This window comes from Brassica napus, chromosome C4 (genome assembly GCF_020379485.1).
Source record: "Brassica napus cultivar Da-Ae chromosome C4, Da-Ae, whole genome shotgun sequence".
Lineage (NCBI taxonomy): Eukaryota > Viridiplantae > Streptophyta > Magnoliopsida > Brassicales > Brassicaceae > Brassica > Brassica napus.
Window position 1 is genome coordinate 16,908,016 of NC_063447.1, and position 71,351 is coordinate 16,979,366.

The 71,351-nt window shown below is 36.7% G+C and overlaps 9 protein-coding genes and 1 non-coding gene across 10 annotated transcripts in view; 3 read left to right on the forward strand and 7 right to left on the reverse strand.

Moving 5' to 3' along the window:
- The window catches only part of LOC125585838, a 1,731-nt gene extending 1,343 nt beyond the window's left edge, over positions 1-388 (forward strand). The window contains exons 2-3 of the mRNA XM_048755535.1: positions 1-13; positions 74-388. The exon at positions 1-13 is cut by the window's left edge and continues 199 nt beyond it. Of these exons, the coding sequence (XP_048611492.1) occupies positions 1-13; positions 74-388 (328 nt within the window). The remainder of the gene's footprint in view (positions 14-73) is intronic.
- A 9,054-nt stretch (positions 389-9,442) lies between these two features.
- Positions 9,443-13,025, forward strand: LOC106422059 (probable xyloglucan galactosyltransferase GT11). The gene is made up of 2 exons (XM_013862878.3): positions 9,443-10,889; positions 11,730-13,025. Exons 1-2 carry the CDS (start codon positions 9,580-9,582, stop codon positions 12,556-12,558), a joined length of 2,139 nt encoding a protein of 712 aa, XP_013718332.1. The 5' UTR covers positions 9,443-9,579; the 3' UTR covers positions 12,559-13,025.
- A 165-nt stretch (positions 13,026-13,190) lies between these two features.
- Positions 13,191-13,262, forward strand: TRNAG-UCC. Its single transcript has one exon. It is a non-coding gene; the product is annotated as a tRNA-Gly (tRNA).
- A 123-nt stretch (positions 13,263-13,385) lies between these two features.
- LOC106421975 (respirasome Complex Assembly Factor 1) lies at positions 13,386-15,016 on the reverse strand. The gene is made up of 4 exons (XM_013862811.3): positions 14,687-15,016; positions 14,493-14,596; positions 13,800-13,929; positions 13,386-13,702 (listed from the first exon to the last, which is right to left on the reverse strand). Exons 1-4 carry the CDS (start codon positions 14,813-14,815, stop codon positions 13,664-13,666), a joined length of 402 nt encoding a protein of 133 aa, XP_013718265.1. The 5' UTR covers positions 14,816-15,016; the 3' UTR covers positions 13,386-13,663.
- Positions 15,017-25,107: 10,091 nt separating this feature from the next.
- On the reverse strand, positions 25,108-27,005 carry LOC106443330 (probable LRR receptor-like serine/threonine-protein kinase At2g28960). The gene is made up of 8 exons (XM_048755541.1): positions 26,986-27,005; positions 26,831-26,908; positions 26,605-26,777; positions 26,275-26,498; positions 26,056-26,182; positions 25,894-25,959; positions 25,612-25,801; positions 25,108-25,522 (listed from the first exon to the last, which is right to left on the reverse strand). Exons 1-8 carry the CDS (start codon positions 27,003-27,005, stop codon positions 25,108-25,110), a joined length of 1,293 nt encoding a protein of 430 aa, XP_048611498.1.
- Positions 27,006-27,532: 527 nt separating this feature from the next.
- LOC125575163 (probable LRR receptor-like serine/threonine-protein kinase At2g28960) lies at positions 27,533-28,033 on the reverse strand. Its single transcript, XM_048754488.1, has one exon. The coding sequence runs from the start codon at positions 28,031-28,033 to the stop codon at positions 27,533-27,535; it is 501 nt and encodes a 166-aa protein (XP_048610445.1).
- A 55-nt stretch (positions 28,034-28,088) lies between these two features.
- LOC125575502 (probable LRR receptor-like serine/threonine-protein kinase At1g07560) lies at positions 28,089-29,056 on the reverse strand. Its single transcript, XM_048754487.1, has one exon. The coding sequence runs from the start codon at positions 28,666-28,668 to the stop codon at positions 28,111-28,113; it is 558 nt and encodes a 185-aa protein (XP_048610444.1). The 5' UTR covers positions 28,669-29,056; the 3' UTR covers positions 28,089-28,110.
- A 1,167-nt stretch (positions 29,057-30,223) lies between these two features.
- LOC106441625 (probable leucine-rich repeat receptor-like protein kinase At2g28990) lies at positions 30,224-31,171 on the reverse strand. The gene is made up of 4 exons (XM_048755542.1): positions 31,031-31,171; positions 30,820-30,946; positions 30,682-30,747; positions 30,224-30,417 (listed from the first exon to the last, which is right to left on the reverse strand). Exons 1-4 carry the CDS (start codon positions 31,169-31,171, stop codon positions 30,224-30,226), a joined length of 528 nt encoding a protein of 175 aa, XP_048611499.1.
- A 12,893-nt stretch (positions 31,172-44,064) lies between these two features.
- On the reverse strand, positions 44,065-53,538 carry LOC125585436. The gene is made up of 2 exons (XM_048754485.1): positions 48,479-53,538; positions 44,065-48,203 (listed from the first exon to the last, which is right to left on the reverse strand). The coding sequence occupies exon 1, from the start codon at positions 52,905-52,907 to the stop codon at positions 50,757-50,759; it is 2,151 nt and encodes a 716-aa protein (XP_048610442.1). The 5' UTR covers positions 52,908-53,538; the 3' UTR covers positions 44,065-48,203; positions 48,479-50,756.
- A 6,775-nt stretch (positions 53,539-60,313) lies between these two features.
- Positions 60,314-65,320, reverse strand: LOC125585437. Its single transcript, XM_048754486.1, has 2 exons — positions 63,245-65,320; positions 60,314-63,140 (listed from the first exon to the last, which is right to left on the reverse strand). The coding sequence occupies exon 2, from the start codon at positions 61,736-61,738 to the stop codon at positions 60,545-60,547; it is 1,194 nt and encodes a 397-aa protein (XP_048610443.1). The 5' UTR covers positions 61,739-63,140; positions 63,245-65,320; the 3' UTR covers positions 60,314-60,544.
- Between the last annotated feature and the right edge of the window lie 6,031 nt (positions 65,321-71,351).

Below are 71,351 nucleotides of genomic sequence, written 5' to 3' on the forward strand. Positions count from 1 at the left end.
TCATGAGAAAGAGGTGGATCAGATTGAAAGCCTCTTGTATGGAACATAATTTGTTTCCCATGCTACAACACAGCTTGTGGATAACACTGAACACAAGGCTATGGAGAGGGTTAAGGCACAAGCTGAACTGAAGGTTGCAGCAGAGATTCTGAAAAGAGATGAGCACAAGGCTGAGAAACAAGTTGAACGAGAGGCTGTGCAGAGGTTAAAGGAAGTTAAGTTGGAAGGAACCACTGAGGTTGAGCAGTCACCTTATGATAAGCTCTCATTTCCACAAAGAGTCCTCACCAAAGCTCAAAACAAGGTGATCTCCAAGTTCAGAAAGGACATGAGTGTTTTAGGAGTCAAGCTTCCAGAGATCCCAAATATGCATGATGCTCATGTCTAAATGATGCTCATCACGGACATTCTAGCTCACAAAAAAGAAGTAGGAGAGCTCCTAGACATCTCTACTATGCAGCTTGATCCATCAATCACACCAAAGTCCCTTCCCAAACTAAAAACCCAAGGGAAGTTCACCTTGTCTTGCTCCCTTGGTAAGTTCACACTTGATGATGCTCTTGTTGATTCTGGTGCAAGTGTGAATGTGATCTCAATGGAGATGGTGAAGAGTCTTGGGATTGAAAACATGGAGCCAAACACATCCTTACTAATGTTTGGGGACTCCTCTTCTACAACTCCAATTGGTCTCATCAAGGACTTTCCTTTGAAGATTGGAGCTTGCACCATTCCTATTGACCTCACTGTTTTAAAGATGGCAACTGAGAAGAGAGTCCCATTGATCCTTGGCACACCATTTCTCACAACAGTAGGAGCTTGCATTGACTTTGCCAACAAGAAGGTCACACTCCTCAATGTGAACAAATCTGTCTCCTACACAATCAAGTCTCCTTTGATGAATGTCTCCAGTATTGTGGAACCATCACTTGTGGAGAACCTCCCATTGAGAAGATCAAAGATGAAGTGATGGCTAGTGAAAAACAAATTCTTGATGGAGAGTCATCTCATGAGATGTGTGATTAGCACTTGGACAGTGCTAAAATGGAGGAGGTGGGTAGAGCCACAAAGGCTACTCATGATAAGAAGAAGATGATCAAAGAACCTCACCCCACTCCTATTGAGAAATCTTCACACATTCTCACTCTGTATCCAATGAAGATCAAAGATGAAGTGATTGAGTACAAGATCAAGTGCAAGGGAGAGTCTAAACCATTCTCAAGTGCAAGGAAAATCATAACTCCTCAGCTCCAAGATGATCCAATCAAGCTCCAAGAGCTCATCTCTCAAGTCCTCACCATCACCCTTGAAGGTGGGAAAGATCCTCCTCTTCACTAGCCAATTGGAAGAAAAGTCAAGCTAGAGACTTAAAACAAGCTCATTTGGGAGAAAATCCCATGGTATCCTTTGTATATATTTCTATATATCTTTTTTTTTTGCTTTACTGTGTTTGAATAAGCATAGGGACAAGTTTGGGAGAATTCTCAAAAATTCCTAAAGGTCATGTCGAAAATTCCACGGTGACAACAAGCCCTTCCTCCTCATTTCCCTTCTCTCATGACAGCCAACTTCAAGTAAGTGCATTCTACCTTTGTAAATACTTAGTTATCATGTTTATGTCTTTCCCTTAGATCTCTCCTTTGAGCTTATTCTCACACAAGGGACTGTGTGAAGTGAGTTTGGGGGAGAGTCTACTATCTCAAATTGTGTTTTGTTTTATCTACTTGTCATTAAGTCTCATGCATTGCATTGTGAATAATTATTTGCATAGAAAATCCACAAAAATTGAAAAATTTCGAAAATCACAAAAATAAACATTTAGTTGCATCATTTGCATCTTTAGGATTAAGTCTAGAAGCATTTAGATTGCATTCATTCATTGGGAGAAACCTTGTAAAGAACACATGTCTAGAACTCAATTTGACATCCTAGCTAAACATACCAAGTAGCTTAAGCATCTCTTGAAAAAACTTGTAAGCTTCGAGCCTTGAAAACTCTTCTTGAAACTTGTTGTTTGCTTGATGATTGACATTTTTCTTGAAACCAACTCCAAATAAACTAAGGCTTAATGAACTTAGTCTCTCTTGCATATGGGCATTTGCGTACTTGATCATGGATATTATACACATTTGGGTTATCTTTCTCTCTTTATACCAATCTTTGTTAACCCAAATGGCACTCCCATACCCATAAACCCTCACCATTCTTTGAAGCCAACATTAATTTGCTTGAGTGAGGCCTTTTATTGATAGCATGTCATGTGCAAAATCTTGAGAGTATTAGGAGCGACAATAGGCTGTTCTTATCTTTGGCTAGCATTAGGACTTCATTTAATCTAGCCTCTAGGATGGTTGTTGGGTTTGTGAGTTTAAATTTTTTTGATCTTGGGAATGGGAGAGATTGAGTGAAAAAAAAAAATCAAAAAGAGTGCTTAAAGAAAGAAACTTCTAGAGACAAAGAAAATTAGAAAAGAAAAAACTCTAGAGTATCAAAAGAACCCCTTTCAAAAAAAAAAAAAGAGAATCAAAGAAGCAATAAATGAGGGGAAAAGAAAAAGAAAAGAGTTGAGCTAAGTAAAAATCAAAAAGATTGTCCCTAGTTGGTTGAATTAAAGAAGAGAAAAGAGAGTGTTCATTTGGTGAGAGATGTAAGTGGGTATATTTTGGGTTTGAGAATGATGAAAAAGAAGGGGTAGAATTTGAAATCATCTAGGAAAAGGCATTGTATGCATGAATTGCTCATTTTCTTAGATAAATTTTGCATAATGATCTTGCTCCTATTCTTGAGTGTGAGTCACTATAAAAAAATGCATTTGAGACCCATTTTTCTTCACATTAGACCATCTTCTCTCACCAAGCCAAATGATTGAGATCAAATATCAATTTTCAAGAATTCACTTGTGTGTGTATGTTTGAATGAATGTGAGGTTTGGCTAAAGAACTTGTTGGTTGAATGACATCACAACTTGTGTAGAGATAAAAGAGTCTTGATAGGCCTTGAGAAGCTAGAGTGCACTAAGAGAGTTGCTCATGCTATTTGCTATGTTTTGCTTAGGATGTTAAGTTGAAGGCTAGAAAGTGTTCTTTTGGTTATGAGCTTCCATTTTCAAACCTCTCCTCTTTGGGTTCTTACAAGTTTACTTCCGAACAAGTAAAGGACTAGTGTGGGGGAGTTGATATCTCTTGATTTTGATGAGTTTTAGATTCATATTTTAACTTATTATTATGGTCATTCTAAGTTGCATTTAGGTCTCTATGTTGTATTTTCATCAATAATTGCATATCACAGGGGTTGGAATGCATATTTGGAAGTTTAGGACGAAATTCAAGGGCTAAATTGCACACTATGGAAGTCTGGGGTCAAATATGAAGTTATCCAAAGTTCATGGACCAAGGTTGCAGTTTTGGAATACTCGCTGGGTTAGATTGCAAGTTCAAAATGTTTGGGGCTGAATCGAGAGGACCAATCTGTACATTTTAATAGTTGGGGCAAATTCGTGAATAATCAAGACTCGAGGACCTGTTTTGCAAAAATGTGAAAACCAGCCATTGGAGCTCACGAGCTTTCTCTTCGCCGATCCGGAGCTTGACGACGCGGCAAGCCTCCCACACGGAACAAGACGGAGATGCCTCTCATTAAGCAAGAACGCGCCGGAGAAGCTTGATTTGGAGCAGGTGCTGTCGTGTTGTGGTGGTCACGAACTCAGCAATGGCTGCGACGACTCCAGAGCTTCAGGACGTGCTGTCACGGCTCGAGCTGAGACCACGACGGCGATTCTGAGCACAGCCGCGGAATGTTGACGACGGCGTGAATCGTGGAGGCGCGTCGATTTGAGGATGACGATTGAAGCTCTCGGTCACGACAGAGGAGATGAAGCTACGATGACGACTTGGTGGTGTCGCCGCGTGCGACCTTTGCGGGATGAAGCCAGCCGCGGCCATGATGCGACGAATCTGTCCAGTTGATTTCGCAGGGAGACATCGCGGGAAGTCGAGGCCGCGAAGTTATGTGGTTGATCGCGGGAGGCTTCCGCGAGCTAAGGCAGGCCGCGTCCGTGTCACGCCAATCCGACCAGGCCATTTCACGAGTGTGTTGCCGCGGGATGTGATGCACCTCAGTCCATGGATCAGCACATGGAACCGCACCAGAATGGAGATCAGACCGTTCAGGACAGCTCAGCCGAGGTTTGGCTTCCTAGCCGTACCGCCCAAGACGATCAAACCGTGTACCGCCTCGACCCACTTACATCCGGAATGAAGCTTCGACCAAGTCCACATCCTGAAGACCGATCTGACCGAACCAGTACGCGTCCTTCCCAACCATCTCGACAAGCCAAAGTTAACAGCCGCGCCAGACTTGATTTGGATCATGCCAAACTTGACATGGATCATGCCAGACTTGACATGGATCATGCCAGACTTGACTTGGATCATGCCAGACTTGACTTGGATCGTGAGGTTTCCCAAAATGATCGAGACTTCTCCCTCTTGGTCCGTTTGGCACGAACCGACTGTTCCAATGATCGAGCCAATGGACTAACCCTCATGTCCGACTCCCTCTTGGACTTCTATCATTCAGATTTCTCTAAGGCACGAATCATCCAACTATCTGAACACTTAGGCCGCATCAGTACACTGCTTGATCAGGCCACAGACTGTCCAGACCGTCCCGCGTTCGTCCAGCTCCTTACCGCGGCGACTTCAACTTGATCGAATGAATCTAGACATCAGCCGAAGAGTCACATCGACCAGATCTGAAGCTGAAGAGTTTCTTGACTGACCTTCCACATTCTCAGTCAATTTTGTTATTTCCTAAGTGTTTTTATTAATGTCTTTCATTTACCACAAGTACTATAAATATGTCAACTCTTCTTCATTATCAATGAATCGATTTTCCCCTTAAAGTTTATGAGTCTATCTCTTTGTTCTTTGCTTAGAACAGTTCTTGTTTCTTGTCGAGTGATTCTCCAAGTAAACAAATCTTCCCTTGTTGGTCTTGACGTCACATTCCAAACCACAATCAAAGCCGGTAGTATCATAAGGCCTTTCCGCAACCTTGTGTGTCGCCTATCAAACCATCAGATCTCCCTACTTTGGCGAGTTCATATCCAAAATCCAGTTGAGTGATCCTTGTCCAAATCTAGGACGTATCAAAGTGGTATCAGAGCCACTCAACCGGTATCATCTTTTCATCTTTCTAAATCGTTTCATCTTCTCATCTTCTACTTTCTAAATATGTTCATCTTCTTATATCTATCTCAAATCCGGACCATCTCTTTACCTGCCACTAGATCTATACACGACCGAACTCTGACTTCTAGCAACAGCAGCAATCAGACCTCCCATCATTGGATCGTCTCCCTCACGATGCTCTGTTTTCGAAGCAAAACCCACTGGTGCTTCCTTGGGTTCAAGCAGTGATGCACTAATTCTATTTTCTTCACGGACAACCCTCTGATAAACAGAATTGAGGTCTGGGAGAGTCTCCATTCCAATTATATTGGTACACATATTGTCATACCTCGCTTCACCAAATCCCATGAGGAACTGGTGCACTTTCTCCACTTCATACTCCTTTGCATACATGTCTGATGCTTCACACCCACACGTTGGAAGTGGTTTACAATTCAACAACTCTTCCCACTTCTGTGAGAATCTTCCAAAGTAGTCCATAACACTAGACATGTCTTGCTTACATGATGCTAACTCAGCCTTGAGCTGATGAACTCGTACTGCACTTCCCACCGAGAAACGCTTCTTCAGCTCAGTCAACATCTTGAATGCATCAGGCGAGAATGGAACCATAGATCGAATGGCTGGAGAGATAGACGCTCTTATCCACCCAACAATAATTGAATTCGTCGTTCTCCACATCTCTGCCTCCACTGGTTTTTCTTTCTCCAATGGAATTTTTAAGCTTCCATCGATGAAACAAATTTTACTTTTCGCTCTTAGGGCATTCTCCAGCTCAGACACCCACTCAGCATAGTTGTCTCCTGTCAAAATCACCAGAGATATCGTGGTTCCAGGGTTGTCGGATGGAGCAAAGTAAAACGGTGACTTCATACCTTCTGCTGCAACGCTCGTCGAACTCACGACATCTGATTTTTCTCCACTCATTTTTCACAATCTCTCGTTAAAAACAACCAAAAATATTATTGATCTTGCCTTGATGGCTTTGATACCATGTAAATCAAGAGATATGAGGAAGAATACTTATTATTCATTATGTGATGTTACATCGTATATATATACAACTCTTAAAGATATATACAAATGTGGAAGCCCCCTTGGTCCAGTGGTTTGACCATGGGTTCATTAATGCTTCTACATCAAGAGATCTGAGTTTCAATTCCCGGAGAAGGCGGAATTATGCGAATTAAAGGAGAAAAGGCTTACACGAGATCTACAACATGGCACAAGGAGTACCGTCAAGAATGGATCCCATAGGGCGGCTCAGGTGATGCAGTCAGGCGTGAATCCTCATACGGCAGGTAGAGTCAGCTGTAGAATCGTCTGTAATATTTCTCATAGTTGTAATAGCATAATTATCCAGGGTTAAAAAAAAGATATATACAAATCGGATGTTGCATCGTATATTTAGACTTATCTCCAACAACTACTTATACTTATCTATGCAATATCGTTATCTTAGTTCTAGAACCATCTAGAACCTTAACAGTGACAGACTCTAGTTAAAATTCTTAAAATAAATATGAAACTATAAAAAATTGGTTTCTAAGACCGACAAATTTCATTTTTAATATTTTGGACTGTAATTTTCGAATTTTTTAATAAAACTTGATTGCTTTGATTTTATTGTTGTAAAGAAAATTATAGCGATGTAGAACACTCACAGCGATCACCAAACACCCTCTTAATATGCTTTAAGTCTTTAATTTAAAATAAGTATTATTTTGTACTAAAGATTTAAGCTTCAACATGAGTGTTTATGTAAGAAATTTTTACCTTAAATTCTCTTAATCTATTTTGATAATTTTGTAGAAATATATTTATTAAAAATTATACTTCTGTAAAGCTCATAAAATTTGAGGGCCAGGCATACCTCTCAACAATGTGCAAGATACAAGAGCTTCTTCATCACTTGTTCAGTGATGAAATAGAGATCCGTGGAGATCTATCTACTCCAAAGAGCTCGCGGACTTACTCATTAATCCGTGCAGTCCCGATAGTCTCAACTGTATTTACTACATTACATATAATCTAGTTCCTTATAAAATAGAGAAATACCCTACGATAACACTAAAAAAGACCCTGGTCACAAATATAGATTCTAAAGATAAAAATATTTCATTAAAGAGATAAATATAAACTTAGTTAACTAATCCAAATTTGAAATTTTATATTTTTATTTGTATTTTGGTCCCTACAATCACACATCAGTTTTATGATTCATAAATATTTTCTCGTTTATTGTTTTAATCCTTAAGAAAATTATATCTCATAAATATTTTAAATTTTGTTTACAGATTTTAAATTTTACACATAAAACTAAATAAAACTTTAAAATAAGATTTAAAATATTTTAAGCTAGATTTAGAAAATAATAATATACAAAAAAAATTAACAATTTTGTTTTTTTTAAATTACATGAAAACATAACTATTACACAAATTTAAATATTACAACAACACTACTAGTCAGGTAAGTTTGATCCGGAACCTTCAAAATTTTCAAATATTGTCCAAATTTTTGTGTGTAACTAAAGATGGTTGTTGTTGTTGTTGTTTGTGATGTCTTTTTCGTACAATTCTTTCTTGTTCATATCGAATATATTCACGAGTATTAATATCATCGAGAAGAAATTAGTCTTTTAGCAATATTTTATCTTTCTTTTTTACTTTCTTATTCCGATCTAATGTATTTACAAGTATCAATATTACCCGATTTCAACAACTTTTAACTCGTAATCTACAAAGTCTCGTCATTTTTACTTCGAAATGCACTTTTTTGTCATCAACAAACAGACTCATATAGATTTTGCGAACCAATCTGGTAACTCCGCATCCATGTGAACGACGAAAGACGATTGTTTCCTGGCACATCGTGCTAGACTATCCGCCTTTTGATTTTCCGTCTGGGGTACATGAATGATCTCTGAGCTAGTAAAACGTGTCTTCAGTAACTTTATGTCGTGCAGGTAACTCTCAAACGCCGGCCATTCCTCTGGTTCCGAAATCATTTTCACCAATTGAGAATAATCCGTAGCAAAAGTAACCTGAAACTGATGTAAATTCCTCATACATTTCATTGCCCATATTAATGCTTCCATCTCTGCATGAAGAGGTGAAAGACATGCCCTAGTATTCCTTGCACCCATCAATCCCTGAAAGCCCTCGAGTATGCTATACCATCCTTGACCTGAATAAGAAGCTTCATCTTTCCAGGAACCATCTATAAAGCACCAACGACCGACCCTCGGCTGACGATTCAAAACCTCAGTCTGTTGTGGAGCCTGCTTAGTCTTCATCACCTGAGCCTCAGCCCAAAGTGTTGATCCAGTTTCTGCAAGCGTAAGTGTATCTCTTGGGTCAATATCCAAATTACTAAAGACCTTATTATTCCTTCCTTTCCAAATATAGCACAATATCCACGCAAAATGATGATCTTCCATCTTCGGGAGTACCCTCCAGAAAAGATGATCCATATTCGTAAATAGAGAACTAGTGGGAAAGTAGGCTGGGTTAGACGGTATCTTTGACAAAGTCCAAACTTGACGCGCAGGAGGGCACTCAAAAAACACATGGTTTATTGATTTCTCCTCAGCTCCACATCTAATACAACAAATATCTCCCTTCATTCATCTTGCTTGCAAATTCTTCTTAACAGCTATACAAATATACTTCGAAATGCACTAATAGATCATATATGCATTACGAAAATCATTTTATGAAATAATATGGTATTTTGTTTGAAGTTTAATATTAATTAAGTTATTTTTATTTAAATTTTTATATTTTAATAGAATATTTTATTAATTAATATTGTTGTAATATGTTTATATACGTGCTAGTTATTTACAAAAGTTTTATGAGTTCAAATTAGTTATGACAAATATAAGGACCATATTATAAAATATAAATAGTTTTGAAGTTGAGTTTGATGTTTTACTTTTGGAGAAGAACACATTTAAACTTCAAATATAGAGTTTTGGAAACTTCAAAATAAAGTTCCTCTTTGGAGATGGTCTAAGCAGTTTAGATGATCCATATTTTTCATCATATTGAATCCCAATGTATTTTTGTTTGAGTCAGTTCAACAGTACTTAAAAAGAAACACTAATTAAGGACGCATGTTGATTAGTTACTAATTAACGCTTAGTTTGTTGAAAAAGACACATATTTTCATTAATTACTACAAAACCTAGTTATACCTTTGAACGCTTCAACACCCTCACAATCTCACATCCACTCACAGCCTCCATTCCTTTTCTAAATCTGCAAGAGATCCATTTTTGCCCTAAATCTCTCATTCAGATTCAGAATCATATCACATTATCCTTTCACGATATCTTCTTCCACAAGTAACATATCAAGGTTCGGAGGTGAGATTTGGCTGATGCATGAGAAATCCACAAAGGAGAGGAGCGATGGCGATGGAGAAGTCGAGCTCAAAGTACAGAACACAGTTTTGGTACGTGGCAATGGTCTCTTTCCTCCTCTGGCTTGTCTTGCTTTACCTTTTCAGTTCCTCCGCGACAACCGTTCATACCCACGAGAGATTGTTCCGACAAGAAAACGTCATCAATCTCCCCATCAACGTCCCAAAACACGTCCAAGAATCTGATCAGGCTGTTCTCTCCGTCGACGTCCCACAACACGACCAAGAACCTGACCAGCCTGTTGTCTCTGACGTAGACAACAACACACTTCCTGTTAATACCCGCGGGAATGATACCTCTCGGGAGGTTCAGATTTCGGAAGATGCCAAGGTTGTGACTGATCTCGTTGAGGAACTCGAGAAAGAAAAGATTGAGAACGAGAAGAAGAGAGCAGACTCAGGTTTGAGTGGTCGGACCACGTGGTCAAGGAGGGGACATCGCGAACCAAGAAAGGCTAGATTGGAACCTGAGAAGAAAAGGGTTCGCCATAATGATGATGATAATGAGAGGAATGTGGTTAATAGTGATGAGAATCATCAATCATACGAGAAAGAACTAAACTTTTTGGAGCCTAAGGATGACGTGGGATCCAAGAAAGATCGAGTAGGTAAGGAAATGGCGAATGGTTTGTCCGATAATGATATTGAAAGTGACAACAATTCTGAAACAGTGTCCGAACCAAAAAATCAGAGACATTTCACACCGAATAAGACAGTTTCCAAGGCCAAGAACAGAGTAACCTCAAGGAGAAACCGGCCTAAAGTTATGGTACGGCCAAGAGCAACGCGACGTAACGATCCATGTCGAGGAAAATACGTTTACATGCACGACGTTCCATCTTTATTCAACGAGGAGCTTCTCAAGAACTGCTGGACGCTGAGTAGGTGGACGGACATGTGCGAGTTAACATCGAACTTCGGTTTAGGCCCTCGTCTACCTAACATGGAGGGAGTTTCCGGTTGGTTCGCCACAAATCAGTTCACATTAGAAGTGATATTCCACAACAGGATGAAGCAGTACAAGTGCTTGACCAAAGACTCGTCTCTCGCTTCAGCGGTGTATGTTCCTTACTATCCAGGTTTAGACTTGATGCGGTTCCTGTGGGGACCGTTCCCTTTCATGAGAGATGCGGCGGCGCTTGATCTGATGAAGTGGCTTAGGGAGAGACCAGAGTGGAAGAGAATGGACGGTCGAGATCATTTCATGGTGGCTGGTCGCACCACTTGGGATTTTATGCGTACTCCAGAGAATGAATCTGATTGGGGCAACAGGTAAGATGCCAATCCTAATTTGTTGATTAAATCTAAGGTGATGAGTAGTATATCAGATTAATAGTATATATAAATTTTATGTAAATTTTGTAATATTATATATATAAATAATTAAAAACATTATATATTTTTTTTATTTTTAAATTATTTTTAATATTTTATATATATTAATATTATTTTTTATTTATTTTATGGATCCAAATCCGGATCCGGATATCCGCCGGATATCACAGTTTTTAGAAGGATATCCGACACCCGGATATCCGAGAACCCCGGATCCGGATAAGGATAGTAAAACTATGGATCTGTCGGATAAGGATCCGGATCCAGATACCTTAAAATTACCTGGATATCCGATCTGTCCCAGCCCTATATAGCATACTAATGAAGCATGGGAAGCACAAGAGTTCTAGTATAATCAAATAACATTCCACTTTTACTTGTTACTATTTTTGCTGTATAGCAGCATTTCAAGAACTCAAGAACATAAGAAAACTTTAATGAATACTATGAATGATAAAATTGTTGCATAATCATATATATATATATATGTCACTAATCTTGGAATATTACATAAATTATATGTCACTAAATATTAGTTATAATATCAATGACGTTTCACCTTTGCTTGTTAGTTATTACTAACTATCTTGCAGCATTTTAAGAACACAAGACCATATAAAAATTGATGAACTATATGAACGAAAAATAGTTGCATAGTCATATGTATGTATATCATTAATCTTGGAGAATTACATAATATAGAGCACTCATGAATGTTTTAGTTTTTTTTATTGAACAAGCTTTCTCATTGTTGTGTCTCTCTTTCTACCTAGCCAGGTTAATGATCTTGCCGGAAATTAGAAATATGACGATGTTACTAATAGAATCAAGCCCATGGAACTACCACGGCTTTGCGGTTCCTTACCCGACTTACTTCCACCCTTCAACCAACGCAGAGATCCTCCAATGGCAGAACAGAATGAGAAGAATCAAACGTCGTTACCTATTCTCCTTCGTTGGTGCACCACGTCCAAACCTAGGCGACAGCATAAGAACCGAGATCATGGACCAGTGCAAAGCTTCCAGAAGAAAATGCAAGCTTCTTGAATGCGTTTCAGGCTCTCAAAAATGCTACAAACCCGACCAGATCATGAAGTTCTTCTTGAGCTCAACGTTCTGTCTCCAACCTCCTGGTGACTCCTACACCAGACGGTCTACATTCGACTCGATATTAGCCGGTTGCATACCGGTTTTCTTCCATCCCGGGTCGGCTTACGCGCAGTACGTTTGGCATTTACCTAAAGATATCGGTAAATATTCTGTTTTTATTCCCGAGAAGAATGTCAAAGAAGGTAAAGCGAGTATAGAGAAGGTTTTGAGTAGGATTCCGAGGGGGAAAGTTGTGGCGATGAGAGAAGAAGTGGTGAAGTTGATACCGAGGTTGATGTATTTTAACCCGTCTGGTAAGAGAGGAGACGCGGGGAGGTTTGAAGATGCCTTTGATGTGGCTGTGGATGGAGTGCTGCAGAGAGTTGAAGGGCTGAGGAAGAGGATTGAGAAAGGGAATGAAGAGATTTTTGAGTTTCCGGAGCAGTTTTCTTGGAAGTATAATGTGTTTGGGAATGTTGAGAAGCATGAGTGGGATTCTTACTTTGATAGGCATTGATTCATTTGATATTAGACTGTGTTTGATGTGTGCGTGTGTGTGTTTTGTTTTCTTCAAGTTCTTGGGAGATAAATGAATGTAGTAGTTGTGATTGTGATGGTAGAAAGAACATTATTTCTCTTAGTTGGTTTTGTTTGATTCACGCAATTTCAAGGGGATGTTCATTGGTTGAGACTACAACAAGTTCATTGGTTGGGGCTGATTAGCTACGCTTGTCTTTTGCTTTAGAATTTGTATTGAAGAAATATTTGTCTTCGTGCTTGTGACATTTTTTTTAAACTAAAAACATACTCCATTCATTAAGGTACTAGGAAGATAGAAATTGTCTCTCATGGTTCATTAGGGATACAAGATTTATAGCGGTACGACATTCAACAAAAAGCATAATTAATTGAACAAGAAGCAGCTTAATTCACCCGCATTATCCACCATCTGTTGAACTTCTACTTTGCAGGTAGAGAAGCTGAACTCATTCCAGGACTTCATGAAGTCAGCCACGGCACATCAGATGTGACTTCAAACAAAATAACAAAATATTTTTAGGGCTTTAGATTATTGGATAAGTATAACTATAAATTTCTTTAAATTCACGTTCTTCGTTGAGCATTTGTTCTGCTTCTATTAGTATCAAAGCGTCTGTAGTCCAACGGTTAGGATAATTGCCTTCCAAGCAATAGACCCGGGTTCGACTCCCGGCAGACGCATTTTTTTGTTTCGATTTGCGTCTTTCCTTTTATTTCCGTTCTTCACGAATGCATTATACAGAATCAGCTGGAAATAGTAAGATGCTAGTGATTTTTTTTTTTGTCCCAAATTTAGAGAGACCCTTGAAAGAAAAATACCATTTTGTTGCATAAACACATACTACTTGGTTTATTATTACACAAAACTAGAAGAAACTAGTTGACAAAACCAAAGGAAACCCATCCGTTCCATTGAAATCTAGAAAACAAACTACCGAAGCTAGTTCCAGTTTTTAGAAAACAAAAGCGTCAAGAGCAACGTAAAGAAGAAGAATGTCCTCGGAGAAACCATAAAATGCACCTTCTGCTAAACTCCATCTGAGCAGGGCTAAAGCCAACTTAAGCGCAAGAGTGCGTCTCTGTTAGAAGCTAGACAAGCTATACACCAGAATCCACGCAAGCTGAAACATAATTCATCACAACCAAATCAACTTTCAAGATCGACGAAAAATCTTGAGATTAGAGAGAGAGAGAGAGAGGGGAAGAAAAAGTAGATACCAGGAATACACTAAGAGAAGCAAAGAGACCGTCCTGGAGCAGAGTTGCGTGACCACCATAGTCTTCTTCATCGATCTTCAGAATCAGTGCATAGTAACCGTATACTATACCTGAAGAGATTGCCAGAAACCTGCCAAAATTTTACAGTCAATAATGTAACTTTGTTAAGTGAAAACACCTTAAATATCTCCTTTGTAACATTTAAAATATCTCCAATGTATTGTGGTTGTAATAAGTAACTAAAACTATATGAATGTCCCCGAAAACTCTTACAGATGGACTTTGCTCAAATTCAACGACTCTCAACTAATCATTCAACGAAAAAAAAAACTAATACTGAGCAATGAATGTTATAACAAACAAACAAAAATTCTAATAAGCCTTGATAAAAGGCGGAGTCGTTTCTTGCAAACATGTAGAACAAAAAAAAAAAAAGACAATAGTAACTGTTGTAGCTTCTTATTGTCTGAAAATGTGATGGTCTTACGAGTTTTATAATCATCAATACAGATCAAAGCGATGGAACCTAAGACGATGCAGAGGCCGTATTAACCCGATTCCGTGGATTAAGCAAGCAAGCACACACAAATTAAAAAAAAAAAAAACGTAACTCGAGCTAAGGCAAGGAGGTTCGTTCATGCTTTATGGACATACTTGTTACATTGCAGACAAAAGACAAATGAAGAAACTTACAGAAGTAACCAAATGCCACCAACCAAAGGAATGGCACCCCATAGCAATCCACAGAGTAATCCAACAACTTGCCTGATCCAATGCAACACATCTCCTAGTTGGTCCTGTCCCAACACATAAAACCGAACCTTGACATTGTCTTATTGATCCAACGCAAAATCACTCATAATTTTAAGCTTATTCGACAAGTTTACCTTGTCCCAGGAAGCTTCAGAATCAAACAGTTTGGCGAATTTGAAAGAACTCAGATGACTGTTTTGGTGGTGAATCTCTTCGTCGTTGTCTTGATGATGATTCGACTTCCCAGATCTCCTTTCTTTCATATTTGCCGATTTTATGATTTTCTAAAGAAGATCTAGATCCGATGCAAAGAAGCCAGGATTGAGAATCAAAACCCAACCGATAGAATCTAAAGGGTTCTGAATTCTGATGATTCAGATCTACCACCACCGGTTAAGCATTTTTTTTTTTTCCTTTTAATTTTATGTTTTTTAATTAAAATACATTTTTTAGTTTCTGCGCGGAACGTGACAATAATGCAGCTGGAGATGATACAAATACAAAAACTATTTCCCTTCTTTGATTTTTTTTTTGTCTTAAACTAATTTGCAAAATTGATTCGCTTTATGATCTTGTTTGATTTTTCTTTCAAAATAGCCTATCATCATATAGTGATTGTAAATTTATGACATGACATAGTTCTTTTAACGCTAGATAGTTTTTAGTTTTTTTGTCAACTGTTGAATTTATTAGAGCATTTGATCCATTGTTACAACACAAAACTGACAAGGAATGCAATCCTTTCAAAACCAAAAGTCAGGAATTAAAAACCGCACATCCTGAAGACAAAGCCCTATAATAGGGAAGCATACTCACACATTTGAAATATGAAATTAAACCACATACTGAAATAAAAGAGACCACTTGCAGTACTTACGTAAGCGAAGAAGCTGATATTGGACTCCATAGCAACGACAATCAAACGACCATTACGAAGAACCTAGAGATGCTCGAGCTCACCACAAGAACCACAGACTTGAGAAGACCATAAACCAGCACATGTCACAACCACAAACCCAAATAGTACAAGCTCAGCAGAACAATCGCAAGACCAAAGCGCAAACATAACCAATAACTACGAGCTTCACGACTGTCACTAGGAACCAGAGACACGAGTAAGCAAGGCACAAGATCGAATCTTGAAACTCCACGAGGGAAAAACGCCAAAAAGACCAACAACTCTTACGCGCGGACACTCGTGTACCCAAGCTCAACCATCTACAAGCAAGAGAATGGTCACCTCCTCGCAAGAGAAGAGTTGTAGATCGAAACCACCGCTTCGTCTTGATACTTCAATCCACAACACAATGGAAGAGAAGAGGCAAGTAGATGTCTCCACAGCGAAATACCATCCAAAGTACGAACCCCACAAACGAGACCTTAATAAACACCATCCACCAACACCTCGATAAGAAGAGAAGACACGCAGTAGCAAACAAGTTCCAACAAGCTACGACTACCAGAAGAAAAGGGACCAGGAAGAATCTCTATGCCCGGAATATATAGCCCCGCCACATAATAACCCGTTGATATGGCTCTTGAAACCCGCTAGACTCCAATAGAAGGACAAGACAATCTCAGACCCAAACAAGACAATCTCAGACCCAAAAAAGACAATCTAAGACCGGAAAGAGAGAGCCATACACTGGATAAACTCCGGGATAGCAGAGACCAACAAGCTTTACCGGTGACAGATCCCGAACAAGCAACCCAAGACCACCGCAAAGCCCTCCCTGGTGACTACCCTTTTGCTTCTCCAAATGATCTCAAGCACAGAAGGACCAGAAACTAAGATCCTGGAGAGCCCACCTTGTAATAAGGACGACAGACTCCATAGAACCCTTTCACAACCACCGCTTTGTCAACGAGGGAACTCTTCAACCTGTGACCCTTCACTTGATCAGATCTGTGACTCCCTAACCAGAAAACTACACCAACGACAGAAAGAGACTAAATAAATCGAACTGGAGCGGCGGCGGTTCTAATAGAGCCACCATGCGCCGGTCATCGAGTTTCTGCGGAGGCTTGCTACAGGAGAGATGGGGGGGGGGCATATATCGTTTCGATCTGGTGTTTTAACACTACAAGAAAACGTGGGAGTAACGAATACGATTTACGACTACAAATGTATAGTCGTAAATTACCTTCGACTTTACGACTAAGTTACGACTACCTGAATGTTCGTCATAACTTAGACGTAATTTTGCAACTAATAGTTTTCGTCGCAAATTGGTCGTGAACTAACTTCTCGTTTACGACTACACTTTCATATAGTCGTAAATATACGACTAAGAAACATCAACGATGCACCATCTGATTAACGACCAATTTACGAGGAATGCAGTTGCACATTGGTGGTTACGTTATTATCAAACGTAAATTCGTTGTAAACCCAAAATTGAAATTTCCCTATAAATATGATCTTCTCCCTCATTCCTAAGTTGCACAAAAAAAAACGAGAAAGAGTAAAAAAAAATGTCTAGAAATATCTATGAGCTTCGGAGTTGGATGTATGTGCATAAAGATTCAAGCGGAAGAGTAACAGAAGAATTTCTCAACGGAGCAGAGATGTTCATATACCACGCCGGACAGACGTCTCTCACACTAGAAACGGGTAAAATGTTTTGTCCATGTCGTAAATGCAACAATACCAAGTTTGCTGCTAGTGAAACGGTTTGGAAACATATAGTAAATAGAGGATTTACTCCACATTACTATATCTGGTTTAACCACGGAGAAGCTGATAATAGGAATGAAGCTAGTGGTAGTAATCAGGTTGAAAATGTTCGTAACAGAGAGGAACCACATTTACCTTCTGAAAGATTTAACCTTCAAGAGGATCATATGGTAGATCTAGGATGCATGATATGGTTACAGATGCATTTCGTGAAACAAGATCAGTAATAGAGGAGGTAGAAAATGTAGAGGGGCCTAATTTGGATGCAAAAAGATTTTATGAGATGCTAGCAGCAGCTAATGAGCCAATTTATGAAGGTTGTAGAGAATGTCTTTCTAAATTATCATTGGCAGCTAGGATGATGAATATCAAAACTGATCATAACTTACCTGAAGTTTGTATGGATGCATGGGCTGAGTTGTTTAAAGAGTATTTGCCTGAAGATAATCAGTGTGCTGAATCTTATTATGAGATTCAGAAACTGGTTCATAGCCTTGGTTTACCTTCGGAGATGATTGATGTGTGTATAGATAACTGTATGATATACTGGGGAGAAAATGCAGAATTGTTAGAGTGTAAATTTTGCAAGAAGCCACGATATAAACCGCAAGGACGTGGGCAGAATAGAGTGCCGTACCAGCGGATGTGGTACTTACCTATCAAGGATAGACTGAAGAGATTATATCAATCTGAAAAGACGGCAGCAATAATGAGATGGCATGAAGAACATACTTAGAAGGAAGGCGAGATCAATCATCCCTCTGATGCAAAAGCGTGGAAACACTTGAATTTGGTGTACCCTGATTTTGCAAGCAACCCCCGCAACGTTTATCTTGGGCTCTGCACAGATGGCTTTAGTCCATTTGGAATGTCTGGAAGACAATATTCGTTTTGGCCAGTTTTCTTAACGCCATACAACCTTCCACCAGAGATGTGTATGGGAAAGGAATTACTTTTCATGAGTATATTGATACCTGGGCCAAAGCATCCGAAGAGGTCCCTTGATGTTTTTCTACAGCCTTTGATAGAAGAATTGAAGGAATTATGGTCAACAGGCGTGCAGACATATGATTGTTCAACGAGAACAAACTTTACAATGCGAGCAGTTCTTTTGTGGACCATTAGTGACTTTCCTGCATACGGGATGTTGTCAGGTTGGACGACGCATGGAAGGCTATTTTGTCCTTATTGTATGGGAAGCACAGACGCATTTCAGCTGAAAAAAGGTAGGAAGACGTCCTGGTTTGATTGTCATCGGAGATTTCTTCCCATTAATCATCCGTACCGAAGGAACAAGAAATTATTTCGATCAAAAAGGGTTGTACAAGACACCGCTCCGCCATATTTATCTGGAGAGGAAATCGAGAAGGATATTGATTACTATGGTGCACAAGACACAGTCAAGAAAGGGGGTAATTAGCATACTACTGTAAATATGTCTGCTGGTTACAGGACACAGCTAATTGGCACAAGAAGAGTATATTTTGGGAACTTCCATATTGGAAAAATCTACTTCTACGCCACAATCTTGATGTGATGCATATAGAGAAGAACTTATTTGACAACATCATCAATACATTGTTGAACGTCCCCGGAAAGACAAAAGATAACAAGAACTCAAGGTTGGATTAGCCTTCATTATGTTCTAGGATTGAGCTGCATATTAGAAACGATGGGAAAATTCTGGTTCCCATTTTCAGATTGTCTGCAGAAGCAAAAGCAGCGTTGTTCAAGTGGGTGGCATCAGATGTGAAGTTTTCTGATGGATATGTTTCAAATCTATCAAGATGTGTTGATCAGTAGGGACATAAGTTTTCAGGGATGAAGAGCCATGACTGTCATGTGTTTATGCAACGACTTCTACCATTTGCATTTGCGGAGTTGCTTCCAAAAAATGTTCACGAGGCACTTGCAGGTAACAAATAAAGCTATTATTACTTCTTCTTGGAAAAAAACTTATGAAAAGTATATTACGTTGGCTTGTAAATTTGCAGGCATCGGAAATTTTTTCAGAGATCTTAGCGCACACCCCTTAACTATAGATGTCATCAGACAACTTGATGAGAATATCCCGATCTTGATGTGCAACTTGGAGAAGATTTTTCCTCCGTCATTTTTTAACGTCATGGAACATTTAGTTGTCCACCTTCCGTACGAGGCATTGCTTCGTGGACCTGTTCATAATGGATGGATGTATCCTTACGAGCGAGCCATGAAATATTTGAAAGGGAAAGCCAAAAATCTGGCTAGGGTGGATGGTTCAATAGTTGCTGGGAGTTTGAATGAGGAAACATCTCACTTCACGTCGTACTACTTTGGGTCCCAAGTCCGAACACGGAAAACGACTACGAGCAGATATGATGATGGTGGTGTTATGCCGACATATATTGTTGAAGATGTTCCAGACATATTCTGTCAGATTGGACGTCTAGGTGGGAAATTGAAAGAAGTTTGTTGGTCGAGTGAAGATGATGCTCACAGTGCCAACACATATATACTTCTTAACTGCGAGGAGATTGAGGCATTTGAAAGGTAATTAAAATTAATTTGGCCGTTACATATTTTTACCACACATATATATAAATATAGTACTCTTTAATGATATATATATTGGCATAAAACAGCGATTTCGTTGCCCAAGTCGAAGAAGCTATACCAGGGATATCAACCAATGATCTCAACAAAAGGAAAGACCAACATTTTGTGAAGTGGTTGAAAACGCAGGTATACACATCACAATATAATATTTAAGATTGATTATGAAGTTATATATATTATATATATATATATATATATATATATATATATATATATATATATATATATGTTGATGATCCAGGTTGATTATGATGATCCATTCTATCCTCAGTGGTTTCACGAAATGATACAAGGTCAGGTCGCTAAGGTTACCACATCATCAATGTATTTCACATGAGGCTACACTTTTCACACTTACGGATATGAAAGTCGGCGAGCAACAATGAACTATGGAGTATGTGTAAAAGGTGAAACTGATTTCTATGGAATCTTACAAGAGATCATCGAAGTAGCGTTCCCCGGCCTGGTGAAGCTGAAATGCGTTCTCTTCAAATGTGACTGGTTTGACCCCACCGTCAATAGAGGTGTTCGGTATAGCAAGTTTGAAGTTGTTGATATAAATGCTACACGGAGGTACAACAAATTTGAACCCTACATATTGGCATCTCAAGCAGACCAAGTTTGTTTTATTCCATATCCGAGGATTAGACAATCTGGAATATCTTGATTAGCCGCTATAAAAGTTACACCTCGGGGTCGAGTCTTGACTGATGAATAACCACCTTTACAAGAAGATACCGTAAATGAAGTAGAAGTACCAGAGCAAGATACAAATGATATCTTACTTGTTGATCCATACAACCAGGTATATGAAGAAATTCCAGACGATGCAACAGACGAAGCCCACGAAGATGAATTTGAAGAAAACGATGAAGTGGATGATGTTTCTGATGATGAGTGATCGAGTTTCTATTGTATTATTAAACACTCTGTATTACATATAATATTTATATAACTTATCCGATCATGTTTGTTCAATTAGGATGTTTGAGGTTTGTGGTTTGGGGTTTGGAAGAGTATAACTTATGATGTTTGTGATTTGGGGTTTGGGGTTTCGGTTTTTAGGGTTAAAACAAAAATCGAAGCTAATTAGTCGTAAATTACGACTCTCTTATGACTAGTCTAAAAGATAACGAAGCTAAGTAGTCGTTAACTACTACTAATTTACGACTAATATAAAAGGTATCGAAGCTAAGTAGTCGAAAATTACGGCTCCGTTACAACTAGTCTAAAAGATAACAAAGCTAATTAGTCGTTACCTACTTCTAATTTACGACTAAATGGAAACGAGACGACGCTTATTAGTCGTAAAGCCTCCGGCAGTTTCCTATAAAAGCTCACCATTTTGCTCCCCAAATCAAACACAATTCCAAACCAATTTCCTCATCAAATCATAAAACATGTAGTTGAAGATATGGCGAGACTTACGTATGTTTTACGTAGGTTTCGCTTTGTCTCTTTCCACCTGTGTTTCTAGGTATCTTTCTTCTCTTCTTTTTTTATTCAAATTTTCAACGGTAGTCCCTAATTAGTCGTAAAGACTGCGTCCCTTATTGGTCGTAATGTACGAGTTATTTACGACCACTAGTATCTGATTGGTCTTAAAAAAAAGTAGTCTCTCATTTGTCGTTATTAATCTTGGTCCCCCATTAGTCGTAAACTTACGACTTATTTACGACTGCTCGTCTCTCATTGGTCGTACATTTACAACAAATTTACGACTAACAGCAAAACTCTATATATAGGCAGACCTCGCGAAGCCATTTAGTTGCTCATTACCCTCTCTCTAACAACGACCTCCCATCTCTCTCTAGGTTTTTTTTAGATTATTTTTAGGATGGAATTATATTAGGATGGAGTTAGATTATGATCAAATTAGAATATGTTTAGATTATTTTTATATAATAAATTTGAATTGTTTATAACCATGTATTTTTTATGTTTGTTTTTTTTCAGATTGACAATATTGCTATGGCTAACGGTAGACAGAGAATTAGGAACCTTACGCCTAGAAACTCTTACGCGAGTAACTTTCTTCCACAGTCGGATCCATCGGCTTCTACTTCCGGCACTGCATCCGGCCAAGAGAATGTGCCTGATAGCCAATATGCCGATCCGTATGTGCCTCCACAGGCATATGACCCTGAAGCTTACTATCCGCGGTTCGATAACCCTGCTCAATTCTTTCCCCAGTACGATGAGCCTCCACAGCAGCCTCGGAATGAGCAGCATCATTCTCCACACCATCCTCAGCAGCAGTCCACCCACCCAAAGCTGCTCCGGCTCCTGCAGCAGCTCCTGCTCCTGCAGCAGCTCCTGCAGCAGCTCCGGCTCCCGCAGCAGCTCCGGCTCCTGCATTTGTTCATCCAGATTTGATGGTGCCACCGAATGCACCATATGCAAGATATACAGTGGAAGACCTTCTCCAGATGCCGGGACGAGAAGGTTTACGAATCATCAACCCATATCGACCACCCCACACTTACTGGTAATTTTTAATTTATTAAAGTTTTAATTGCATTTAAATATACTAATTATACAATTGCTCTAAATATATGTATTCTTTCAAATTTTGTAGTTTTCGACGGACAATTGTGTGGGACAGAGCGTGTTGGAGATATCATCAGGACAAACTTCCGGGAAGCGCATCCGAATTGGTCTCTTACACCTGACCACGTTCGGAGGACTTGGTTCAAGTGCTTCGCGGTTAGTTTTAAATATCATTTTTTATTGTTTATTTTAAAAATAATTATTTATTTAATTTTTTTTTATTGTAGCAAAAATGGAATTGGTCCATTGCTGTCAACGAAAAGGTGAAGGAAGAGTTCTACAAAAAGGCGATGGCTCGCCTAAAGAACATTGTTGGTGATTGGAAGGAGAAGTGGAGGGGTTTGGGGGACGACGCAAAAGAAGCATACCTCAGCAATGACGTTTGGAAGGGCTTGAAGGCTTATTGGAATTTGCCGAAGTCAGTTCAGAGGTCTCTCACTTGCTCTACGGCTCGGTTGACCCGCGATGATGATTGTAACCTGCCAGTACCTCATACTTCCGGACAGATTCCACACGCTGGGAGGACACTACAAATTGTAAGTCTTCGATCTTTCTTAATTTTTATTAAATATATATTAATTGACTATTTATTTAATGCGTGAGTTTAATTTAATTTTTTTTTTTTATACAGGCTGCCCAAGAAGGAACACCACCATCTCTGGCCCGAATTTACAAGACGACACACCAGCATTCTTATGGCACCTTCTCGCATCCTCGAGCAGAGAGGATCTACAACACTGTTGAGGCTCGCATCCAGGAGGTCCAAACTCAGTTGTCGCAACAAAATCCGGAAGGTGCACCGGTCCAGCTGTCCACTGTCGAACAAGACAAAATTTTTGAGCAGGTTAAAAATTTGATCTCTTAAATATATATGTTTATTTACATTTTTTATTCTTTAAGTTAGTTTTACATATGTACTAATTAAATATTTATTTATTAATTGAAGGTTGCCCCGAAGAAAAGGGGACGTATTATCGGGATCGGGTTTGTCAACGATGTCCCGAGGGCAAGAGCTGAACACTCTGCAAGAATGGAAGAAGAATCTTCTCTCCGTAGGGATTTGACTGCGGCCAAAGAAGTCATAGCAAATCACAGGGACAAATTTGCATTTATGGCAAATATGTTCGATTTGATGATAGAGACAACCCCAAACATCAACCCGGTTTTTGCCTCTAGGTGGCAGTCTCTACGTCCAAGCTTTGTCCCCGAGCCCACTCCGGCAGAGCAGGCAGATTTAGAGCGACGTGCGGATGAGCATAGCTCCGACCTCTTCGACGAAATAAATCTTAACACTTAGTTTTTTCGGTTTTAGTTAATTAGTATTATGAATTTTTTATATTATGAATACTATTATATTTCTGAATGTTAGATATTTTCTTTTAGTTTTATCAAATTTTAAAAATTAAATCAAAATAAATTTAAATATTTGATTTTAATTAATATATTAAATTCGTAATCAAATACAAAATTCTAAAATAAATAAATAAAAGGCTTAATTTACGACCAATGAACATCTAACGTTGATGTAAAGTAGTCGTTATATTTCGACAAATAAACATCGACATAGAAGCAAATTGGTCGTAAATTTACGACCTATATACATCTAATTTGCGAGACGTAAATGTGCGTCACATGTACGACTATACTTTTATGTTGAACTTACAACCAATTTACTTAGTCGTACATTTACGTCTGCTTTACGACTAAAGTCTTTAGTCGTAACTTTACGACCAATGTGCCTCGAATAATTATTTACGACCAGCTTCTAACGACCAATCGTTTTTCGAAGCTTTTTGGTCGTAAAGCCTATATTACGACCAATAGGCTACTAATACTGTAGTCGTTAAGGTCATGTTTTCTTGTAGTGTAACGCTAGATAGTTATATCATTCAAAAAATTATAGACAATTCAACAATAACAGTTTTATCTACTTTATATAATTCACGTCTGTAGCTGTTCTTTTGAAAAACATGTTTAACGATATTCTTTGCATCATCCTTTTGTAAGCATTTTTTCATTAATCTGTAAAATTTCGTTTTTAATATACCCTATAAAATCATTAGAATAAAAGCTTCTTTAACATGACACAGTTTTTTTTTTTTTTTTTTTATTAACCAGGTGTTGACCTTGCGGCCCACCACCTAGGCCCGGCGCCAGCCTTTGTCTGTACCTTCTTACGGGCCCTGGACACACCTCCCCCTCCCCGCAAGTCGAACCGGTCACCTCCCCTCCCCAAAGAGGATACCACTGGACTACGAGGTCCTGGGTACATGACACAGTTTGGGATCATCAAATTTCGGATCAGGGCTTAAACCAAGTAAAAAAAAAATAAAGCTAAACGGACAAAGACTCAACGGCCTGTAACACTTTTTTAAACACTGGAAATCATACATATGATTCACATTATTTTTCAACAAATTATACGCAAAGGAATATTTATGAAAATGTCATTGATCATTTTTCAAATAAAGGAAGACATACTATGATCATTTTTGTTTTTTTGACATCACATACTATGATCATTTATTTGTGTAGACGTGAATATAAATGAGTAAAGAAGACAACTTGTCCAAAAAAAATGAAGATAACTCAAAGAACAAGAAAAAAAAAAAACAAACCAGTTATTCAGACCAATCTGAAAAAAGAACACACAAAAACAAACATTACAGAAACACATCAGAACAATTTTCTGTTATGTAACAACAAGATAAAGATGACTCATGTCAAGGCCTAGCGTGCATCAGGGGTCACTTGGGTTCCAAAATCAACATTCAATTCTAACGAGTTCTTTGAGTCATCATCTTGAACCTGTCCTCCTTTTATCCTCGAATTCTCAGAGATCAAACACTCTTTCAGCACGTTAACAACCTTGGACATGGTTGGTTTATCAGATGAAGAATGACTCACGCATGACATTGCTAATTCAAGAATCTTCCATACTGTGTTAGAGTCATAATCTCCACCAAGGTTTGTGTCAACGATTTTCTCAAGATCTCCTCTGCTTATTAGAATCTTTACCCATTCTGCTATATGAGCTTTTTCTCTGGTTAGTTCAATCACAGACCGGTTTGTTATCATTTCCATGAGTACAATACCGAAACTGTAGACATCGCTCTTCTCATTTAACCAATTTGTTTGGTAATATCTGCAAAATAAAGAGTTTTATGGAACTTAATGAAGGAACAGAAAAAAAAACTGAAGTTAGATTTGTTTTCTAATTATTAGAGCACTTACTCAGGATCAAGATATCCAGGTGTTCCTGCAACTACTGTTGCTACTTGAGTTTCAGCTCCGACACAAAATGATCTTGAAAGTCCAAAATCCGCAAGTTTGGCCACAAAACGATCGTCCAATAGTATATTTGTACTTTTGACATCTCTATGAACCATTGGCGGCTCACATCCAACATGCAAATACTCTAACCCTACGGACACAAAAACATATTTATGTTGAGACAATGCAACATTATAGTAAACTTGCTATTATCTTTGCAATGTTAGGTTTGCAAGAAGTAACCTTGTGCTGCCTCGACAGCAATTTTTAATCTACTAGCCCATTTCAAAGTAGATCGAGCAGATTCTCCTGTAAATGAAAATGCTGAATCCATACATGTTGAAGACATCAAAATTATTTATTCATGGACTAATAAAGACAGGTCTTGTATAAATGATTAGTTACCTGATAAATGTTGTTTAAGGTCTCCATTAGCCATGTACTCATAGATAAGTGCCAAATGGCCTCCTTCATCACAGTAACCAACAAGGCTTACCAAGTTTATGTGATGAACTCTTAGAAGAAGCTCCACCTTTTAGATCCATTTCATAAATATGAAACTTTCAATAAGACATTAACCAAGTATTTTTTTCAGATTATGTAAGTCGAAAAACGTGAACGTACCTCTGCCTTAAATTCCTTATAGCCTTGAACTGATGACTCGGAGAGAACTTTAACAGCTACTGGTTCGGTACCACTCAAAGAACCGTGGTAGACAACTCCAAACCCTCCTTCTCCAAGAACTCTTTTGAAGTTGTCCGTAAGTCCTACTACCTCTGAATAAGTGAACCTTTTCTTTTTGGAATATATCGATGACTTTCTTGGTAACTCGCGTGTCGCAGCTGTGCCTGTACATGGAAAGATCAAAACAATGCCATTATCATTAACCATGAAACTTAATAGTTTATTAAGCCTTGTGTGTTTCTTTATAGATGATTCTGTCTATCAATGTACCTTCTGATACAGGGGCTTTCTTTCTGAAAACAAAAAAGAGAGCCAACAAGGCGATAAGAGCCACTACTGAAGCAACCGATGCTATAACTGGTACTAAGACTTTCTTCTTATTGTTGTTGCATGAGTCAGAGAGACAAAGATTTGGGTTTCCATGAAAACTTGTGGACAAGAACCTTATTAGAATACAAATCATCCGTAAAATGAATATTGTTATGAAGAAACTTACGTCAACTTGAGGCCTCTCTTTTCTCTATCACGAAGGGCTTGAGGAATTGGACCGGTTAAACTGTTCCACCCTAAGTTTCTGCCAAAACAGAGTAGAACATTAATTATTATATACATGATGAAATATATGATCACTCCTTGTTCAACAAGACTCACATTATCAACAGTGATTCCATGTTTGCTAGAAACTCAGGCACTTCTCCACTCAGATTGTTATTCGACAAGTCCCTTTTAGCAGAATAAGATAAAAAAAAATAAGAAGCAATACAAAAGCTTATAACCAAAATAAATTCAGTTTTAAGGATATTATAATCTCACAGTTCTTGTAGATGGGTTAGATTTTGTATGCTAGATGCTATGACCCCTTCTAGTCCACTTGATGATAAGTGTCTGATTACAAGAGCAGCATAGAAAACATTTTTAGAGATATACACATCGAAAAAGTTATTAAATAAATGATTAGATAATCTTACAAGGAAATGATTCTTGGCGGAATAGTAGTATTTGTGTAGCTGCAGTTTATACCCTCCCACTTGAACATCTGAGGAACGCATGGATCTCCTTGCCAGTCAGTTCTACTAATTTCATAAGTATCTCGAACATTCTGTACCGCAGCCACTAAAAAAATAAAACCCAAATTATTACAAAGAACCATACATATTAATATTGAGAGAAACAAATGGTAATATGATTATTGATTTGGCTAACCATCCTCTGGATTAGTTTCAGCATCTGGAAACTCAATAATCTTGTAAGCTTCCATGGCGTTAACCATTGGTGGGAGAGTTGAGTTCTGAGTCATAACCAGCTCCACAGTACATCCAAGAAACCTACATTTCATAGGCGATGTGTTGTATAGAGTCTCTAGTTGTAACTTTTGAGGGCGATAAGCTGAAATTGTAAAGTTTTCGTCCTTTCCTTTCCATGCAATGTCGAATTCTCTTGTGTCGTTGCCTCGAAGTGTTTGTATCTCAGCGAAATGTAGATATATGAGAGCCTGATCCTCCCGGTCGTCCATGGTCCATTCGTAAGTTAACTTCTCGGTCACGTTTTTATTAATGACTGCCTTTGAGATGACTTCTTGTGGTAGCTCGTAAGGAGTAGAAGCATTTATATTGAGACTTGTGTTTACAAAATTAAACGCGAACGAAAGACTTAACTGCTCCCATTCACGATCATATACATCTGCAGGATACCTGAACATTATAACGATCAACAGTTATCAAACATTTATAGTCTTCACAAAAACTTTGCTTGCAAGTAATGTAAGAAATTTTAAAATTACCTTATAGTAGGACCGAGAAAATCAGAAGCATATGAGCGTTTCAAGAGCTTCAGGGAGCCGTTTGTAGTGACGTAAGTATCATCCCTCAAGGATCTTAGTTCCAAGGCTGAAATAATTGGTGTAGTCTTCCCTGTTTTAACAAGACAAATCTGCAACGAGCTTGACTTTGGTATGTGTATGATCTCCTCCTTTCCTTGACCTAAAGAGCTTTTTAAATCGACCGTTGTCCATATGTTAGGACCAAGATACATATCAAATTTCGGGGCAGTTTCGAGCCCGTCATAATTCCCGTAAAGGAAGAGAGCTTTGATAAGATATTTTGTGCCTGATGTGACTTTTAGATTATAGCAATTTCGTATACCATCTGGAAAATATCTTAGAACTGTGAAGGGCTTATAGTCCTCTTCATAAATCTTTTGGACTCTACCACTTTGACCACCTTGAGTGAAGTTGGCGTCAGATGTGTATGTTAATTTGGTTAATGGTTCGGTATAGGGAGAAGCGGCAGGGTGTAATCCACAATCCAAGCTGATGAAATCTGGTAAGTGAGACATAGAGACCCATGTCGAATATATAAAAGAACCAAAGAGAATTTAAATTTCAAGACATTTTAAAGCAAAGTGTCTTTTTTTTTTTGCTAAAGAAAAATGCAAAGTGTTTATAAAGAGTGTACCGTTTGGATCAGGCTGAGCTTGAATTAGATGTGAAGTAACGCCAAAAGCCACAATGAACAGAGCTAGCAAAAGGCCTTGTAGACTCTCCATTTTTTGAGGGGTTTTAAGACAAGAAGAAAACAGATGTCGCTTGTTTCATTCCTCCTTCACTTTTAAGTCAAGATTAAGGTTGGTTGATCGTTGAGTTTTGACTTTAATTTGTATTATAAAAGGTTGTTGACAGAACCGAAACAACCTGGATAACTGGTCACCATAACCACACAACGTGCTTACAACCTTTATTCCTCAATGTGTTATTTAATTAAGAGTACTTTGTTGAGCATCCTTCTTTTTTTTGAAACATAACTTATTTTCATTCGTACTGAACTTGAACTTGTTCGGTTACAATAAACTGAGGGAATTAGCCATCATCTTAGGTTAAAAACATAACCAACTCTAACAAAATAAGTTAAAGATAGATAGTTCTTCAAGAGAAGATGACAGCGAAATCAGAACAAAGCTTGATTGCGTCGATAAAGCTTTCACGACAAAGTCGAGCAGCTGAGAAATAGTCACAAGTGACGTTGAGTGCCAGTATTCACCTAAGAGAAAAATATGAGTAATCTCGATTGCATCTTCAGACCATGTACAGACCGCTCCATAAGATAGCAAACTGGTGAAAAAACTAAAACTGATACTTGGTAGTGAAACTTCTTGCTAGAGAAGGATGGTGAAATCGAAACAAGGCCTGGTGAACCCACCAGTAAAATCATCTCACAGGAGAATTTAAAAGAAAAATTCACCAAATATATTTAGCATACATAAACTTCAGTATCGCATGTTCTTAGTGAAAGCATTAGGTAGAATTTAAAAGAAAAATTCTTGCAATACAAACTTGAAGATTCATGGAAAAGAAACATGTGATGATACATATTTGGCGAGCTTGCGAGCTTTAGGGCTCATCTCGCTAATGTCCCTGCTATAATACATAGAACTTTGTGATTCCATGTCCTGACTCTCTCCTACCCTCGACTCTTCAGACATCAAACATTCTTTTAGATCATTAGCAACTCGAGACATGTTTGGTCTTCCTGTGGAAGAAGGACTGACACATGACATTGCTATTTCAATGGCCTTCCAGACGGAACCAATATCATAATTTCGCTGGAGTTGTGGGTCCACAATTTTTGTAATATCTCAATTTGTAATCATAAAGCTGATCCAATCTACTAAGTGAGGCTTTTCACGGGATGGTTGAATTATAGGACGGTTTGAAATGAGCTCCAATAACACAATTCCGAAACTATATATATCACTCTTTTCTGTCAACCAATTTGTCTGATAATACCTGCAAATAATGACACAGAGAACGTAATGCAAAATAGATTCTTTGTGGTTACTTTATATTTAAAGGAAAATTTTGTATTAGATACTAGCATATGATGTGAAATAAGACTTACTCAGGATCAAGATATCCAGGAGTGCCAGCAACAACTGTTGACACATGTGTTTCATTTCCAGTGGGAAATGATCTCGAAAGCCCAAAATCGGCTAGTTTGGCTTGAAAATGTTGGTCCAGAAGTATGTTTGTAGATTTAATATCTCTATGAACAATTGGTGGTTTGCATCCTGTGTGTAAGTACTCCAAGCCTTGATAACAAATAAAAATTTAATAAGTATTTTTATCAAATGAATAACTGATTTAAGCAATTCCTAGAGTGCTTTAGGTGTGTAGTTTCCATTGCATACACATGACGTTTAAAATTTGGATGTGGTAACGTAAGGTTTCTTGTAGCATTCACACGAAAAACACAAACTAATTCTATTTTTTTTTAACACAAACTAATTCTATTAAATGTCAATATTGGTAACTAAATAATTGTCTCAAATTCTGAACGCTTATCTTTTGCATACCTAGTGCTGCATCCACAGCTATTCTCACTCTATTTTCCCAGCTCAGACTGAATCTCCCATGCTTTCCTGTATTATTCAAACATAGACGTAAGACGTCATTTTCATAGTTTTTAAAATGACTAATTATTTTCCAGTTACCTGACAAGTGTTGCTTTAAGCCTCCATTCGGCATGTACTCGTAGATTAGGGCCAAGTTTTCTCCTTCATCACAATATCCAACAAGACTCACCAAATTTATGTGGTGAACTCTCATAAGTAGTTCCACCTATTTAATCATCTATTAGTTATTACTGATGCACTATATACGCGTCAGTGGATTCCATAGAAGACCAGTGGGGAAAAAGAGTACCTCTGCCTTGAAATGCTTATAGACTTGAGATGATGATTGAGATAGCAATTTAACAGCCACCTGTTGGTTACCATTAACACAGCCATAATAAACGACTCCAAACCCTCCTTCACCGAGAGCTCTTTCTAAGTTATATGTCATTTCTTGAACCTCAGCATACGTAAACCTAATCTTTTTCGATAAGAATGATGATTCTGACTGACTAGCATGCCTACCATCCACTGTGGCCGTACTTGGTAAGGTGTTTAAATCTGCAAGCTAAATCATTTGTTTTTGCAACTAAATCTATTGATAGATAATATTTCTAATGATAAATGGCTGAAGACTTACCTAAAGACACACTCCAAGAAAACATCGGTATTCTGACGGACATTCCGACGGAAAATGAAATCCTCGGAATATCCCGAGGAATTTACGAGGAAATTCCGAGGAAACACAAAATTGGGTTTCCTCGGAATTTCCTCGGAATATACCGACGGAATTCCGAGGAAATATCAATCCGTCGGAATATTCCGAGGAAATTCCGAGGAAAAATGGGTTCCTCGGAAAAAACCGACGGAATTCCGAGGAAATATCAATCCGTCGGAATATTCCGAGGAAATTCCGAGGAAAAATGGGTTCCTCGGAAAAAACCGATGAATTCCGAGGAAATATTATAGCCGTTGGAGAGCCGTTGGGGGATTTTACAAAATTCCGAGGAAATTCCGACGAACTAGCCTTTTTCGTCGGAATTCCGTCGGCAGGATTTAAACTATAAATACAAGCACTCCTCTTCCTCTTCATTCACTCCATATCTTCATCCTCCCTCTTACTCTATTTACACACGAATTTGATTCATAAAAAATATGTCTTCTTCAAATTATTTTCGTTCTTGGATCGATCGACCTCATTTGGATCCGAACACGAGATTGCTTACGGAAGAATACCAACGAGGTATAACCGAATTCATGGGGTTAGTTCACCGACAACCGGAAGAAAAAACAGGTATGTTAAGATGTCCTTGCTCTAATTGTAAAAATAGAAAGGTTATTAAAGAGTAGGATGTTTGGACTCATCTATATTTGAGTGGGTTTACACGAAGTTACAAAATTTGGTATCATCATGGGGAAACTGATTATGAACATGGTAGTACTAGCGAACCTCAGCCAGCGGTTAGATTAGAAGAACCAATTAGAACGGATGTAGATTATGGTGTAGGTACTGAGCAGATGGTAAATGATCATTTTAGAGGGGAAGATTTACCCAATGCAGAAGCTAGGAGATTTTATGATATGTTGGATGCTGGAAAGCAACCATTGTACGAAGGTTGCAGAAAAAACCGATGAATTCCGAGGAAATATTATAGCCGTTGGAGAGCCGTTGGGGGATTTTACAAAATTCCGAGGAAATTCCGACGAACTAGCCTTTTCCGTCGGAATTCCGTCGGAATTTCCTCGGTATGTCGGAAGGATTTAAACTATAAATACAAGCACTCCTCTTCCTCTTCATTCACTCCACATCTTCATCCTCTCTCTTACTCTATTTACACACGAATTTGATTCATAAAAAATATGTCTTCTTCAAATTATTTTCGTTCTTGGATCGATCGACCTCATTTGGATCCGAACACGAGATTGCTTACGGAAGAATACCAACGAGGTATAACCGAATTCATGGGGTTAGTTCACCGACAACCGGAAGAAAAAACAGGTATGTTAAGATGTCCTTGCTCTAATTGTAAAAATAGAAAGGTTATTAAAGAGTGGGATGTTTGGACTCATCTATATTTGAGTGGGTTTACACGAAGTTACAAAATTTGGTATCATCATGGGGAAACTGATTATGAACATGGTAGTACTAGCGAACCTCAGCCAGCGGTTAGATTAGAAGAACCAATTAGAACGGATGTAGATTATGGTGTAGGTACTGAGCAGATGGTAAATGATCATTTTAGAGGGGAAGATTTACCCAATGCAGAAGCTAGGAGATTTTATGATATGTTGGATGCTGGAAAGCAACCATTGTACGAAGGTTGCAGAGATGGTCATTCAGCTTTATCATCTGCTACAAGATTGATGGGCATTAAAACAGATTATAATTTGGCTGAAGACTGTGTGGATGCGATTGCTGATTTTGTAAAAGGTATTCTACCCGAGGATAATGTAGCTCCTGGTTCATACTACGAGGTTCAGAAACTCGTAGCTGGTCTTGGTTTATCGTATCAGGTAATAGATGTATGCAGCGACAACTGCATGATTTATTGGAGGGCGGATGAACAGCGGGTTACATGCAAATTTTGTGGAAAGCCTCGTTATAAAGATACGAGTGGAAGAGTTCCAGTGCCATATAAAAGGATGTGGTATTTACCTTTGACGGAAAGGTTGCAGAGGTTGTATCTGTCTGAACGCACAGCGCAACCAATGAGATGGCATGCGGAGCACTCAACAGATGGTGAGATCAGACATCCTTCAGATGCAAAAGCGTGGAAGCATTTCCAATCAAAGTATCCCGACTTTGCGTATGAGAGAAGAAATGTCTACCTTGGATTATGTACTGATGGTTTCAGTCCGTTTGGCAAGAGTGGAAGACAGTATTCTCTATGGCCCGTCATTCTTACACCATACAACCTACCCCCAAACTTGTGCTTGCGACGAGAGTTTTTTTTCTCTCGATTCTCGTTCCCGGACCAGAGCATCCTAAGAGATCACTTGATGTGTTTCTTCAGCCACTAATATATGAGTTGCAACAACTATGGGCTCAAGGTGCTGAAACATACGATGTTTCGTGTAAAGAAAACTTTCAAATGCGGGCAGTACTAATGTGGACAATAAGTGATTTTCCAGCATATGGTATGTTGTCTGGATGGACAACGCATGGAAGGCTATCATGTCCATATTGTCAAGATAACACTGATGCTTTCCAACTAAAACACGGAAGGAAAACGTGTTGGTTTGACTGTCACAGGAGATTCCTACCACCTGATCATCCATATCGTAGGAGTAGGAATTTGTTTACGAAGAACAAGAGGGTGTTTGACAGTCCACCTCCGGAAATTTGTGGGAAAGATTTGAAGATACAACTAAGAGATTTTGGTGCAGAAAGGACGCCAGACGTCGGTGGACATGAGCGTTTTCCGGTAGATGCTGTTGGAGAACTACATAACTGGCACAAAAAAAGTATTTTCTGGGATCTGCCATACTGGGAGGATCATCTGCTAAGGCATAATTTAGATGTCATGCATATTGAGAAGAACTTTTTTGACAATCTCATGAACACGATCCTTAATGTTCAAGGTAAAACAAAGGATAATTTGAAGTCAAGACTGGATTTAGTCGATATATGTGCTCGTTCAGAACTTCATGTTGATGAGAATGGTAGGGCTCCTTTTCCCATATACCGACTTGATGCAGCGGGAAAAGATGCGTTCTTTGATTGGATTTCAAACGATGTGGAATTTCCAGACGGTTACGCATCAAATTTGCGTAACTGTATCGACAGAAAGGAAGGAAAGTTTACTGGCTTGAAAAGCCACGATTGCCATGTAATGATGCAGCGCCTCCTTCCGTTCGCCTTCAAGGAACTATTACCACGAAATGTTCATGAAGCAATTGCAGGGATAAGTGGTTTCTTCCGCGATTTATGCACGAGATCAGTGACTCTTGAAGGTATTGAAAATTTGAAGACTAACATAGCCGTGATTCAGTGCAACCTTGAGAAGATATTTCCTCCCTCATTTTTTGATGTTATGGAGCATCTTGTTATTCACCTGGCAAGAGAATTGGAACTTGGTGGTCCTGTGCAGTATAGATGGATGTATCTGTATGAGCGGTATATGTTCCATTTGAAGAAGATGGTGAAAAATTTAAGTAGGGTGGAAGGTTCTATAGTCGCACAGATGATCAATGAAGAAACTTCAAACTTTGCCGAGTACTACTTTCCAGCAGAAGTTCAGACCAAAAACAGAAGACCTGCTCGGCATGATGATAGAGGCGAACGGGCAACATATCATGTTACGGTTCCAGACATTTTCACAGACGTTGGACGACTTAGCGGAAAACCAAAGGACCGTCGACTTACTGAGCAGGAGCGCAGTCATTTGCAAACATATTTGCTCACCAACTGCGAAGACGTTCTTCAATATGAGAGGTAAATAAATGAGCTTACAAATTTTTATTTTAACAAGTTGAAATTTAAATCTTAATTAATTACATTATTGTCATCATATACAGGATTTTCATGGCAGAAAAGCGGTTCGAGTATAGATACGCCACAGAGGACGAACTAGAAGAAATGAAGCAGAGAGAATTTACTGGATGGATGTTTACTTATGTGAGTGCTTTAAACAAATTAAAATATATTTTATCACATATTTATACTAATTCACATTTATTGATATAACATATATATATGTGCTATTAATAGGTGTCTGCTGGTTTGGCCAGAGGTGAAACATTTGACGATTGGATACGTGAGATGGTCGTTGGACCAAACTTTGTTGTGAAGTCATATCCGAGATTTTGTACTCGAGGATATGCATTCACAACTCAGAAGAGGAGACGTTCGAGTACGACTTATGATGCTGGCGTTTGTTCTGCATCAGGAGATGATGTATACTACGGACACATACATGAGATTTTGGAAATCAAGTATTTGGGCATGGTTGGATTGCGCTGTACTGTTTTCTATTGTGATTGGCACGACAACACTCCAGATCGAGGTGTGAGAACAGATGCATTTGGTGTTACATCAGTAAATTCGAGGCGAAAGCTGCAATATTATGATCCTTTCATTCTTGCTTCTCAGGCCGATCAGGTAATTAAATGTTAATTATTCAGAATGATTCATCATCATGTGTATTAATTTATAATTTTTTTAAATGTTACAGGTTTGTTATATCAAGTACCCCCGGGTAAGGAACAGAGATGATCCATGGGTTACTGTTACAAGACTCAACCCGAGAGGCCGAGTTCAGGGAAGTTCTGAGCTGGAAGACCCACTACAACCAAGCACATCCGGCAACTTAAGTGCAGCAGAAGATTTAGCTGGAGTTGGCCTTGTTGTCGATTTAACCGACTTTGGAGAGGAAGCCGTCGTTCACGTAGAGGATGAACCAGTGATTGGAGAGTTTCACCAAGATCCAGATTCAGATTCATCTGGTGATGATGACTCGGAAACAGACTACCATTGATTTTTTTTTTTTTTTTTAAGAAATACCGAGGAAATTCCGAGGAACACTTGATATAACCTCTTTCCTCGGATATTAGTTATTTGGTTTATCTAGCAAGGCAAAGCTGAATACGAATTAAAAACTACTCAAAACACAACCAAATAAAACGAAGAAACCATGTAAAAGAAATACGAACTCATAATTAAGAAAAAAAAACTAAGTTCAAAATTAACAGAAAATAAGACCATAAAACGTTAGAATAGAAAAGAAAATAAAATAGCGCGGTCGGAAATCAAATGGCAATACTGGCCGGTGATAGCTCCTACTCCTCGTCTCCTGCTCCAGATGTTCCTGCATCGTTGGGTCTCTTGGACCTCTTTCTTACCCTGTGTGTACCACTCGAACCCGAACCAGAGCTGGATGGAGAGTTGTCCCGATGAACTACATCATCCTTTTGGCAACGACACGGCCTGATACGTGAAATGGCAGCCCAGATCTTGTGTAGCATGTCGTTGTTTGTCTTTATGCTCTGATCTCTCCAATGTTGTTGCTGGCGCGAAGTGGCGTTCGGTGGAAGCTCTTGCAGCTTGTACTGGCTGGAGTCTGATGGGAGTAGCTGATGGGGTTGTGAATCATCTGGAATGGCTTGTGCAGCCTCATCTTCTCCTTCTTCATCAACCACGGCCTTGCCTTTGGTCTGATATTTTGGCGTGAAGAAGGATGGCTTGTCTACTAGTGCGGTAGCAGGGGGTAGGAACTCAACTGCAGCCTCTGAAAGTAGAGCAGTCAGGCCGATCTGAGGCAGGTGGCAGTAGAGTGTTTTCTTCGCTCGGTCCTGGAATACGTAGACGTAAGGACCATCCCGATCGATCCTCGAGTGGGGACCAGCTATGAACTCCTTACTTACAGATTTTTGACATCCAGGTAGTTCCAAGCAATGTTGTTCGATCTGTCCAGTGCTACCTGCTGGTTCTCGCAGTCTACACCCACATGTCTAAGGATCCGAGTAATCACTGCACCAAATCCACATGCATTGCTCTTGGATTTGGTTACTTTCCCCTTGTATCCTGCTAAGTTTGCGGCCAGCACCGCTCCCATGTTGAAGGCAGTAGCAGGTGGGAATGTAGAGTTTCCAAATGCCGGTAGCAAATGCCTCACACCTTGGTACAGGAGGCACAACTCCCATTGCGTGACTGATGCGGCTGTGGTTGTCCCGTATAGCAATGAGCCAATGAGGCGTGTGGCATATCTCAGTACTGGGCTCCGGATAAGTGACTCCTTTGCCTGAGAAGATCTATAAACCCCTGTGCCAATCGTTTCCCAGAAGTTCAACAGCTCTGAAGTCCAATAAAGACCAGATGTCCTCTCCCCTGCACTCAATCCAAATAGTCCGCAGAGGTCTGTGAAAGATACCTCATAGTATACTTTCTGCACTACGAATGCCAGAAAACCTTCCTGATGGCTATCATCGGGATGGCTGACGTATGCGGATGCTATGAACTGGCGTACCAACTCCGGATAAGTGGGTTCGTTGAGGTTGCATAGTTGGCCTAGACCCATGTTCTGGAACAGCCCTTCAATGTCTGCTTTGATTCCCAATATTGTCATCGTCTCAGGACATGCTAGTTGTGTAGCCGGAACGGCTACCTTCTTCATGTTGTTGTAGTGGGTGGTATCAGACTTATCCCACTTCTTTGGCCTTTGCTTCTCTCGCTGAGACGAACCCTCTTCTTGTGTGTTCTTCTTTGCTGATGTTTTCGTGCGCTTCATTCTCTACAAAATAGAATCATTGCTCTCAACATGGTTATAATCAATTAAGAACTCAAAGCAACATGAAAATGAAAGGCGAAATCGAGTTGTGATAAAAAAAAACCAAATTGAAAAAAATTCTCAATCCCTAAATCATCTCAAATCCTGTTCCAAACTCGTTGATCACAGACAATTGTGTTCTATTCCATGTTTAAACATCTGTTTCATGCATATTTGATCAAGGAATCAACACGGAAATAAGAAATTCACAAAACCCAAAAAATTGCTCAAGAACACGATTTCAGAATGTGGAGATTCGCGGAGTATACCTGTCTTAGGGTGAAAACGAGTGTGGGAATCAGGTAGAGCTCGAAAAATCAAGGGGAATAGAGCCCAAAATTGTTCAAATCGGATGATTATAGAGAGAGAAGGGGGGGGGGGGCGAATTATAGGGGAAATCGGAGGGGATGAGAGTTCTGAGGTTTAGATCCAAAAAAGGTCGGGTTTTGCCTTATAATTCTGTTTTCCGCACACGCATCGATCGATGCGTTTTTGAACAAATACGGATCGATCGATCACATTCTTACGCTTTGGTCCATCTTAGTGATCGATCGATCCTTTTTTGGACATATATCCATCGATCGATCCGTTTATAAAAAACTTACAAGATTTTCCGAGGACATTCCGAGGAACATTTGAGATTCTCGATCGATCGATGGGATAATCTCATCGATCGATCACATTCTTACGGTCCGGTCCATCTTAGTGATCGATCGACGCGTTTTTGGACATATATCCATCGATCGATCCGTTTATAAAAAAACTTACAAGATTTTCCGAGGACATTCCGAGGAACATTTGAGATTCTCGATCGATCGATGGGATAATCTCATCGATCGATCACATTCTTACGGTCCGGTGCATCTTAGTGATCGATCGATGCGTTTTTGGACATATATCCATCGATCGATCCGTTTATAAAAAAACTTACAAGATTTTCCGAGGACATTCCGAGGAACATTTGAGATTCTCGATCGATCGATGGGATAATCTCATCGATCGATCACATTATTACGGTCCGGTGCATCTTAGTGATCGATCGATGCGTTTTTGGACATATATCCATCGATCGATCCGTTTATAAAAAAACTTACAAGATTTTCCGAGGACATTCCGAGGAACACTTGAGATTCTCGATCGATCGATGGGATAATCTCATCGATCGATCACATTCTTACGGTCCGGTCCATCTTAGTGATCGATCGATGCGTTTTTGGATATATATACATCGATCGATCCGTTTATAAAAAAAAATTGACGTATTGAAACCCCAAACACTAGTTCCTCGGAATTTCCTCGGAATATTCCGAGGAAATTCCGAGGAAGAAGAGGGTTTCCTCGGAGTTCCCTCGGAATAATCCGAGGAAATTCCGAGGAAATAGGGTTTTTAAACCGAAAACAACGTTTTGCGGTTTGAATAACACCTATATAACCCTTATTAAGTGTCTTACGTTCATTATGAAGTCAAATATTTGTTCCTTACCGTATAATTAACACTTTTCCGATTGTATGAACGAAATCCCACAACATAAGAGAAACACTTATACCTTTTAATGAACGGTAAAGGGAATACTTTCAATTAGTTTTGAAATTTGTTATTTCATGGTTTATGCTCATCTATACAAAGAATCCTCAATGGTATGCATTACAATTGTATAAGAAATGAAATACGGCAAAAAAAATTGATGTTTTGAAACCCCAAACACTAGTTCCTCGGTATTTCCTCGGAATATTCCGAGGAAATTCCGACGGATATTTTACTATCCGTCGGAATTTCCTCGGAATATTTTCATTTTACCGGGCAAATATTTCGCGAAAATTGAAATTAGAATTCCGACGGATAATGTCCGTCGGACCCTAGGTTTTATAACCACGAGCCCCTTCTTCTTCCCCATTTCTCTCTTCTTCCTCTGCGCGACTCCTCTCTTCTCTCCGGCGATTTCCCCCTGAAATCCGACGATATCTCCGGCGATCTCCCCCTTCTCTTACACAAATCATGTAAGGACCCTATCCCACTCTCTTAGGTTCTATTTGTTAGGTTTTTGTGTAGTTTTGATAGATTTTTGTTAGGGTGATTGGTTAGGATTGTGATTTGGTTGTATAATAGGTTTAGAATTATGATTTGGTTGAATAATTTGTTTTGTTGAATTGATTTAGAATTTTTTATAATTTTTTTATTTTTTTTTGTATTTATAAAATCGATTTTTGTATATAAAATCGATTTTTGTATTTTACAAATCGATTTTTCTATATAAATTCGATTTTTTGGATTTTACAAAAAAAATTTTGTATATAAATTCGATTTTTTGGATTTTACAAAACATTTTAAATATCTATAAAACTTTTTTTGTGATTAAAAACTATTATTTGGGATTTAAAAATATTTTTAATATATATATATATATTATTAAAACTATTTTTTTGTAATTATTAAACTATTTTTATTTATTAAAACTATTTTTTGTTTATTAGAACTATTTTTATATATTTATTAAATATTTTTAATATATATAAATCTTTTTTTGTGATTAAATTATTTGGGATTTTTTTTTTAAAAAATTAATTTATATATTTCTCTATTTATTAAATATTTTTTTTTAATTTACAGGTCTCATGATGATCAGACCCGGCCTCGACAGCGTCGTGGTCGTGGTGGTACGGGGAGCCAGTCTCGGGATTCCAGCCATTTTCAGGATTCCCCTTCGCCCCACAGCTCCAACCATACATCTCCCTCTGCTGCACCCGCTCCTGCTCCTCTCGCTCCCGCTGCTGCATCCGCTCCTGTTCCTCCGGGTCCTCCGGGAGTGATGCGTGTTGCGGAGTTGGTTCAACAGCCCGGTCGTGACCATCTTCCGTATCTCACTCCGTATCCACATGGACGGGGTCAAACATGGTAATTAAACATTTTTTTTTCTTTAAATTTGGATTCATTATTAACCGTTTATTCTTTTTATTAGGTTCAACCGATCCGGGAACGGGATCAGCGCATGGATCAACCGTATGATGTACTCGGCCCTCGACAGTGGACATCCGACTTTCACTCACTTCCCTACCGACAAGCAGGTTCTGTGGTTTCGTCAGTTTGCGGTAAGTATTCTAATTTTTTACTTATATTTTTAATCTTTAATATAAATTTTCTACTAATTGTTTTTTTTTTTCAGCAAGAGTTCAACTGGAATTCCGATGAGACGCTCTTTATCTATCACCACTTCGTCCATAAAGTTATGGACAACTATGGGAAGCAGATCCACGAGTGGAAGAAGAAGTGGGAAATCAATAAGGTTCGATTTAATTTATTAAACAATTTTTTAATTTATTAAACTATTTTTTAATTTATTAAACTATTTTTTTTTTTTATTAAAAGGTCCCAAAGTCGATGAACGACACGGTCTGGAAGGAGTTGTGTGCGCATTGGGATAAGGAAGAGACGAAAGAAACTTCTTCCACCAACTCCACCAACCGCAGGAGCGACCGTAAAGGGAAGGGCATCTACAAGCATAACTTGGGTGCTCAATCTATTGCCACTCTGGGAGATCGCATGGTAAGTTCAACCGCTTTTTCTTCAATTATTTGAGTTTCAGAATTTTAATTTATTGTGCATTTCTTCTAATTTCTAATGTTTCTTTAATTTATGTTTTTTTCAAGGCGGAAGAAAATGATGGCGAGCCGGTTGATGATCTCGCCCTAATGAGGAGGGCGTATACCAACAAGAAGACCGGCCAGATTGATGACGGTCTTGTGAGGGACGTGGTCGACCTGGTCCAAACTCAGGTGGTAGACGAAGTGTCTCAGCTTCAAACCGAGGATGACGCTTCGACGGCTTCGACCAACTTGTCCCGGTTTCGAATCAACGAAATCGTTGAATCCGTAAGTTCTTTTTTTTTAAAAGTTCAATTCATTTATTTCTTGGTTTAAATTTGTAAATTTGGCTATTTTCTATTCAGTCGGTTCCAAAGAAGAAGGGACGTTTGGTCGGTTTGGGTCGTCGCACCCGGTCGGTTCCTCCTTCTTCTGCACCACCGCCCTTTGTTGATCCAGAAGTACTTACGGCTCAGTTGAAGGACAAAGATGATCGTATATCTTTGTTGGAGACCCAGATGGCGGCTCAACAGGCGGGCTATGAGGCACAGAGGAGGCTGAACCAGCAAATGATGGAGATGATGCAGAGGATGTACCCGAACGAGGTGTTCCCGGACGTGCCAGACCCGTAGTTTTTTTTTTTTTTCCAAAAACTCGGAATGTTTTATTTTTATTTGTGAAACTTTGAATATTAATTAATATGATTTCAATTTTAATTTTAATTTCATATTTTCGAATTTAAATTTCAGAAATTTTATTTTTTTAAAAAAATTAATATTTTTTACATTCCGAGGAAATTAATTATATTTTTTACTCGATCGATCGATGCGTTTTTGGACATAAATCCATCGATCGATCTGTTTACAAAAAAACGTTCGGAATATACCGAGGGACCTGTTCCTCGGAATATACCGAGGAACTGTTCCCTCGGTATATACCGAGGGACATTTCCCTCGGAATATTCCGAGGAACCGGTTCCTCGGAATATACCGAGGGACATGTTCCTCGGAATATTCCGAGGAATATGTCCGTCGGTATATTCCTATCGATCGATGTATATATGTCCAAAAACGCGTCGATCGATGAACGTCAGAGGAAATATCCCGACGAAGTTCTCCCTCGGTATATTCCGAGGACATTTCCGACAAACTAGTGATCCTCGAAATTTCCTCGGAAGTTTGTTTCCTCGGAATTCCGTCGGAAAATTCCGAGGGATTTCCGAAGAAAGAAGAAATTCCGAGGAATTATTTCCGACGACTTGTTTCGTCGGTATGTCGTCGGAATAACGATATTCCGACGATTTTTTCCCTTAGAATCCTTGCTGTTTTCTTGTATTGACACTTTCTTCTTTAGGAAAACAAAAATAAAAGCCACAACCACCACTACAACAAGAGAGGCAGCTGATGCAATAGTCGGTAGTTAGAATTTAGTTTTCTCCTTTGGTTTGCATGAACTAAGCGAACACAAATTTGGATTTCATTCAAGTCTACAAAAAATATGCAATTGAAGTTGGTAATAATACTAATAAACATAACGGAGTTGTTAAATTACATATTCAGACCTCCCCCTCCCAGAACCATATTTATCAATAGGTTTTGGGCCTTTTGGCCCTTTTTGATAAAAAAATAAACTGATTTGGTGGTAGAGTTATTATTGCTAAATTGACATGTAACAAAATAATTAAGGTGTACAAACGACCCACTTTGTGACTTGTAACCTTTCATTACTCAGTCATAACCAATATAGATTGGTAATTGCATACCCTTAATGGAAACTAGAGATTGATCCGCGCACCTGCGCGGGTATTGGTTCTTACATTTTTTACATTGATATTTGTTTTTCATAATCATTGTTATATATTTTAGATGAGTCGTAATATAACTAATTGTATTCAAAAAATCTGGACCGAATCAGGTAATATGCTTATTTTTGGTACAAATATCCGTATCCGTTTCAGATACATTTGTTATTTAGATATTTTAGGTTCATGTACATCGTAACCGAACTCATCCAGACCCAGAAGGACCCAACTCAAAATCCACACATAAATTTATAATATTCAAGCGAGACATAATTTCAAAGCAAAAAAAAACGATACCCGAAAAGAACAACTCGTACTTAAATCGATAGCCAATGTTCATACTTAAATGATTTTATAAAATAATAAAAATAACTTTTTCTATGTGTTTGGCTAAATTAAGTGAAATAGAACGATTTTTTTATTTAGTAAAATAACTATAAGGAGTGAAAAATTAAGTTACAATAAATGTAATATTTTTTTATTATTTTGATTTAAGTTATTATTTTATTCACAAAACATGTCTTTGAATTATATTTTTGGTTACATAATTTTTCACCGATTGAAACTAAAATAATTTTTTTTAGTAAAATAAACTAAACCGAACATTTAACGATAGAGAAACCCCAATTATTTTACATTTTTGATTTTATAATTGGCACAAAGTTAATGTTGATTAACTAATAAATAAAAATCTACACTATTATTATTATTATTTTGATAATATAATTAATGATGTGATGTATTGTTAAAGTAATATAATTAATGAAATTGTTAAACCGAGCAAAATATGAAAAGACAATTAATGAAATTATTAAAAGGACAACATACTTCTTTTTTATACTGCTACGTATGTTTCCAAACAATTCTCCTTTACACTGTTATCCATGTTTTCAAACAGTACGAAAATGTAATTTAGTTTTAATAATATATATATAGTAATCTTACTTTTAACACAAGTCCTTTTTTTCTATCGAGAAGTGCTTGAGGAACTGAACCGGTGAGATTGTTCCCGATTAAGTTTCTGTTGAGACAAAGATGACCATTGTATGTATATATACGCACAAAAGCAAATTCATGGTCAAAATATGGATTCTGCTTTCTAGAGAGCTTACAGTAAGGATAACGATTTCATGTTGGCAAGGAAGGTAGGTATTGGTCCACTCAAGCTATTATTTGATAAGTCACTGCCGATGCATGCAGAATACACAAAAATTGGCTTACATATGTGCTCAGAAAATATAATACTTGATTAAATGAATCAGTGAGATACTTACAGTTCTTGTAATTGCGTCAGATTCTGTAAAATTGGGGTAATGCTCCCAGTTAATCTACTTTTCGACAAATCTCTGATTATACAAGCACCAAAACAAAAACATTATCTTTAGATACATTAGTTTTAAATTAGAGACTATGTTTGTGAATGTCTTACAAAGAAGTGATTCTTGGTTGAGTAGATGCATCTGTGTAATTGCATCCAAGATTTTCCCAGGAAAAATCTCGAGGGAGACATGGATCTCCTTGCCAACTGATTTCACGTAGTTGATAAGTAGCTTGGATGTTCTTGATAGCGGCAACTAATATAAATGTTGGAGAAAGTTAGAATCATATCATATGAAACAATATAAGCTAATTTGTTGTAATAATTGAATATTAACGCGAGAGATACCATCATTTTGGCTTGTTTCCACTTGTGGGAATTCAATAACAGTGTAAACCTCAATAGCGTTAATCAGAGGTGGAAGAGTTGAATTCGGAGTTTTTACTAGCTGTAAGTTGCAACCTTCTGAATCACATTGCACTGGTGCAGCAGTGTATAATGTACGTAGCTCTAACTTGGGTGGACTGAAACCTGAATGATTAAAGTTTCCTTTTAAGATAATGTTGAACTCCCTCGTCTGATTGGCTTCGAGGGCTTCAATCTCCGCAAAGTGCATGTACAAGTACACTTCAGCATTAGAGGGCCTAGGTGTCCAGGTGATGAGCAGTGGTTCACTGGCGTTTTTAGGCGTCGCAGCACTCACGAGTGCAGTTTTTGGTACCTTATATGTGTCTGTGTTGCTTATATTGAGATCATTGGTCGTTATTTGCTTATATCCGGAGTGAAAAAATGGAAACCAAACACGATCGTAGACATCATCAGGATACCTGCAAGTAAATTGTATTAGTCAAAAGGATCTAAGCATATATAGAATCTTACTAATTTATAGATATATCTGTTTCAAAAAGAAATGTATAGATATATTATATATGATAAATAATAATGTGATTTGCAATTCAGCAATGTGATAGGTAATACATATTATAAATTTGTCATGTATACTTCAAGGAAAATCTCCTCGATGTGCATACACTTTGCCTGAAGTCTTCTTATGTATATATGTATGGACTATTGTATCTGAAATAAGTTTGAGTTTCTCAGAGCAATATTTACTCGAAATATAATCGTGTTAATTTTGCAAATGACAAAAATCTTATATAAAATATATCACTAGTAAAAATCCAACGCATAGCCACTACAAAGTCGTGGCTATAGAGCAAATTATCGTGGCTATAAAAGAAATCAGCCACGCTTAGATGTCCGAAAAGTAGCGTGGCTATAGCCTCGTGGCTAGAAATAAGCGTGGCTTTTCGTGGCTACTAGCCATGTAATTACCACGCGCATTTTCGTGGCAATATTAGCCACGATATAATATTAAGACGTTGCTATTGCTAGTGGCTATTATAGCCACGATATAATATTCAGACGTGGCTATTGCTAGTGGCTATAATAGCCACGATATTGCCACTTATTAGACGTGGCACTATTAGCCACGGTTTAAAACTATTTTTCAGTGGCTATTATGGCCACGATTTAGCTACTAAGATTCAACATTTATAGTATCCACTGTTTTGAAAAACATTCTAAATTAGAGATTTAATTAGCCAATTTTCATATTAGAGATTCATTCAAATTATTAAAATTGCACATTCAATAAACACAGAGCATAATATACAAGATAGTCAAGGTTCAACATTCATAAAAAGTTACATAAGACAAGGTTAAAAGTTTTGAGTCTAAGAAGAGTATCAAAAGACCTTGTTACAAAAGAGGTTATAAGATAAAGTACCAACTTCTAAATGCCATTGGGAGGATTAGGCTGACCAGTTGGTGCTTGAGCCTGATGATCAGAAGTCTGTCCAGTAGGTGCTTGCGGGGGCCTAAGTGTTTGGAGGAGCTGATTGATTGCTTCCCTTGTTGTTGCAAAGTCCTGTCTCATGTCTGAGACGTCCTGTTTCACCCCAGCAACATCAGAAGTGACACTTTGGAGGGTTGTCTCAAGACCGCCCACACGCATCTCCAGGTCCAGGTTGCAGGTAATACCATTGGGGACCCGTGAAGAAGGCGCATGCTCCCTGAATTGTTCACTGCCCAGTCCGTAAACATATCCCCTCCTACTCTTAGCATTCTATCAAGAGAAATGGAAAAATATTCAAAACCAAGCAAGACCAAACAGAAACTAACATAAGGCTATTTGATCAACTCAGGTAACACATGTAATGCAATTGTCAAAACAGAACAGAAGATTAAAAGTGTCTGAGAATAAAAATGTTAAGCTATCATACCTTCAGATAAGCCTTGTTTAACATGAGGCGAGAAGGAGCAGATGATGCACTTGGACTCCCTGGTGATCCTTCAGTGTTAGAGAGCTGTGTGGCTTCCATCTCGGCCTGAGTTACCAGTTCTTCAGCCCGATAGTCCACAAAAGTCCCATCTGGTCGGGAGTGTGTCTCCCTGACAAGGGCAGTGTAGGATGGTGGTTCACCAGAGGCTTGCGTCTGCAAAAAAAAAAGAAATTAGGAAGACAGATTAGAAAGACAGATTATAGTACAGACATGGAAGATACCATGTTATACGCTATCCTTGCAAAACACCTAGGGCCTGCATTATGCTTGTGGCACCCTTTACCCACAGGATCAGCCTTGCGGCTTTTAGCAGCCTTCTTGCTTTTCTTTTTAGCTTCATCAGTCGCCCAATACTCCAGAAGCAGTGTCCAGTCGCTATCATTGATGTACTTTGGCTTCTTGTGTTGCCTCTTCTTCTTGCTAATCCTTTTACCAACAGATGTCATCGTTTCCTTCTTCCACAGACCGTAGACCAAATCATTAAATTGAGACTCCCAGTAGAAATTTTGCTACAACAAAAAACAAAACAGTAAGAGGTTTAGAAATAGGAAATAATAACAGTAAGAGATTTAAAAAAAAATGAAATTTTTGATTACCACAAACGTTTGCCACCAGGAATCCTTCCTTTCCTCAGGCACCTTATTCCAACTCTTCCAAGGATCCATGTAGTATTCTTGCCAAGTTGCACGGATGAAAGCATGGATACATGGGTCAATACCAAACCTAAGATGATAACAAACATCAGTAACTGAAACAAGACTATGACAAAATCCTACCTAAAATTTCACAAAACAATCCTAACAGAAACAATCCTAACCAATCAAAGACCCAATTCAAATAACAGAACATTCAAAGATGAGGAAGTGATCTTACCATAAAGCTCCATTCAGCTTATCAGGATGGAGATGTGGCTGTGAGAGCCTAGCAGGTGAGTTGAGCATCGCATTAAGGGTCATCTGCGGGTAGCTGTTGGAACGAGATGAGGAAGCAGCATGGTTTGGAGCGGCTCCAGTAGCACCAGGAGGCATAGAAGGAGACCCAACATGGTTTGGAGCGGCTCCAGTAGCACCAGGAGGCATAGGAGGAGACCCAGCATGGTAAACAGCGGGTCCAGTAGCACCCGGAGGCATAGGAGGAGACGCAGCTTGTGTTCCAGGTGCTCTTGTTGAGTTCATCTGTACAAAACCAACAAGAACACATCTTTAGAGTCAAGAAAGAGAGAAAGACAAATCCCTAGATCGAAAACCCTAAAACATCATATCAAAACCCCTAATCGATACTCTAAAATAAACAAAACCCTAGATCGAAACAGAAAGTAGACATGTAACAACCAATCAAACAAGACAGAGAGAAATCGAAACCCTAGATCGAAAACCCTAAAACATCATATCGAATCGAGAATCGAAGGGTTTCATCTCCGAGAAAGGAGAAGAGAAAGAGAGAGGGTTACCATGAGAGGTGGGAGATGGAATCGGAGACGGCGAATTGAATCGGAGACGGCGAGATTGAACCGGAGACGGCGACACAAGAAACGGAGAGGAGAAGAACCATTCCGTCGCGAGTCGGGAGAGAGAGTTTGTCTTTTTTTCTCTAAGTGTTGAGAAGAAAGAAGAAAACTGAATTATTAAACCCTTTTCTACAGCCACGAAATATCAGTGGCTAAACCGTGGCAATGAACCGCGAAATTAAAAACAATTGGAGCCAAAACCAAATCAATTGGAGCCAATCCAATTGGTACGTTTACCAAAATTTTGGACTAGCCACGATTTAGCCACGCAGTTACAGTGGCAATATGTAATATCTCGCTGGAAACCAAAAAAAATTCGAGCCAAACCAATTGGTTTTCTCTATTTTCCTTATAGCCACGAAACAGCCACTAATAAACCATGGCTGTATCTAAAAACGCGTAACCACAAACACCCAACCCCTAAAGCACAATCCCTAAAACCCAAACTCTTTTCCATCAAACCTTATACCCATACAACAACTACAATTCAAACCCTTCATACATTCATATATTTTACCTAATATAATTTTTCAAACAATCTCACAACATATTTTACAAACCTTATAACATATTTTACAACCTTACAACATATTTTACAAACCTTATAACATATTTTACAACCTTAAGCATATATTTGACTACTCTGAATCACAGTCTGATTGTACCTCAACATCTGATACATATTCATCGTTTGGAGGATTCACCGGGGCAAGATCATAATCAGAAACATCGTCAACAACATGTGTTTCCACCCGTAACAATGAACTTTCTGCAACTTGGTCACGTCTATCATCCTGCCACGCAGTTAAAGCAATTTCGGACGTTTCTCGGATTCCTCGAGGAATAATTTTTGCGCATGCCCACCAATCATCGGCAGAATGTCGACGTACCCGTGGATAAGAAATAAAACATGCTTGATCACAATTACCTGGTCATGATACAATAACATCTAAGTTTAAAATTATGGCCTTTCATCAAACATTAAATCTCAAGCACATATATATTTCACTTACCAGGTAATACAAAAGGATCATATTTTGCATATTGTCTTCGTGGTGAGACATCAACAAGACCAGATGGATGTATTCTCATACCGCGATTTTCCGTGGTGTCAAACCACGAACATTTAAAAATCATGACCTTCAAGCCAACATCACCATGATATTCCACCATCATAATCTCCTGTATGAGGCCATAGTAGTCTGTTTCATTGGTTCCAGGAACACAAACACCATAATATTGAGTTTTTCTAAACACCATAATGTTGAGTTTTTCTATTTTGACCGTGGTTATGTGTGTGGAAAGTGTATCCTCGGGTGTGATATATTGGCCAAGACCTATAATTGCGCCTAGGACCTTGTACAAAATCCAACATCCACATAGGAAATGTGTAAAACTGAGTCGCATCGTTAATCTGCAATAGAATAACATTGTTATAAATTACATCATAAAATAAATAAATTGTGGAACTTGATAATATTAAAACAAAAACTCACATAGTCTTTGCACCACTCTGCAAAGTTGGTGTCTTTCGCTTTTTGCATTGCAACTGGAGTAATATCAGGAATACTCCGTGTCATATATTCTTCAAACATCCTGCACACATTTAATATATTAATTATGTAACTAGAAATATGTATTTATATTATATTTTCATAATATTAAGGTACCTTTCATATGGAGCAAATGTTTCACAGTTGAGCATCATAAATGTCTGAAGAACGGTGTTATCTTTATCATTTAACCAACCAGTTGAGCATTGACCACTGATTCTCCCTTCGTGGTAAAACAAAGGTGGTACATCCGGATAATTGTATGAGAAACGAATATCATTTGGACCTTCTGGAATGCTCATGATCTCAGGATGACCAAAATAATTTGAGGATGCTCTTGAAATCTCCTCGTTTATCCATTGTGCAACTATCGAACCCGCAATGCGTGCTTTGTTTCTGACCATCTTCTTCAAATGGTACATGTATCTTTCAAATACATACATCCACCTAAAATGGACGGGCCCACCTAAGGCTACCTCATCTGGAAGGTGCACAAGAAGATGTTGCATAACATCGAAGAACGATGGAGGAAAAATCTTTTCCAAGTTACAAAGCTTCACACCGATATTTGCCTTTAAAAGACCAATATCTGATTCTTTCAAAATCCTCGAAGAGATATCTCGGAAAAAGAGGGCAATATCTGTAAACAAAACATTAAAGTTATAACATCAATCATAGTAATTATTAAGATAACATAAAAAATAAATACCTCTAATTGCCGTATGAACATTTTTTGGAAGAAGTTCCGCGAATGCAAATGGATAGAGTCGTTGCATAATGACATGACAATCATGACTTTTCAGTCCATGTAGCTTTAAATTGCTTTCGTCAATACATCGACTAAATTTGGAGGAATATCCATCGGGGAATTTTATATCATTTTTCATCCACATAAGGAATTCTCGCTTAGCCGCATTTGACAGCCTGAATATTGGCACGGGCATCGTTCCATCCTCTTTCATCTCTAAATCACGCCTTTTGCATAGACCTGGAAGATCCAATCTGCTTTTGACGTTGTCTTTTGTCTTTCCAGGAGCATTTAACAATGTGTTCGTGAGGTTATCGAAGAAGTTTTTCTCAATGTGCATGAAATCAAGGTTATGCCGAAGAAGATGAGTTTCCCAATACGGTAACTCCCAGAAAATACTCTTCTTAACCCAATTGTGAGTAACTCCGTATTCAGATATTGTCTTGGATGGATTATCATGTCCATTCCCTCCACATTCAACGGACTTTGATAAACCTTTTATATTATTTATCCTCTCACGCAATATTTCTTCTCCGGTCAACCATGGTGGAGGAGGATCCACAACTGTTTTTCCCCGTGTAAATGCTTGAGTGTTTCTCCTGTAAGGATGATCTTCATCTAAAAACCTTCTGTGGCAATCAAACCAACTATGTTTCCGTCCATTACGTAACCAGAACGCACCTGTCTCATCTTGACAATATGGACACGATAGCCGACCATGTGTCGTCCAACCTGAAAGCATCCCATACGCTGGAAAATCGCTTATCGTCCACATCAACACTGCTCGCATTATGAATCTTTCTTTCCTTGAAATATCATATGCCTCCACACCATCTTTCCATAAACTCTGTAACTCTTCAATCAGCGGCTGAAGGTAAATGTCTAAGCTTTTTCTTGGATGTTTGGGTCCGGGAATTAGCATCGAAAGGTATAAGAATTCTCTTTTCATACACATTCCCGGAGGCAAATTGTATGGAGTTACAATAACTGGCCAAAGGGAATGTGCTTCGCCATTCATACCAATCGGATTAAACCCATCCGTTGATAAGCATAGATAAATGTTCCGGCTTTCAGCAGCAAATCCAGGATATAACTCACTGAAGTGTTTCCACGCTATGGCATCAGATGGATGATGTATCTCTCCTTCCGGAGTTACATGTTCCTTATGCCACCGCATATTGGAAGCTGTCGCCTCAAGTTGGTATAGACGTTTCAGACGATCTGCTATTGGGAGGTAAAACATTCTCTGTTTCAGTTTGTTTTTACCTTTTCCGTTCTTTGGGTAGTAGCGATCTTCTCCACAAAACCGACAACTGACCAACTTCGCATCGTCTCCCTTCCAAAATAACATACAGTTCTTCACACATACGTCAATCTTCTGTAAGGGTAACCCAAGCGACCGTGTCAGTTTCTTTGTCTCGTAATATGTTGCTGGAGCTTTATTTGGCTGCGGAAGTATGTTTTTAAATACTTCAGATATCTCATCTACACAAGCTTCTGGTAGATTATAATATGTCTTCACTTTCATCATCCGCGAAGCAAGAGACAACTGAGAAATTCCTTCTGCACATCCTTCGTAGAGAGGTTGAGTCGCTGCTTCAAATGCTTCAAAAACACTATCATGATAGGGTTGTGCTATGTCTGTCTCTTCTATAGCTTCCGGCATGTAAGCTGGCGCAATGTCTGCGGGTACCTCTGGAATATTCTGCTGGTGATCTTCATAAGCATTCCAAATAGGAGTCTCTAACATTTCTTCTTCACCCGTCGAATGATTCGCCCCGGAACTCTCACCAACATCGTTGAATTTCTCTCCATGACTCGTCCAAAAATAATAATTTCCCTTGAAACCGTACAAGAATAGATGTCGTGCGACAACTCTTGCTTCACGTTGCTTCACATTTTTGCATCGAGCACACGGACACAACAAAGTTTCTCTTTCTTTGTAATCTTCTTGATTACACGCAAATTGAATAAATGCATCAACACCTCCAAGAAATATTTCAGAAACCTGATTACTCTCAGGATCAATTCTTTGATCCATCCATTCTCTAGATTGAAAGTAGAAAGACATTTTGTTCTGAAAATTTGAGAGAAGAACAAAAGTTCTAAATGCCACGGTTATGAAGCGTATATATGAAACGAATAGCCACGACAATGCCACGAAATATTCGTGGCTCCCTTAAAATATCATGCCTAGCCACGAAACAGCCATGAAACAACGGTGGCTCTATCCCATTTCGTCAAACGATTGGACGTAACACTTCCTTTTTGATGTCGGCACAAAAAAACAAATTGGTGCCACGTTTTATTAGTGGCATATTCGTGGCTTATTCATACAGCCACGAAAATTTCGTAGCGTTTCCGTGGCTTTTACTTCCCACGCTTTTTTTCGTGACTTTATCGTGGCATTTTTAATTTTATCGTAGCTTTTTACGTCTCGTGGCTTTTACGTGGCGGGGTCGTGGCTATTTTCCAATAGCCACGGTTTTTAAGTGGCATGACAGTGACTATGGGATAGATTTTTACTAGTGTATTTTCGGAGCAGACTTCAAAAAACAAGTATGCGCAAAAAGAAATTAGTTTTGCGGTTGACAATGTTTAACTTTGTGCGAGCAGAACCCGAAGTCTTTAGATCTAGTGTGTTAGTTTAACAGCAGTCTCCGGGTGAAATCTGCTCTATTTTTGAAAATATGAGAATTCACATGAAGTCTATTAATTAATTTATTTTTTTGTTAAATGTTTAAAATTTATGCAATTGCAAAACTTGCCTAATCAGATTTCTTGTGACACTTTGGATATCTCATGTGAAATGTAAAAAGACTTGGGTGAAGTCTCCACTCAGCCGCGAAGTCTACTTTAAAAAAATTAAAATTCCCTAAAATTTTGGCCAAATACAAAATCTATTAAAAACATTTTAACAAAGAAAAATTAGCAGACATCATGTGAAGTCTACTAAATAAAACTCACAAAACATTCAATTGTGAAGCTAATATATGCATTGATAATGTGAAGTCAGGTCGGCAAAGTATACTTTACATGAAGTCTCCTTAGTATAAAAAGATTAAGTGAATAACTTTCAAGATCTGATGAGAGTTCGTGTTTATCTTCTCTAATCATATATAAATTCTTACTTAAGCCAAATGAAAGATATCTAGTCGTTAATAAAAAAGTCATCAAAATTGAGGATCTCTAGTGAAAAATGATTTTGAAAACAAAAAAAATTGAGAGTTTTTTGTGATGATATGCAAAATTAAATGAAAGATAAATTATTTTTCTGTCCAAGAAATGAGATAAGAATAATTAGACAAAAAATTTAAAGCATTTAGAACTTAGTTATTGGTTGTTAGTTGTGGTTGGTGATACCGAAAATAATTGCATATTCGTAAATACGGTGAAGAAGTTTAAGGCATTAACATGTTTTCGAATAAAAAATACATAATAACATTTTTTGAATAAGTTGATATGTTCATGATGAAATAGTATGAAAGCGACAAAGTTTGGACAGAGTAAAAAATAATTTAGTTTTTGTTTGACTAGGAATTATGAATCATTTTTTAAAACATCCCATGAATATTTTTTTTTGTCATACATCTATTTTTTTTCAAATGATTAAAAAAGAAACAAAATAGCTTAAATAAAATAAATCGTTGACATACATCGTATATTGTTCAGAGCAAAAAGAAAGTATATGTATAAAGAATAAGACTTAGGACTTCAAACTAGTGTACTAATCTGTAAAAAAAATTAAAGCATGTGATCTTCAAAACAGCGGCACATCAAATCCTGCAGCTTTGGTTTCTGATAATATTTGGTCGACATTATCCGGCTCCTCATTGTCTTGTCTATGATACGGCCAAGCTGGTCCACAGTCTTAACAGAGTTGTTGTGTCTCCTATCATTTCTTTCCCTCCAAATGTAGTATATGGTTACTTGCAAAATCAGTCTCAACAAAATGAAAGTAAGACTATCATATGTTCCTGTGATCAGCCTAAGACTATCATATGTTCCTGTGATCAGCCGCGACATAGTGATGCCCCAGTCCGGATCAGGCTCAGCACCAAAGAGGTTCCCCACAACTTGCAACCACAGTGTGTAAGTATACGGACACGCAAAATATAGATGATCTCTCGTTTCATCTGGCTCGCCACAGAATAGACAACCTTGCGGGTGACCCCATCTGCGCGTACGATGGCCTGTTGAGAACCTATCACGGAGAGCTAGCTAAGTGATGAAAGAGAAACGAGGTACGCCTTGGGAGAACCAGACAATCTTGCTCCACTGAACTTCATCTCTACTATGTCTGATCTGTTGCCAAGTACCAGAAGCGATGAACTTATCACCATAGTCATCAGGACCATTCCTCCACAAGACTCCATCAGGGACATTTACAGTCAGCGTTAATGGGAACTGGCGAATTACCTGCACCAGCTGCTGTATGTGCTGGTCGCGACATGCCCTTAGATTCCAAACCCCACCCTCCCCCATCCAAAACGTCACAAATTCTCGCATTTCTCGAAATGCCTAACTTTTCGGTTCCAATCTCACCAGCAAGGTCAATCAGTCTCCCTGCAGGGAGCCACACATCAGTCCAGAACTTCACTTTTTGGCCATTCTTGATAATACGTAGAAAATGCTTTGCAAGCGTACGGAACTTTAAGATTTTACGCCATACCCAAGAACCCAAACCCGTGTCCTTCACATCCCATAAAGTCTCACCTCGCAGCAGATATTGTCTCACTCATGATCCCCAGAGCGAATAGGAGTGAGCAGAGAGCCTCCATATAAGTTTCAAAGCAAATACTGTACCTACTTCCTGAACACGGCGCAGCCCCATACCACCTTCTTTAAAAGTATATATACTTATTATTGTGTTGAAATTTTAAAATAATCATATATTAAAAATATTTTTTAAAATATATTTATATAAATGTTTTTGCTAGATTAATATTTAAATGTAAATAGTTTTATATCTTAATTTTTAAATTTTATAATAAAAATATTATTACAAAATAACAACACAATATATAAGAATTTTGTATTTTTAAAATAATTTGTTTTTATTTGTGACAACATAATTATATTAATTTAATCAATTATCTACTATGAGTATAAATCTAATATAATTAATATAAAATGTTTTTAAATTATAGAATATATTATATATAAAATTCATTAAGGATATCATTCATTAAGCAATTTTTTGCTCGAATGATATCTTCATATAAGATTTTGGTATGTTTACAAAGAACTAAACTGGTAGACACATAACTATTTTCATCATTAAAATCTTTAGAAACAAAATCCAAACTAAAATGTAGAGAAAAAGAGATATGATCAATCAAACTCCATATATATATATGAGTGTATGTAATCATTTATAACACTAACTAATGTATTGTATATATAAATAGGACCCTAAATTTAGACTAAAAATAAGGGGCCCAAGTAACTTGTCCTTTTTACAAAGAGTGAGCACAGTTCTGATCATTTACTTTAATCTCTCTAATTTTTAATGTAAGATATCGAACGTGCGAAATACTTCGCAAATAATAGTATAAAATTATATCTAAAGAAAATATAAAATAGAAAAAAATAAAGGATACAAAAAATCAATTAACTTTACGCTTAGTTTTAAAGAATATATTTAGAGAAATTTTCTAGGATAGCATTTTTTAGTTTATGTTCACAAAATAGCCATCAACGAAGAAAATGATCAAAATAGCCCTCAAAATAAGCTTTTTAATAAAATAAGCTTTATTAAAAAGTAAAAATACATTTTTACCCTAGAGTTAACTAATCTAGACTTAGGGTTTAGTATTAAAGGGTTAAGTTTTGGAGATAGGGTTTTAAATTTTTAAAAAATAAAAAATTAAAATTAAAATTTTCAAAGTTAAAAAAACTATTTTGATCATTTTCTTCTTCAAATGTTATTTTGTGACAAAAACTTAAAAATAGCTATCCGAAAAATTTGTCCATATTCCATTACTATTATTTAAGGAACATTCTAATTAATAAACATTTTCCTGATGTGCTATTATCAAATTTGCCATTACGTATGTGTCATCATAAGAGTCTTCCTCATGGCCTTTAGTGAATAACCCTGCATTGCAAATACTAATTACATGTTATGACATTGGTTAGTTAACTTTCATATTAGTGCATATTATAATTGGTTCCGATGGATTATACATATGTTTCTTATTTTCATGTGATATCTAAAAATGTATTGATCGCGTTCACGCTTAGATCTTTTCATTCTTACTTTATCATGATAAAAAAATATATCTCTTTATATTTTATTGTTGGACCTCTTAAAATGTCACTAAGCTTACTATGAAAATAAGATATCATTATAAGGTTTAAAAAATATATATATCATCGCAAGTCGCAGGTTAAACAGGTCGTGTTAATATGATGGGCTAATAAAAAGAAACCTGGTCATGTCTTCAGTTTGATCCTTTTCATCCCGGTCATGTTTTTTTATTGTTTTGGTATGTTACATTTATGGTGCGAATTTATATAATGCAATTTGTATATGAATATCTATATATATAAAGAAAGGTTTCTTTCGCTCCTAGACCATCCACATCAGATGTCATGTCACTAATTCGGAGTTTGTAGTGACGACACGTGTCACGGTCAATCAAAAGTCAATGTTTCATTAATTCTTGAGTTTAATGGGTTTTATGTGTTTACTACGGTCCAAATACACCTTCTCTAAAAAAACTGTGTACGAAACTTAGGTAAAGTGGCTGTCGAGAAACAATTCCCGTTCAGTCAACTGTCAATAGAAATCCAACCGGTGACTAACAATTCGATCAATGTCAGTTGGAAGCCGAAAAGACTTCTTTAATCTAGCGCCATTACGGAAATTAACTTGGTTCATGCATCTTCATTAACATTCACATTAATACCTACTCTCTACTTCTCACACGATTTCACATTCAATGAATCTCTTCATTCATTCTTTTGTGTTAATCTTTCATTATAAATATGAAGGTTTTCTTCCAACAAAATCATCAGTTCATTTCTCTTAATAAACAACAGAAAAAGGTGATGAAAATTTTTTTTGTTAAGCCCATGGTTGTACTCAACGGATTGTGAACATAAAAGTGATAAGAAACAGAAAAAATGAGATGAGAAACAGAATAAACAGAGAAGAAAAGAAAAGAGGAAGACGGTAGAAGAGGGGAGATGACTTTTTTTAGTGAACTTTTTCTTTAAAAGATCTATTTATCTTTAGCTCATAATAATTTCCAACATATTGGTGTTGATTTTTCATTACTGTGGCTCCCTAAAAGGTTGTTGGCCCTGATTTCAAGGATACAACAGTTAGTGCAGACACTTATGGATATAGAATCCTATGTGAGTATGCATGATTGTGATTTGTGAGTATATTTCAATTACATCTTTTCCATACCGACTACTGGACTATGAATTCTATTTAACTTGGCTGCTTTTGTGTCTCCAAAATTGGCTGAGTTTTGATATATACATAAAATGCATTTTTCTTATTATACTTCTAAGTTCGAGTCTGCATATATCACAATAAAATGAGAGCGGTGGACGAATGAGCTGAGTGTGGAATACTAAACATGTTCTTACATGAAATTGAAGCGTTGTAGTTTTGTCCAAACACTAACTTATGTCTTATTTAGAGCACTCACTTCCCATAACATATATATTCTCTTCTCGAAAAATGGCACCTGCTAACCTAATTAAAAAAACAATCACATCGTTGACACATTTGAAAGAAAATTCGTCCAACCGCACCTCCTATTTCGGAAAAAACAACTAGAACTAATACGATACGAAAAACAATAGTTTCAAATATATATATATATATATATGAAAATAATGTTTCATTTGACATCAACCTAAAATAATATTTTAGCACATAATTAATAATATAATATCAAAGGCATAAATTTAAAATATTCATAAGAAAAAAATATAATCTAAGATTTTTGCATTAAAAATTATTTTACTTATTATAAAAATTATCATAATTACAGTAGAATAAACAAAGAAAATATGTAAAACTATTATGTATTCATGAACATTTTAATATTAAAATGATCATGATCTATAAAAAGAATAACAAAACATACACAATAAAAGTTAATATCACTTTAAATTTTAAGTAAGCTAAATATTTTGAAATACTTTTTAACTGATATATTTATGTATTTTTGGTTACTAACACGCCCGTAGCGTGAATAGAGAGAGAGAGAGAGAGAAAAAAAAAATTATGCTAATAGTAAAAATTAGTCTTTTGGTTAATTTTAAATTAAAAAATATTATATCTCATATACATCTCTTGCAAATGTAAACATAAAACACAAACCACAAATCATATAAAAAATAATAATCTTGATTACAAGTAAAGTATATCCCGCCCGTAGGGCGGGCCGACCCTAGTTAATCATATAACGCCTAACGCAATCTGATCTTTTGACTGATTGGATGACACCAATCTACAAATTCCATTTAATTCCTTATCTTAAGTACCAAGACTCTAAAATTAAGGAATCAACACGTCAATCACGTTGCTATTCGATCAGGTTAATTTACAAAGTTAATATTGTTTCCTATATATTGATTTCTTAATTATATTAATTTCCATAATTTTATTAAAATTGGCATCTAAAATTTAGGGATTCATTCGTTTTGATTGTGGCGAGAGAATATTATTTTCTCTCTAATCTTTTATAACTAAAACCCTATAAGTGATCCATATATATCAACGGTTTGACCTGCATCGACATCACAACATACCATTTTTCTATCTAGCAAGAAAAAAAGTGTCATGAATTTCATCTTTGAGTTGAAGCCAAAGAAGTCTATATGGAAAATTCATATTTTAGCTGCCATGAATTTTTTTATGGCTTTTTGTTATGGCTCTTTATATGTTTGCAAACCAAGAGTTTTGAAGACAGTTCTCACAGGAGTTGTGGTTTTATAAGTTTTTTATTTGTTTTTTTATTATAATTTGTTTCTTTCTTATTTTATTATCCGATTGCATATGTTTCGTTTTATTTTACATTCATAATTTATATTATGAAAAAAAAAAATTATATTGCTTATGTTTTATTTTATCTTAAATTCATAATAAATTTATATAAGTCTTTGCCTACTCTTATAGATTTATTTTCATAAAATATACTTAAATTACACCAAAAAATTAATCTATATAGTTTTAAAGTTATAATCACTTTTAGTCAATCACTCCACGCAGGGCGCATATTACCACCTAGTATTTTATACTCTCATTCATGAGCATAAGAAAATAAATAAATAGAAATCTTACTGTATAAAAACAGCTTATATTGAATGAGTCAAATGGCGTTGACTTACCTTATTTGCTCATCGGAAGTGCTATAATAGTCCCGGAAAAACAGCGCCAGTGAACCGGATTTCGTTAGATAAATATCATTACCCAGTGGCCGTATTTCTATTGCTGAAATTACTGGCAAGGTTTCTCCAGTTTTAACGAGACAAATATCCAAAGAGTTTGACTCTTTTTTTTTTTTGAAGAAAGGCTTTCAAATTTAAACAAAACATAAAAGTTTACAAAGATAAGACTTAACAATCTTATAGTGAGGAAAAGCTTGCATGAAGCACACTTCAAGATAGGGAAGAGTACATACCTAAGAAAACACTTAGGACGAAACTAGCATAACCAATAACGAAATGTATAAGAAATAGCTAATGAGACGAACCACGACCTCGCCGGCCATGTTTACCTCTCCCTTGCATAGTCTTCCATTCCATATCTTGGTATTTGATAGGAGGTTTTGTCTCCCTCCCACCCCTTGTCAAGCTGAAGGAGCTCTTTGGATCTGTTTCAACTTCATCCATAACTCTTAGCACAGTGAAGCGAGATGGACTCTCAAATGCTCCAGCCTGAGGAGTTGTGGTGAGTGGATCAACAACTGGAGTTTTTAGGACCACATTGTTGGTAATGTTTGATGGAGAAGTCTCCATAATGGTTGTTTGAGTTGGAGCAGATTGAGAATCTACTAATGGGGGTAAAGTGTTGGACAAGTTTGGCAAAGTAGTATTGTTTTCCTGTTGAGGCTGAGGATCAGTCTGAGCACTTGAAGGGAAGTGTGGGTTCATTTCTGAGTCTGAAACGATGTGAGAAACTGCAAAAGAAGGCGGCTCAAAAGCTGGAGTAGAAGTCGTCAAAGTGCCTATAGCTGTTGGATTCTTATGAGGGGAAGATTTGGTTGAGGGATCTTTCTCTCTTAGCTTTAGTATTGGATCAATATCCACAACAGGAATCTCATCACTGATACCATCTTTCATCGACAACAAGTTATCATTCAAAGGCTTAGAAGAAAGAAGACACCTCTTCTCTTTATGGCCTAAGTTTCCACATCTCTCACATGTAGATCGAATCCATGTGCAGTCAACATTAACCAGAAATATACTGACCTGCTTATCATCAAGAGCAATTAGCTTCGGAAAATCCCTATCTAATTCCATTTCAACTAACACCTTAGCTTCTCCCATGCTAGTAGGATCTAAACGAGGTTTATGCGTTAAAATAGGCTCACCAAGTCCTGAGGCAACATGGCTTATTCCTAATCTAGAATAGCAGCAATCAGGAAGGTTCTTCAGAATGACCCAAACTGGAAGTGTGGAAATTTCTGGAATTTTAAAAGAGCCCTCAGGCGTCCAAGGAAGTACGAAAAGTAGGCAATCATCAATGTGCCATACTCCTCTCTGAATTACCCATTGACGAGTAGGTTGGTGAGGGATATGGAACATGTAAGATGAATCTCCAAGCTTCTTACAAGTAATCTTACAACTCCTTCCCCAGATCTTATTAACCACAGCATGGATAAGACCTCCCGGAGGTAAAGAACATCTATGAAATTTGCCTATGATATTCATCCTTGTTCTCAGGTCCTAACCTAAGCACTTTAGAAGGGATAGATACCTCTGGTGTACCATCAAGCAGGTAAAGTTGGAGTAGCTGCTCGATATAGATTACGTGACTGCGGACTTAATCTCGCAGCCCACGGAAACCTCAGACTTCCATCAGCTTTAAGTTCTGGAGGAGGTAATTTCTCTATAGGAGGCTGTAAAGAGCGAGTTGGATGCTTGCTCTTAAGTTGCTTGTTCAGTATCTAATCATTAAGAGTCGGCCACATAGCAGCTAATTGGTTTCCAACAATCGCAGGGTCGTAACCTTGAGGTGTGCTTGGTTCTGGAGGAGTAGCAGGAGGTTTGAAGAAGAGCGGTTTAGCCCATGAACCTAGAGACGGAACAAATTTGACCGGGTCCGTATTGGGAGTGGTTGATGAGCCAAAAATTTGTTGTTAACTTCACGATCAGTATCCAACTGCATCTGAGATGATGAAGGAGGGACCGTGTCAGTCCGAGGAGTGGTGGTGACAGTGACGGAAGCTTTGTCCATGATTGCTTTCACGTTATTTTCAAGAGGAAACTGAGCTGCAGATATCTCTAGAGCAACGTCATGGAGGGAGCAAGGTACCAATCCGTCAAGACAGTTCGCAGGCGTAGTAGGAAGAGGCAGAGACGATGAACGTAAACAGAGACGGTGATGGAGACGAGGTGTGAACCGTGAGCGTATCAGTTGGAGGTTGTGGAGACTACAACGAACCGTCATGACACTCCGAAGCTGAAGACAGAGGAAGAACCGGCGGAGACACCAAGTTGGAGGCGGTGAGGTCGTCGAACTTTCTTTCGTCGCAACCATGGCGGAGGAAGGAGAGATGAAGAGGTAAAGGAAGAGACAGGTCACCACTAACACGGGAGACCTACCGGCGACGTCTCACACCGGTGAAGACGTCGAATTTCACGGCTTGAAAAGCTAGGGATTCGCCTTTTGGTTCGCTGTTTTTTGGGGGAAGCTTTTCTTCTTGTGTAAGAGTCAATCTTGCTTTAAGAGTTTGACTTAGCTTTGTGTATGATCTCCTCTCTTGTTCCATTTGGCCTGCTCCCAAATCTACTCTTGCCCACTTATTGCTACCAAGATAGAGATCGAAACTTGGTTCACGATTAAGACCATCATAATTTCCATATAAGAAACTAACAACCATGTCATAGTTCGTGCCACGCTTGACATCGAGACTATAACAATTACGTTTTCCTTCTGGAAAGTATCTCATAGTCCCATATTGTTTCGCGAATCTTTTGAAGACATCTTTATCGACTTTACCAATTTTTTCTGTCTGGATGAAATTGGAATCCGATGAGAATGTTAATCCATTAAACGAATTATTGTAAGGAGATTCATCAAGAGGTAATCCGCAGTCCAAACTTATAAATCCTGTTCAGACATCAAAGGAATAAATGCTGAAACTGATCAATATAAAGAAGAAAGATCCTTGTTGATGTTTAACCATTGAAGAGCTGATATATTATATTACGTACCTTCTTGCGTCTGGGCTCCAACTATAACGGCAAAGGTTCCAATGATAGCCAACAGAAGATGATTCTTCATGTTGTCTCTCACCGTCATGTTTCTATGGGAATCAAGAACAAAACAACGACTTTCCTTCGTCAAAACTGCGAAAAATATGAAAATGAGAAATACCGCATATATACTTAGGGAAGAATTACAAATCTAAAATAAGTCAACTCCAAGCTAGAAATATAAATAATGTATAGTTGTGTAAAATTCATTGACACATTCCATGATAACATAGTTTAACTAATCTATCTGGTGTTAGATATGTAATACTAGTTTAACTAATCTATCTGGGCTCCACCAAATGTGTTTAAATATACAGCTGATCTAAACAATTTTGTAAGTCTTTATTTAGTCACCATTCGCTAGCCACAAATAAACGAATGCAAGAAACGCTTCAAGATATAACAACTTTAAAAAAAAAATACGTTGAATTAATCAAAGTGTGTTAGAATGGTACTAACTTTATATTATTTTTATCTCTCTCTAGGTTATTTTAGTTATCTCTCCATTTTATTCTAGTTTATGTTTCAGGTTAGTAATATATATGAATTATAAAAATTATGTTGAATTAATCAAAGTGTGTTAGAATGGTACTAACTTTATATTAATCAAGTGGTACCTAGTGCTAAAAAGGCTCCAGCTAGAGCTTCCGACATAAGTTTGATTAGTTGTGTACCCGGATGCAAGGTCACGTGGGATTAGTCATTGGACCTAAAAAACTTTTAAAATCTTCACGTTATAGAAAAAAAAATCTATATGAATTAAGAATGCACGATCTTTTATACATTTGATCTTAGTTACATATATAGCAATATGAAAAAATATAAATAATTCAGTTAATAAAAGTCTTATTGTGTAGTTGGTCATAAATATTAAAAGACATTAAATTTTGCACAATAATCAAAGTGAAGGAGTAGTGAATCACACAAAAAAAATATTTTGTGTGATTCACTACTCCTTCACTTTGGTAGTTTGAAGATGGATGTATATGGAAGCCCTAGTTTACTTGGTCACGATTTAGAACCCAATTTTGGCTGCAAACTCAATGTGATTTTTCTATGCCGACAAGGGAAAAAAACTGAAGTAGGGTTGTTATTTCAAATTTCTTTATTTTAGTAAGGTCACTAATATAAATATTTAATTTTCATAAAGTAAATTAAGAAAGTAAACTATTAGTCAGATTATTAATTGGGAATTTTTTGGTAAAAACTGTATTTAAATCAAATTCTAAAAGGATAGTTTCATTACAATAAAATGTACGCACAACGACGACACGTTACGACGACTATTTGGTCATCGTAATGTTATGTCAACGTTACAACTACTTTACGACGAAAGCAAAAAACGTCGTAAAGTAGTTGTAACTTTACAACGAAAAATTTTGTCGTAAAATAGTCATAAGTTTACAACTAATTTAGGACGGCATGTACATGGGGTCGTAATGTAGTTGTTATTTTACAACTAAATTACATTAAAATATTTTGCAACTGAGTAACGACTAAAATACGAGCAAATAGAGAAAAACTTATTTGACTATGATGATCCATTCTATCCTTCGTAGTTTCACGAATTGATACAAGGTCCGGTTTTAAGGTCACCACATCACCTATGTATTTCACACGAGGTTACACTTTTCACACTTACGAGTATGAGAGTCGTCGAGCAACGGTGAACTATAGAATATGTGTGATAGGGGAAACAAATTTCTATTTATGGGATCTTACTAGAGATCATTGAAGTGGAATTCCCTGGTTTAGCAAAGATGAAATGCGTCCTATCAAATGTGACTGGTTCGAGCCCTCCGTCAATAGAGGTGTTCGGTATAGAAAGTTTGGAGTTGTGGATATCAATGCTTGACGGAGGTACAATAAATTTGAACCCTACATATTGGCATTTCAAGCAGAGCAAATTTGTTTTGTTCCATATCCGAGGATCAGATCGACAATCTGGAATATATTGGTTAGCTTCTATAAATGTTACACCTAGGGGCCGAATAATCGGTGATGAACAACTGCCTTTGCAAAAAGATTCCGTAAATGAAGTGAAGTACATGAACAGCCTACAGATGAAATCTTGCTTGTTGATCTGCAAAACCCGGAATATGAAGCCAGATGATCTAACAGACGAAGGCAACATAGATGAATTTGAAGAAAGTGATGATCCTAGTGATGACCCGAGTGATGATTCTGATGACGAGTGAATTTCATTATGTCATATATTTTAATTATGTAACAACTCTATATTTAATTATATTATTAGACTCATTGTCTTCATTATCTTTCTAAAATTATGTAACAAATCAATGTTTAAAAATATTTTTTCTTGTGAAAACAAAATATAAGAGGTTTAAGAGTCAGAGAAACTAAGTTAGAGAAATGTATATATAACTTAAGAAGTTAAGGGTTTGGGGTTGTGATTTTAGGGTATAAACCATATTCTTCGTAAATAAGTTGTTAAAACTACACGGCTCGTCCGTAATTCGTCGTAACATCAAAAACACGGGGTCTTCCCTAATTCGTCGTAAACCTTAAAAACACGCGTCCCTAATTCTTCATAAACCCATAAACGCGGGTTGTCCCTAATTCGTCGTAATATTAGAACGATATTACGACAATTCCTAAATCTTATATATAGTCGAACCCATCGAAACCATTTCAGTTACTCCTTGGTCTCTAATATTCTCTCTCTCTCTCTCTCTCTCTCTCTCTCTCTCTCTCTCTCTCTCTCTCTCTCTCTCTCTCTCTCTCTCTCTCTAAGGTATGTTTTTTTACTTTAGTTTTAGGTGGTTAGTTTAGGATAAAATTAATCTAACAATGAAATTAGATTAGATATGGAATTCGTTTAGGAATGAAATTATATTAGATATGGAATTAGTTTAGAAATATATATTTTTTTAATGTATTACAATTGTTTCATATCACTAATTTTAATTAGTATGTGTTTAATAGGTGGCTGGTGGTAGGAAGAGACTCAGGAATATGAGACCTACCTATAGGGATACGTTTCTCGGTACGTAAGATTCATCAGCTTCAACCTCCGGTACTATTAACCGCAACCCCCACTCCAGAAGAGCAGGCGGAGATAGAGCGACGGGCCGAGCATCACACTTCCGAGCTCTTCGACCTAACATTTAGGAATTTTTTTCGGTTTGTATTTTGGATATAAAAAAAATTTAAAAATTTCAATATAACTTTTAATTTTTTTTTTAAATCATAAATTACGAGTAACGATGTTAATTGGTCGTAAATATTACGACCAATTTACATCGACTGTCGATGTTAAATAGTAGATGCAAATTGGTTGTAATATTTATGACTAGTTAACATTGTTTTCACAACTACTATTTAGATTACGGCAAAAGACGTACACTTATGTCCGGTTTACAACGAATTCAGTTCGTTGTAAAAATTACGACGATTTATCCGTTATGACGAGCTACTAACGACAAATCGTGTTTTGTCGTTAGTTCATCGTAAAAGGTAAGTAGCGACCAAAACTGTGGTCGTTATGGACGTGTTTTCTTGTAGTGTTTTTGGAATATTAAATTATTTAATTGATTAATAAGGTATGTGAGTAATAACAAATCTGATGAGTTACTCTAGTTATTTCTTATAAATCATAGGTTAGCATAGGTAATTTTTTCTTATAATTATTACTCTATATGTTTCAAATTAGATGTCATCTGAGGTTATTGCATACTAGTTTTTTTTCTTAAAAGGGTTAAATGTTCAATTTTATCCTTATTTGACTATTAAAATATGTATCATTTATTGTTGTTATTAATTTAATTAGGAGTAAAAAAGATAAATCAGTAGAGAAATTGCATTGGAACCATAAGAGGATAATTATTTAAAAACAAAAATTTCAGCCTACAACGACAATTAATTTGAAACGGAGGAAATAATATTGATGTTGACTTATGACATAATTTCAGTAACATTTTGGTTGTTTACTAGTTTATTAAGAAACTAATATTTCTAATTTGAATGACAAATCCTTTTCTCCTACAAACTATCATGTAGCACTATAGAGGACCATTCAATTTGGTATTTATAATTTGAATTTTGGGTTTTATGATGATATATAAATAGGCTTCATTCGTTATAACTTATGTTTTTAATTCATTTTGTTTGGTTGGTTTTGAATAGTCTTTTCAGTAGTGTTATTAATGTAACATTTTTAAACATAAACGAAAACAGGATCTTAATCCGTGCAACCGCGAGGGTGTTATTTTCAGTTTTATATACATATATATTTATTTTAGATCATTAGTGGTATACATTTTTAATATTTAATCATATATTTAAATATTTATATAAATGTTAATAATTTATAATTTACATGTTGTAAATAATCAATTGTATAAATTCGTCACATGTATTTGTTGCTTCTTATTATATATTTATCTTATTGTATTTACACTTAGTTATTAAACAAATTAATATGCGCATGAAAAATTATATTTAAAAACTATTTTGTATTTAAATTATGTTAAATTTTTACCCGTCCTTCAAAACTGGATTTCATTTTAGTAATATTTTTTATGTTTAGTCATTTTACATAATATATTATTGTATATACAAAAGTCTAAGATATGTTAATTTGTATACTTGTATTGTAGTCTACTACTGTTAGGCCGTTAAGTCATTATATTATATTTTTACGATAAATATTTTATATTTTTGAAAATACAATTTATATATCTATCAATTTAATATAATTTTATCATGTGTAGTTCAATATAATATTTTTTTAATAAGATTAATTATGATTATAAAATAGATAAAAGTAGTATATAGTTTTTATTTTTAATTTTATAAACAATAACTGTATATACATTAATTCATAATAATAGTTCATTTCTAATTACGAAATTAGTGAAAATATTTACATAAACATTTTGAAAATTATGATATTGTTAAAATATTTAGATCAACATAATAATTTTCTTTTAATATGATTAATTTTAATCATATAATAGATAAAATAGGATAAAATATTTATTTTTCATTTTATAAAGGATAACTCAATATATTAATGTATAATAATATTTCAAGACTAATTACGAGTAAATAATTAAACATTTAGTTTTTGTTTAATTTTTAAAATAAACTATATAGTTAATTTGTTTTCATTGGTTTAAGGTAGTAAAAGTTAATCATTGTTAGATAATATGATTTTTATTATTTAAAAAAAAATATTTATAATTTTAAAAGTTAACATCGACAAATATTTAAATAATTAACATATGGAGTTATAGTATTACAACATTAAAATATATATATTTATAAATCCAATGAATCATCTATTGTTTAAATCTAATTATTGATAGCCCAATAAAAATTTCTAGTAGGTCCAAAATTTAAATGATAAGATTAGAAATTAAATGTAACATGATTTTCTAGGAATAGGTGTATTAAGTCCATTTTTTAAAAAAAATCACACATGAATCAAAGTTGTGGCTTATGTTTTAATATATAAGATATTTTATATTTTTGAAAATACAATTTATAAATCTATCAATTTAATATAATTTTATCATATGTAGTTCAATATAATATTTTTTTAACATAATTGATTACGATTATAAAATAGATAAAAGTAGGATATAACTTTAATTCCAAATAACATTCGAAGGAGTTACACGTAAATAAGAATGGTGACTCTGATGCTGAAGATCGGGTGAAAAAGTGTGTTTCAAAATTAGACAATGTTTTGCTGATGACTCTCATTCCCCATATTCTGTATCCCTATAATGACAGTAAGGTAAAAAAAATTGTCATTAACCAAAATTAGACAATGCGATGGGAGATTATATGATGACTAATTATTAGGCTTTAAATTAACAATTCATAATGGTTAAATAAAGATTTAACGACATTGTTTTACACTAATAGACAATTACTAGAGATTAAAACATTGATATACAATTACTTTGGAGGTTTTTAATAACTCGGAGTTTTAACCATAAATTCAATACCATAAGTACACAACAAATTACTAAAGATCGAGATCGAATCCACAGATACCACAAATCCACTTTGATTCTTAAGTTTGTTTGTTTTATTGTTTTCGTAAGCAATTGATATCAGGACATGAAAGTAATTCAACAATGTAAGACTATGAAACAAAACCGTTAAGCAACATGAAAATATTTATACTATTTTTACGTATGCGCAGAAAATCACATAACCGTAGACATTATTTGAAAAATAATTTGAGCTGTTTCATCACCACATTGATTTTTTTAAAAATGATAACATGACGTACTAATAACGATGACATGGCTTGAAGTAAATTGTGTCATGTACATTTACATTTAATGTTGATTTATATTTTTGGTAAGTTTTTTTTGAATATAGTAATAACTTATAGATCATCATTAATATAACAAAAAAAATTAGAAATGTAATTTACAATTTTCAAAATATTATTTAATTATAATTTTGTAATTATATATTTTTTATCACTAAAACAATTCTTCAAAATTTTATGCATTTTTTTAAAAAAATTGTAATTTTCTAATTCTTATATTATTAGTTTCCTTTTAATATCATAAATATTAGAAATATTATTTAATTTTACCTTTTGATAATTATATACCTAAAAAAAGTTTCTCTTAATTTTCTAGAATTTGATTTAATATATTTCAACCCAAAAAATGGATAAAAATTATTTTCAAGATCATAATTTTAAATATATACATATATATTATTAAATATAAATTAAAATAAATAATTATTTATTTTAATTATTTATTTTATCTTAATTTTTAAATATAATTACATTAAATTTTAAAATTAAATATTGTAAGCAAATAATAAAATTAACAAAATTTTCTTTTTAAATATAATTTAAATTTTAAAACTTTTATTTCTGCATTTGATACAGGAAAACACCTAGTTATAAGTTAAATGTGATCAAAGGATATTTTAGAATTTAGGTGTTACATAAATGGAAAATTATGTGTGTAGCATGCTTTTCCCAAAGCGCAAGGCTATATTAATCCCATCTATCACGATCACTTTTGTCAATCTCTGCTCGCCCCCAACAATATTTTCTAAATCACCACAGACTCTGGTTATTTAGCCAATATTCAAAAAAAATCCAAAAAATCAAATCGAATATGAAAATCTGAATCGAATCCAATCCGAAAATTAAAACCAAAACAATCCAAAAATTGAATTTGAACAAAATCGAATCCAACATAAATAAACCAAAATCTGAACTTTAAGAATATCCGAACAGAAATAAATCATGTCTCCAAAGAACCGAAACTCGACCGAATCCGAACCAAAGTAGACATCCAAACACCCAGGCTTCTCACTTTTTACTTCCTTTAATAATCTTATTCGATTGCCCATAATATTGACAGTATTCTGTGTATTTGTGATTATTGTTGTTTGATTTTATACTGCCCCTCCAAGATAAGAGATTGTTAATAAACACTATGTGTGAATCTTTGAATAAACATCCAGAAATTCACAATAACCCAGTCTTTCTTCTCTGATGAATTATACTCACTACAAGAATTTTAAGAATAGCTACGTTGTCTTAGAAATTTCATTGTTATTTGGGTAGCTCTTTTTATTGTTGCAAAGCAAATGAGAGAGAAAAAACTTGACAGGATCCTAGATATCGAAGGCTAGAGGGTGAAACTTCAAAAATTGTAGGATCGAGTGACATTTGAAGGAGAATCATATTACATTATGGTCTATGGTTTGGAGTATGTACGGGCTTCAACCGGAATTTCTACTAAGAATCAACACATTGCAGAATATATAAGTAAGTAAGTTTTATGTTATTTTATTGTTACACGTCTGCCATCATCTCTCAAGGTCCATATAGAGGCTTTTGATCCTAGTTTTTTTCCAAGACCATTTTATACTGTATCTTTATATGGATAATGATTAAGGTCAACTAAATATATCAAAATACCTACTGGTTATAAAATAGAAGTCGTTGGTGGAATTATTATATATATAGTTATTAAGCTTTGACATTAGATCAACTTGGCAAGTTTTGCATTGTTTAAAAAATAGATAACATCAGATGCTATGATTTAAT

Excerpts from the sequence above, each read along its gene's own strand:
- LOC106422059 (XM_013862878.3), top strand. The coding sequence starts at position 9,580 with ATGAGAAATCCACAAAGGAGAGGAGCGATGGCGATGGAGAAGTCGAGC. Across the intron at positions 10,890-11,729 it reads GAATCTGATTGGGGCAACAG|GTTAATGATCTTGCCGGAAA; the intron begins GTAAGATGCCAA and ends CTACCTAGCCAG.
- LOC106421975 (XM_013862811.3), bottom strand. The coding sequence starts at position 14,815 with ATGAAAGAAAGGAGATCTGGGAAGTCGAATCATCATCAAGACAACGAC. Across the intron at positions 14,597-14,686 it reads CTGAAGCTTCCTGGGACAAG|GACCAACTAGGAGATGTGTT; the intron begins GTAAACTTGTCG and ends GTGTTGGGACAG. Across the intron at positions 13,930-14,492 it reads GGTGGCATTTGGTTACTTCT|GTTTCTGGCAATCTCTTCAG; the intron begins GTAAGTTTCTTC and ends AAATTTTGGCAG.
- LOC106443330 (XM_048755541.1), bottom strand. The coding sequence starts at position 27,005 with ATGGAATCACTGTTGATAAT. Across the intron at positions 26,778-26,830 it reads AAGAGAGGCCTCAAGTTGAC|GTTCTTGTCCACAAGTTTTC; the intron begins GTAAGTTTCTTC and ends TATTCTAATAAG. Across the intron at positions 26,499-26,604 it reads GAAAGCCCCTGTATCAGAAG|GCACAGCTGCGACACGCGAG; the intron begins GTACATTGATAG and ends TTCCATGTACAG.
- LOC125575163 (XM_048754488.1), bottom strand. The coding sequence starts at position 28,033 with ATGTTCAGGTATCCTGCAGATGTATATGATCGTGAATGGGAGCAGTTA.
- LOC125575502 (XM_048754487.1), bottom strand. The coding sequence starts at position 28,668 with ATGTCTCACTTACCAGATTTCATCAGCTTGGATTGTGGATTACACCCT.
- LOC106441625 (XM_048755542.1), bottom strand. The coding sequence starts at position 31,171 with ATGACATATAACTTAGAAAGAGCTCTCGGTGAAGGAGGGTTTGGAGTC. Across the intron at positions 30,748-30,819 it reads CTTAAAGCAACACTTGTCAG|GAAAGCATGGGAGATTCAGT; the intron begins GTAACTGGAAAA and ends TGAATAATACAG. Across the intron at positions 30,418-30,681 it reads AGCTGTGGATGCAGCACTAG|GCTTGGAGTACTTACACACA; the intron begins GTATGCAAAAGA and ends TTTGTTATCAAG.
- LOC125585436 (XM_048754485.1), bottom strand. The coding sequence starts at position 52,907 with ATGTCTTTCTACTTTCAATCTAGAGAATGGATGGATCAAAGAATTGAT.
- LOC125585437 (XM_048754486.1), bottom strand. The coding sequence starts at position 61,738 with ATGAATATCATAGGCAAATTTCATAGATGTTCTTTACCTCCGGGAGGT.